At 39.6% G+C, this 72,089-nt stretch overlaps 2 protein-coding genes across 5 annotated transcripts; both read right to left on the bottom strand.

Annotated features, from left to right (window-relative positions):
- Positions 1 to 31,577: 31,577 nt before the first annotated feature.
- Positions 31,578 to 48,571, bottom strand: LOC131987696 (CD109 antigen-like). The gene is made up of 32 exons (XM_059352543.1): positions 48,492 to 48,571; positions 47,913 to 48,064; positions 47,792 to 47,820; positions 46,633 to 46,866; positions 46,401 to 46,523; positions 46,241 to 46,280; positions 45,345 to 45,426; positions 44,954 to 45,050; positions 44,730 to 44,826; positions 44,528 to 44,637; positions 44,262 to 44,453; positions 43,945 to 44,046; positions 43,789 to 43,851; positions 42,879 to 43,046; positions 42,632 to 42,784; positions 41,087 to 41,156; positions 40,803 to 40,887; positions 40,527 to 40,644; positions 39,576 to 39,689; positions 39,195 to 39,413; positions 38,925 to 39,066; positions 37,730 to 37,906; positions 37,548 to 37,629; positions 37,188 to 37,419; positions 36,241 to 36,412; positions 35,292 to 35,482; positions 34,980 to 35,135; positions 34,797 to 34,862; positions 33,786 to 33,925; positions 33,477 to 33,633; positions 32,353 to 32,455; positions 31,578 to 32,214 (listed from the first exon to the last, which is right to left on the bottom strand). Exons 1-32 carry the CDS (start codon positions 48,569 to 48,571, stop codon positions 32,012 to 32,014), a joined length of 4,149 nt encoding a protein of 1,382 aa, XP_059208526.1. The 3' UTR covers positions 31,578 to 32,011.
- A 2,248-nt stretch (positions 48,572 to 50,819) lies between these two features.
- Positions 50,820 to 67,266, bottom strand: si:ch211-195o20.7 (cytospin-A). 4 transcript variants are annotated; one of them, XM_059352544.1, is made up of 12 exons: positions 66,959 to 67,266; positions 66,363 to 66,500; positions 63,264 to 63,887; positions 63,011 to 63,063; positions 56,567 to 57,087; positions 55,099 to 55,195; positions 54,942 to 55,008; positions 54,144 to 54,204; positions 53,777 to 53,873; positions 52,829 to 52,945; positions 52,690 to 52,749; positions 50,820 to 52,215 (listed from the first exon to the last, which is right to left on the bottom strand). In XM_059352544.1, exons 2-12 carry the CDS (start codon positions 66,400 to 66,402, stop codon positions 52,126 to 52,128), a joined length of 1,827 nt encoding a protein of 608 aa, XP_059208527.1. In that variant the 5' UTR covers positions 66,403 to 66,500; positions 66,959 to 67,266; the 3' UTR covers positions 50,820 to 52,125. The 4 variants fall into 4 exon arrangements, with proteins under 4 accessions (XP_059208527.1, XP_059208530.1, XP_059208529.1 ...); XM_059352547.1 differs by having other exon boundaries at positions 55,099 to 55,192; XM_059352546.1 differs by having other exon boundaries at positions 66,363 to 66,496.
- Between the last annotated feature and the right edge of the window lie 4,823 nt (positions 67,267 to 72,089).

The following is a 72,089-nucleotide window of genomic DNA, read 5'->3' as shown; positions in this document are numbered from 1 at the left end:
TGTGTGTATGTGGCATTGACTCAAAAGAAAGTACAGTTCGTGCTCTATGAAAATGTGTGTGACCTCTTGGACAACAATTGAAGTCTATGACACAGAGGAATAAAAACACACACACACCAGCTCAGTGTTGGTTTTGGTTCACAACAATAAAAATACCACACCAACTGCTGTGGATAATAATGTTGAGGAAGTACTTATCTCTCTGGTCAAAAGCGTGTAAACTCTCTGAGTAAACTCTAAGTAAACTCTGGCGCAAAGAGCTCAGCAGCACACTTTGTGCACGTCTATGGGAGAAATTCTCCAGGCATTAATTACGCCATAAATCTTCATTGTGCAGTCACTGAGGCTGCTCTGCCCTGAAGATTCATGGCTGGACTTAGAGTTTGTTTTTCTTCGTCATAGTTATGGATTGATTAATGGCTTACCCACAGGCTTTAAAAGGGAAATACAGCTGAATCTCAAATTTAAAATTATAACAGGAAGTAACAAGACAGAGTAGTTTTTCCACCATTGTGATATCACACAGCCACTTTGCTGTATAAAGACAATATCAGAATAAATTAAAACTCAGACAGTGGTTGTGAGAGCTTTCAGGGTGGTAACCGAAGCTTTCATTCTTAATTTTCTACTAATTCCAGCTCCATTTAACTGTCAACCACATTTAGCTCTACTTCTTTAATATATCTGTCTATATCTATTTATAAAGGTATTCTCAGAATTGATAATCAAAGAAATGCCAATATAAATGTGTTACTTTATATAGATAGCACATCATGCCTTACAGCCTCAAAAAGGGTACTGCACATAGCACATATAGAAGTGTTTATCGCCTGATTGATTCTTTCTGAATAGAGGAGTGGAAAATTAATGCTTTGTTTTTCTTGGTTTCATAGCTTTGATATGACAAGGACCTTGATCTTGTGAAAAAGCGCAAAAACAACAACTGAGAATACAGGGCTAACAACATCTGGATCAATGTGGGAATACTAAAGAATGATTAATTCATTACTGCACAATTTGCATGTGGAGAGTATTTAGAGGTTTTGAAGGAAATCCAAATATGAACTCTCCAGAGGAAGAGTTAAATACTGACAAAGTTTCTTTCCCCTTGAGAATGGCCCAAGTTTACAGCCAGGCAGTTTTCTTGATAACTGTTTGAAAATAATGAATATAATATTATTTCAGCAATCCAATTCATAGAAATGTTTCAGTGGATATTTATTGCTTCTGGGCAGATGAGCTGAACTACAGTAAAGGATGTCAAGAAAAATTTCAAGGACCCTCTCATCTGCCTTCCTACTTTATCACAGATTGCCATGCGGTTCAGAGGATTAAATCATTGCGTGCTGTGCTGCATTTCACACCTGAGGCATACCGTATACAGTACAGCGTTCTCACTAATCGAACAAACTTGTCCTTCAGGGTCAGGCGTAGTCAGATCCAGGCTGTGAAAGCCTGCTTGGTGATCTCTGATAGAGGGAACCCCCTATGCAACCTGCAACAGACAGTCACAGTTAGCTGTCTTGTTGACAAATTCAGATATTATTTAATGGGGCCAAATCAAAGATTATGCATTACTCCATATGTTGATCTTGAACTTGCTAAAGTCCCTGTGCTTTAGTCAAGTTACCTAGCTAACCTCACATTTCAAAGGACCAATAATTCAATAAAATGCTTCATGGTGTGTTGTTATAAATGGATTGTTCTGCATCTGTTCCCGTGTTCCATGGACCTCCATGGGTATTATATCAGCACGACAATGGACAGAATAATGTGAAAGGCTGTGTACCTGCCCTCCCTAAACGATATTTACTGAATGGACAGGCTGATGTTGACCTCAGTCCAGATGGTTTTCAAACAGTCACATCTGGACGGTTAAAAAATACACCATACACTACATCCTTACTGCTGTAGTAAACAGAGGAAGAGAGACATGCAAAATCAATTATTGCAGCATTTATACAGTAGATAGATGGAATTGATTACACACATACAGCGACAATATTGGATTGCCAGTTATTAAATTAAAGACCAATGGTGTTGCGAAACAGTGGAATAATGAACAAATTTCTCTTGTACTTATGTCTAAACACATATTATTTTTTGTAATTTAAAAAGTTTTCAATCTGCTTACCATTTTCACTGTGAAGCAGTTTTAAATTTTGAAATAAAAACTCGTTGGTTGGTGTAACTATGTGCAGATGAAACACTTCACTGCTCTACGTCGTCTATGATTTAGCATTTGTGAGCTCAAGGGATTTGTGATTTGACAGTCACAATCTCATGTGGCTGATGCATAACATTGTGGGGATTGCAAGGTTTGTGTTTCATGATCAACCTGTTGATTTATGATAAATGCATTGATGCAAGATGTCCATTTTCTCTCTCTGTCTCACTGACAAACATGCAAACAGCCTTGGATCACATCAGAATGCAACCAAATAGCATGTGAGGAGATCCAAGCAGCTGAAACAACAAGATGCAGGTGTTTGAGCAAATCATATGACTGAATGTGCACTGTTGACATCTCCTCTATCCGGTTCTTGTGGATGAGAACAGACCGATAAAAACAGATTACAGAATGATGGATGGGGAGATATTGGAGCCCACCAATAAGGATGAAGTGGAACCATGTTTGCCTTATTACATTCTCGCGTTATCCCATCCAACTTCTGCTGACAGAGGTATAATGTTATATGCCAACATGAAATTATAGAAGCACTGATAGAAATCACACGACGGGGTTTGAGGTCTGGAATGTTTGTGGAGATGCTGCACACGGTGCCACTCTTATGTTTCCTTCCCCATGATGTGGCAGCCGCTCGTTGTGTAAATTGTTCCAGTTGGAAATGTGGAATATAGAGGATTTAAAATGCATTATTTAAGTTTAGTTAATGTGTTTCTCTCCTGCTATAACTTTTATTTGCTTCCATTACTATCTTTGCCATCCATCTTATTCCAGTTCAAACATAACACTGGCTGAAGTTGAAAGAATATGGAGGATTATTAGCTCATGTTCCGCTTGTGTAACAGGGAAATGTTGTTACACTAGATTATAAACAAACTTTTATTTTGATGTTAATTAGTAAAAATACGGAGAACTTTTATTTTGAAGGAGCAAACTGGTCAAAATACTAACTTAGAATTATATGTAATTAGCTCTGCTTGCATCGAAATAATAAAGGAAATAATTTAGTACCACATAACCATCACAGTCCCTTGTAAAAAAAAAGTTAAATATAAAAAACAGTTTGCTTCTTCAAAATAAAAGTCCTTCGCATTTTTCCTAATAACATCAAATTAAAAGTTTATAATCTAGTGTAACAACATCTCACTGCTACACTTGCATCATCTTTTTGTAAGTTTAAACTTAACCCGTTCATTACAAAATATTTACAAAGTGGTTGAAGCACATAAACTAATTCTTACATAATGATTAGTAGTTAGATTCTTAGTTATAGCCAGTAACTTGCTAGCTAACTGAACTAACTGACAAAGCTAATGTTAGCTTGCTATTATATGACTCGGTTTCCATGGAGGACAACCAATGTTATGTATAGTTGACATATTTGATTGAAGTGCAGTTCAATAATAACACTATTAACACTGGAACACTGGTAAGACTTTAAAATATCTCAAGTCAACTTTTTACTGAATGACCAAATAGCATTAGCTTGGTTAGCATACTATGTCTCCCATTCATTTTAAGCCGAATGAATACTAACTTGGATTAAAAAGGTTTAGCGGTAGTTTATTAAATATCTTTCTCTGACTAAAACTGTACTTTTTTTTTTTCACATTATGCTATAGCTTATAGCCTATAGGTTAAAGTTTCATTATAAAAATGCTATTTTAATAAACATTGGCATGATACATTACTAGACAAGATATTTGATCTGTTTTATGGTGCAACATGATTAAGTCATGAGTTTGACACTAGCTTGTAATTTCTGAGAATTAGGAACTTTGTACACAAACTTAATGATGAATGAATACAGTAGCTAGTGCAACCAAATCCAGCAGTTTCAGTTCTACTTACCAAGCAATGTTCACAGTAATAATTTATTTTCCGCTACAATTAATTTTGCAAGGGATGTTTAATGCAATATGTCTTCTAATGAAATGAAAGGAAAACATTACTCACCTTTAACAAACCTCAGTAATGAGTCAGCGTTCTTAAGGTTACTCTACATGTCAAATAGAGGAAGAAATTATTTGGGGAAAAGCTGTTTAAGCCGTGCATGTTAACTGGCAAAACACACTAGAGGGGATTGAAGTGTTTTGACACACTGTATTGAATGCATATTAAACCAAGGTTTTTTTTTAATTTTTTTATGAATGTCACATGTCTTTTGAAAATTTTCTTATGTTAGCTGTTATTCTAACCACCTCAGAGCAGAATTTTCCCCTCAGGTTCTGACTTTTAAAAACAAGAAAAGAACACAGCTTGTTCCTTTGACCCAACACTCATTCTCCGCTCTGCTGTCAACAGTTGGGAATATCTGAAGGTAAGTTAGGGTGAAATAGCAGCAGAGATATTTGATCTGACAATTACTGTCTCGTCTTCTTACAAAGGCTCTCCACAAGGGACTCTTTTCAATGAAACTCAAATGCCTGGTCACACAATAAAAGCTTTGCAAGTGCTTCACATCTGGTCTGCAAAATGGGCTCTTACAAGTGGGAGTTCTGCAGTGTGTCTGCAAGGTATGAGGAGGGAATCAATTTGCTCTACTGAAGGCTCATTTCAAAGGAAATTACATTCATACGTTGCTTACTTGGGATTCAAGTCTGTCTTCAAAATAAAACGCAGACACCTTTAGAATAGATTAAATGACAGTTTAAGGATGTAATGGCACAGTTACAAAAGCTCATCAAATAATTTATTGGTCTGCTGTCAAAACCTCTTTTATTTTGTTAGCATGTTGCCATATTTCAATGGGTGAAAGATGGAGAGCTAATTTATACTCCCACTGTGATCAAGTACTATGACTTTGAGTGGCAGGTTTGACTACACCAGCTCCAAACATTTGGAGCATTTTAGCTGTGGAGCTTAGAAATCAAATGTAACAATATCTCGGATTACAGTGTGACAGTTGTATCTTCTACTGAGTGATTGCACCTAATCTGCTCATTTTACTGTTATTCCCACAGCCAACTTTCATCCGACCTCTTGCCCAGATGTGACCAATTACAACAAATACTGTTTATTGTTCTTAAGAGTGAGCAGTCAAATGTGTTTGTCCCTATAGCAAACCACCTTTCATTATTTATTTGCAATAAACAAGGTCTTCTCATGTCACTGGCCTCAGCTGCTCGTACGAAATAAGCTCCCACGGGTTTAATGATCATATTCATTTAAACCACAACAATGTGAGCAATAAAATATACTTTCAAAAGGCCTACTAGCTGAAGAGACAGCTATATATCTCACCATTGTGAAAGAATAATTTTACATTGTTGATTGTAATTGGATAGCGCAAGACTTTGGACGCACATGCTCTTATTGTTGACACAAAGAACCATAACCACAACATAGCTTATTTTCTATAGCAAGTTATAAATCCTCCCTTTGTCATGCAAAAATAATATCTGGAGACCTTGAGAAACAATGTGAGAACAACGTACACAGCAGTTACTGTAATGTCTGTATATTGGCTCCATTGTGTTAGTGATACACACTGTACTGTATACAGTGATAAATTGTCTCCTCATTTAAAGAAGGAAATGGAAACTGCCTATAAATCTTAAATATTTACATCTCCGCCCCCGGATCATTAAGTGAACATGAGGAGCACTTCAGATAATTGTTGCTTGATTAGCTCCATTTTAAGATCTAATGGTGTTGGTAGATTGTGTATAAGAGACATCATTAGCAGTGTAAAGCTTCCTGACATCAAAAGACATATGTTAACACCAGAGAGTGAATCTTGTCCGTTTTCCCAGGCATCCTGTCGCACGAACTTCAGGGGAACTGGATCCTAGCGTGAGAAAAATTGGATTATATACATCTAGTCTTGATTTTGGGAAGATGTTACAGCAGAATAAATAAGTGATCACACCAAACTAAAAAAAAACAAAAACAGTTTTCATTCCCAACTTGTCCCATAGGAATGCTTGGTCAGAAGGAACCCTTGTGCCACTTTTTAATGCATTTAACATTTAAACAGAACTACTTGGTTGAGTTTCGGAAAAGATCATGGTTTGGGTTAAAATGAGTATGAGACTGCAGGCATAGGAACTTGGAGAAATCAGTTTTATTTACAGTTACTGCAGGCAGGGAAAAAACAGGCTGAACAAAAACAAGATCCAATAAAGAATAAACTGTTAAACTGTACGGAGATACAAACGAATATAACAAGGGGATCGTATCAGTTATACCGGATGATGTATGTAGAGCGACAGAAATTAATGTTTACATAGCCGGACTAGCCCATCTCTACTTTGAGACTAAAATGCTCAATTCTGCTTCTGCAACGTCTGCTGCAGCCATGTTGGATCCGTAAGAAAACTACAAGCTTCCGTCTGCTGAGTAGTACGCGTCATCATCTTGCCGTCCCTCCCCGTTCTGTGATTGGATCCCTAAAACAGGGCTAAGAAACGGCCGTGGTTGCCAGACTCTGTGGAGGTTCAAAATGAAATTCGAGCGCGCAAGGCAGTATGGGTATACCCAGGCTAGGTCTTTATAGCTCTGTAGAGCTGAGGGTAACTGCAGACCTGGTTGGAAATTCTCTGTGGATTTGTCATACCAAGTGACATCCTCATTCTCAAAAAACTTTAAAAATATGAATGATACTAACTAATGATATATGCTCTCAAAAAAGTTTTTTAATTCATATGTTCAAAATGCTAATTCTGAATGTAAACCTTGAATCACATTGCTTATAATTATCTCTATCCTGAAATAAGTGCACAGAGCAGCTATTGTTCTATTAAACACATAATTATCTTTAAATAGTGCTTCATGCTAAATATAGCTAGTCCTTGAGGTTTTTCTTGGCATTATAAAATGACCCCAAATAAAACATTTGAATGTGACTGGTAAACTCCAGGGGTTGCATGATTCTGTGAAAATGAGCTCAGCTTTTATGTGGGTACGTGCTGCCTATATGAAGCAGGCAAAAGAGCAGCTGGACCTGCCGTGTCCAGAGGAACGGAAAATCTCTCTTGACAAGCCAAACCTCACGTATGGCCCGGGTCCCCTGACTGCAGTGAAGCTGTCTTTTAGATATCCATGATCAGCTCACGTGCCATCAATCCAAACCACAGTCCTGGTGAATGAGTATGCAAAAACTGATCCGACACTGAAGGAGCAACTTTTTTGCTTTCAATAAATTAACAGAACATTAAGAATTTTAATTTGCATCCCCAGAACTGCACGCCACATGGAATCCGGTCCGTTACCCTTTGAGCATCTGCAACAGTTAACAAAAATTGCTGGGCAGACAGAAACGGAGAGGCATACATGGTGCAAATTTCAGGGTTTGTCTTCACTCTGTTGATGAGGAATCCACGAAAACTCCTTCCAGTACCACAACTGAGAGCTGGATTGCCACAGATCGCTTTTGGTTTGGTTGCTTGTATGGATTGATGTCCCCTATATAGAAACCAGTAAAGTAGGAATCCATAGAGTAGGGGTTTCCCTTTGGCCATTATTATAGAGTTTGGTAAATAGTGGGCGTTTAACAGAATGCTGTAGCACGGGCCTCTGGTTACTGGTATCATAAGTGAACACTTAGAGGGTATTGTGGCTATATAATGACTAAACAGTGACACACCATAGGAAATGAACAGATGACACTGACATTACTCTATGATTTCTCTTTTATATGAATTTTTGCTCATATTTTTGGAGGACCATCCGATACCAATTTTCCCTTTTCTTTAACACAATTGGGAGGAAAAAAAGCCATGGTCAAAAAAATGGAACTTCTCCCTCGGAGTAGACTTCTGGAAAATGTTACAACATCAAACATTTGATTGTTTAATTACATTCTAACAGGCTTGTTGCCCCTTTTCTCAGCCTCAGGATTTGCTTACCAGGAATTAATTAGACCGTTTTCCTCTTGTTTACCACCCAAGAGAGCAGTGAACAGATTAGAAACACACACGCACCATAATGGCAGTATTAGAGGTCAACTCAATGAATTGAGCATTGTGTTCAATAATTACCTATCTTGCCAATTTCCATTCATGTTCAGGCATGCTATCTGGCAACTTGATGATATGGCATGTCTCCTACTCAAAAAGCTGATCAATTAGGAGCCATTAGAGCTCTTTAAACTTATCATTGGGGGTATTTGGCCTTTAGCCAAAATTTTGGTATTTGGCGCTTTAGCCAAGCTTTAGTTGCATTGAGCTTGTAGGTATGTCGGGAATCCAGAGTCAAGGATTCATCTCCCATCAGGCAGATTTAAAGAGCACTGCATACCAAGGTTTATGTTTTGACTTTGAAAGTATATAAATTAGAAATAAGTACTTGGGAATCTAGAAAAAAGGACCAGATTTCCTTTGAAGGATATGATAAAAATGTCCTAGAATATGAAGACCTTTTACTGGAACATCCTCAGAAATATAAACACAAGTCATACACATTCACGGAAGTCCACATGCAGTAAATAAGGAAAGGCAGGACTGTGGTTGTCTGTGTGTACAAGCATCTGTAAGTGTGTGTTTGTGTGAGTGTATCCTTCAGCATCTCGATGCCCCAGATGTGTTTCAGGGACTACAGAGCTTCATGTGGCCTGTGGTTTGGGGCCTATAAGAGATGAAGATGAGAGAGACACTCATCTGTCCACCTCGTCTTTACACAACACAGAGAGCCCTACAGCTCCCTGAGAAACCAGACTAGAGGATTAGGAAAATGGTTGATAAAAGGACCCGAATCACAGTGAACAAATGATAAAAGGCTAATTATCCCGGAAGAGATTGGAGATGTTCTGATAGAAAACAATGAATGACTGTATGGCAGCAACATGAGATCAAAAGACCCTGTGCAACTGGAACTTTCTGCTTATAAACATAGTCCAAAATGCTTCCCGCCGGGGGTCCAAGTAATGGTGAAAATGATTCATCCAAATGCCAGGTGATCACATCTGGAAGCAAGTTGGCTCCAGAACAACAGTCTTTCCGAATTAACCCGCAATCACCATTTAGGATCTAATGGTTTCATAATGCATAAAGAATCCATGAGTGAACTTTGTGTCGGCAGTAAGCTATTAAAGAGGCGTCCCTTGGTGTTTTAGTGATTTATGTTTTTGATAACCATCCTGACCCAGATAGCAGGCAGGGTCAGTGTACAGCAGAAGAGGGTTCAAAGGGACAGTTCACTCCTGAATCAAAAATCTGAACACATTCTTGGTCATTGTCCCTTGGTGTCAGATATGGACACACAAGGGATCATTTGGCATTACTTTTGGATGCGTTAAGGATGGTGTGTTTGCGTATCCTTAGTGGCTTTTTTAAAATACCATTCAGAAAAGCATACAGTTAGGTTTAAGAACCAAAACTACTGGTTAGAGGCAACAAAACGGAAATAAAGATCCGGGTTTGGGTTCAAATCAAAGCAATTCCAGACCTTGAAGAAACCGAGTCACTGTTGTTATTTGGAATCAGCATCCGGTTGTTAAGTGCGGAAATAGTTGGTTTTTAAGCCTTAGCCTGTTCTTTTACCCTAATCCTAGTCAAGTGGTTTTATTGTCTAAAGTTTATTTTAGCCACAATCCATGTAACTAGAAGAAAGTGACACACTATCCCTGACAAGTCCAAAACCAAAGCAGAGGGGTTCCCTGTTCATTGGTACCACACACCAAGGCTGTTAGAAAGCTTCCATATGTGATGGGTTGTTATTGGCACTCTGAGCACCACAGGTGAGGCGAATAAGTATTACATCCTAGAGAAGGCAGACTTCTCCACGTCCAATATCTCAGTCACATGGCAACTCACACCAAAACAATCTAGATTAATAAATGGTACTACAGGTAAGAGAAAGAATTTATGTAATGTAAAGATGTATGGATGGGCAAAAAAGTCCACTGACTTTCACTGTCTTGGTGATGGTTTTATGATTCAAAAACACTCAAAAGTTACTGTATTCTATTGTAATGAAATTAACACTTGAGCGTGTCCATTGTCTCAAATGTGGCATTCATATGTGTCACCTGACAAGCATTTAGTTGCATTTTATTGTAATTTTTATGAGGGAGATTTAAAGTGGTGCTGCAACACAGCAGTTGGTAGAGCAGCCCTAAATGTGCTTAATTTTATTGTGTGTAATAAAAAGCAGCCAAGTTAAATTAAAATGAAACCAAATGACATTACAGCCTCAAAAATGTTGGGAACTGCTGAAGAGTTTATGCAAGCCAGCATTTCCAGAAACTCCACACACATTTATTCCTGTGAATATATATTAAAGACTTGAAGAATTTAAAGTTGCTGCTTCCACTTATCTCCATCTGTACGCCTTCTTCCGAATGTTCTCGTATAGTAAGTCATAACTTGTGTCAACTTTAAAAAGGAACACAGCTATGGTTGCTCTTGCGTGATTGGAAAACATTATCATCCATGCAAGTGGTGGGGGACAAGACCAATGAGTGTTGCTCTGTCTGGGGAGCCACTTTCATCCCCCGAGACATGGTTAGTTAGATTTATGTGCATCTGCTTTTCAGAGGAAATCTTTGTAACCATGTCTTTGTGTTATTCCAGTCCATGGCAATACATTCAAAATAGTTTAGGATTCTTGCAACAAAGATTATTGATAATTAACTATCCTCCAGCAACTTAGCCATTTCAGGGTTTTTTGTAGATTCCATCGATGAAGTTGCATGTACTTTTTAAATCAAATCAAATCAAATTAATTTTATTTATATAGCCCAAAATCACAAATCACAGATTTGCCTCAAAGGGCTTTACAGAACGTTCATGGTAGAACACCATCTGTCCTTAAACCCTCACATTGGCCAGGGAAAAACTCCTCAAAAAACCCTTTTAACAGGGGAAAAAGAACATGAACATACATATATATATATTGCACCAAAAAAGTATTTTTTTCCCCAGAAGAAGGTTGATTTTGCTGAGCTCTCACATCATAAAAAAGGCATCAACCCAATCAAGTTGTGTTAAATACCTATGAGGATTGGAAAAGTGTAGTCCGGGGGGGATATCTTTAATTTTAGAGAATGTGAAAAATGTGAGAAACCACAAAAGAACAAAAGAAAACCACAACAAACAAATAAAAAAAACAGAATACCTGTCTCCGTCTACCTGTCTGAATACTCTGTCTTCCCACCAGCTCAAAGCAGAATACAAACGGCCTATGGGGATTATTTAAATCCTGTGGTGGTTCTCGCTTGAGAGATTACAGTAAGATACCTGCAGTGTTGTGTTTAAAGGATGAAATGTTTCACAGATTTGCAGACATGATATCTTATCAGGAGCTTTTTGATGCTTTCAGCCTGGGAGGAGGTGCTGCAGATGAACAGTGACACCTGCTGGCTGAAAACTCAACCCCCCCCCACCCCACCACCACCACCACCACACACACATACACACACCCTCACTGAAGGCCTGCCATGTGTTCTCCTGATCCAAATTTCACGCTACTTATTGTGAACAGCAGACTTAAACTGTGGCAGAAGAGAGAGCTTTTTAAGCGCAAGATGAGTGAGAGATTGTCTGGATATATGGGAGATAAGTTTACACACATAAAATGCTAAATTAAACACAGGAATTGCCTTTTTGTTGACAAATCAGACCACATATTTTTGAAAATGTTTCCTATTCCTCCATGCACTAAAACCATCAAATGAAGAAACAGAATATTTATTTGAAAAATGCATCACTGAGTGCAATATCATGCAGTACAGCTTGAGTGCGTGGATAAATAACATAAACCAGATAGCATAAAATATACAACTGACTGATCAAATGTTGCTGTTACATCTGTGATCTGTCTGCAGCTTTGTTGCTCCACATATCCATCCACACACCGACTTGCCTGGCCGCCCGCCTGTCTTTCCTCATGACATCATCCCTCACCACTTTGGGATCCTGTTACCGGACCCGGGTCCTCTCCTCCTCCCCCGAGGAGTCTGCGATGTCTCCCCATGTCTCTGTGCTCAGCTGATACTGCCACCGTGTTGTTTACTTAATCAACTACATCTCCCCCCAGGCCGTCACTTCGACCCATGACCCCTTTAAAGTTTTAAGAAGCAAAGAATAACAAATAAAAAGCCAGTTAAGGAGTGCATTACTCAGTCTTGGTAATAGTGTAACGCAGTCGTGTGGAGTCAGACTCATATTGTGGCCCCTTTGGCTAGAATGCCTGAATATCTTGACCTTATTTCTTGAAATATTATATATTCTGCGGAGGGTTTAAATGCAATTATGATATTGAGAAACCTGCACTGCTGGATTAACCCCAAGTGTAACATACATAGTTTTACAGATTCCATCTTCGGCTCCTGCTCTCTCTCCACCCTCAGAATATACTCAACATCTGTGTGTTGAACTTACGAGATCCTCAATAAAATGCCTCTGAGCAGTTCCTCTGTCTGGCTTGACCAAAAGCTTCGGTAAGTTTATTGACATCCTGCCTTAAGAGAGAATAAAAAGGCTCAGAAGCTGCAGTCTCTGCATGGAAGCAGGCAGACTGCAGACAGCCTCTGGTCACAGCTTTCAAGTAATCCTCCACAGCTGAAATTATGGTGAACACACATTCTGACTCAAAGATACTGATTGCACTTCTGTTTGCTAAACTGTAACAAATTGCACTGCAACACAGACTTCAGATGTGGCTTTGTTGAAGACGTTGCAAAGCACAACAGAAGCACAAGCTAGATTTCCAGCTCCTGAGGTACTTTTTAAAAATTATTTTTTAAAAGACAGTTTTAGTGACACTGATAATTTGAATTTACACACACAAACACAAAAACAGTAGGGGCCCATGATCCAAGATCCAAGTTTTTTTTAAAAATAGGAAACCCTACACCCAAATATAACAACTACATTATTTACGTCAGGCAGCCTCTGTTGACTGCCTGTTGTTTCTCCATTTGTTAAAACATATCTGGCTCACTGTCTACACTTCGGTTGCTGAATCATAAACAGATGTCAAAAAAATACAACGTCCCTTAGTTTTTGTCCACATTAATCAGTAATGTAGACAACCACTAAACCTACAACAGAGTTGCAAGTGTGGTGATTAACAACAGAGTTGTAGGTCTAGTACAGATCTGATCAAAGCGTTGTCCTTGTGAAACTTTATTAAAAAACATTCTGTAACTCATCAGTCCATTATAAAGGCCTGTCTTTACTTGAGCACCTCAGGCCGCATGCACATGCCTAAAGTCAGTTATTCCAAATCATTAACAGTAATGGACTAGTGACCTCTTGCAGCCATTGAATCTGCTATGTTGGATTTCTCCACATTCCACACCCCAAGAGTGGACAACAGAAGCCCCTGTTATAAATACAATACTTCAGCTTTATTCAGACAGAGTAAAAGCAATTTCTTTTTCACAACAATTAAATTATGGTTTCTACCTTTGATGTTAATGATGATTATGATATAACGCCATTTTTTTCAAACCTCAAAAATGTTAACTGTCTGCAAGCGTGAGCAAGTTGAACACATGGTGTTAAGCACTTCTGATAAGCAGATAAGCTTTCATATTTTAGCTGTTGAAATAGTTGTTCCCGAGGCTGTTTATTGGAGAAGCTAACAAATTGTGCAACATCACCCCCAACAACGGCTCGCTTGTTGCAGTGGGTAGCTAAGGTGGCTGACAAGGGCAAACATGCTTCAGTGGCTGAAAACATTTACTTTTGAGAAACATGCTGCAGCTTCAGAAAGGATGCCAATTGAAAACTTCCAAAAACAAATACACAAATGGAAACGTGCTGCAAATGAAAAAACAAGTTGCAGAAAGCCAGGACAAGAAATTTACAGCAAACAAACAAGATTCATAGTCCAAAACAGACAAATCCCCAAAAGACATGTTTAATTTTCAACAGAGAGAAGAGATGGAGTCAATGTCAATTTCCAGTCCACTTTAGATGTAACAAGTGGGCATCGGGCTACATACCTAGCTTGCAAAGTCCTCCATGTGTTTGTGCTACACTGGTACGATGTTCAGGCGTCCCGGTTAATCCGTGATTGTCCCAATTTCAAACTGGGTGTCCTAAGTCAAATATCTGTAAAACATTAAAAAGTGCCAGTTTTCAACCGACTTGCGTGCATCCAAAGAAAAACAACAACACTTGGAAGACAACACAGTGCAGCTACACTTTTCCAGACACCATGGCCACTGCTGGAGTCAGAGATGACTCTGTATTAAACGCCATGGGCTGCGACAAAGTGTCAGTATCTGACAAGTTGTGAGTGAGATTGAGCTGAAATAAGCAGCATGCCTTTTCTCCCAGAATTCATGGGAAATTGTGCCAAGCAGTGCCTATATTTTGTGACTTTTCGTGCTTCAGTGGTCTTTATTTATATACTTCAAGTCTACTTTCTTCTGTTTCACCAACAGCTTTCACTATGCTGCATGCACACATGATATTACATTTTTTGTGAAACTAAGGTCAAATGGAAAAGATCATACAATGGTAGTCTAGTTTTCTTCCATTAAGCCTATGAAAATTGGGGCAGTGGGTAAAGTGTCTGTGGGTCAGTCACGATAGCCACAGCATGGGACATTTTTTAACAGTCTGCGGTGACCTTGTACTTTAGGGTACAAATCCTTACATAAGTTATTTATGAGCCTATAATGGCAGACTCACTTTTACGAGGCACTTGCACATAGGCTGGCCACAGCTAAATGAGGTCATGCCTTTAAGTAATGATCAGACCCATTTCAGGCAACACTATTTCCTGCTGAAAATCCACCACGCAATCACTGGTGCCCCTATAGAAACCATTATGGTCTCACCCACCCCCATTACATTCACAGAGTGTTAAGCAGCAAGTTTAAGATGATTAGTCGAGAAACCTTGATGAGAGCAATACCAAGTAACTCCCAGACAATGGTGATGTAATGTGTGCTAATGCATGAATCACCACCTGCAGCACACCTCCAAACCTTCCCTCCAACAGTCAACAAAACAGCCGAGCATGAGAACCAGGCGCAACAAACCTGGGAAGAGGAGGAAGTGCTGAGTCGACAGCATTGTATTGTTTTAGTGGAGAAATGTGATGACCGGAGAGATTTGTCGTGCTCAACCAGAGTTTGATGGCCTGTTTTTAATGAGCGGAAAATGAAGCATGGGAGCTGAATTTGCATGAAAGGCTTGAAAACTCATCATGAAGCTGAGTGGGCGCTTGAAGAGACAGAATCCCTGCGCTGTCCACAGTCGGCTGAGGCTCGAATTCCCAAGATTAGCCACTTTCAACATGTGTATAAAGAAATAAATGCTAACATGACTTCATTTGGTCGAGTAAATTCATCACTCTGCTTTAGAAAACATGCTTCACATGTTTTATCACCTACACTATTGCTATCAGCACCTTGCATTTCGGTTTGTTCACCATGTGTTAAATTAAGTATGAGGTCATTCTGTAGGCATACGGATTGTGTTAATGGGCTAGACTGTCGAGTTCAACTGATGTCATGACTTCACTTTTTCTTTCCTGCTGCTTTGTGCAAGAAACAGAAAATCAGAAAATGACAAGCTGTTAATGTCTTTAGCACATTAGGAACATTAGGCCACATTGGGAGATAAGCAGCAGCTCACACAGCCAAATAAAAACCAAAGCTAGACCAGAGACCGTTCAGAAGCGAGGTGGCTCACTGGCAGGTCAGTTCCTGTATCTGTGTCAGGAGACGAAGAGCTAGTCCTGTGTCTATTTACTCCTATGGGGAAAGTGAAAATGAGCCCAGATAATGACAGATAACTTCACTCCGGAGTCACAAAAGTAAATATTGGATTATTCACAAGCCACATATCTTCTGACAGCATTAGCGTTAGCCAACATTTTAAGCTAATGTCAACTAATGTTTGCAAGCTAATTTTCGGAATGCTAACTGTTTCTGTTAGCTGTGTAAAATATGTTAGCAAAGAAAATATAAATTGAGTATGTTGACAACATTTCCGACACAACCACACAACAGGAAACAGGAAGTTTATACAATTTCAAACCATTGGCAGAGCTTGTAATGAGCCATCTTCCTTCAATCTAGTGTATTTGGCTTAGGCTATTCCTTTTAGCACAACTTGAAACGGTGATTCATCTGTTGAGAGGCCCAAATGGTCATGCATCACTTTCAGGTGATTGTAATCATTTTTTATTTTATTTATAATGCATACTACAACTGGACCTTTAATGGTAAACTAAGTTCTGGGATATAAGGCAGATGGTAAACTACACACTGAATTCTTGGAATTCTGGTCTGGAAAGAGAAATGTGGAAAAAATAATAACTATTGAGGTTTGGAAATTGCACAACAAGTCTGGAAATTGTATTAAAAATACTGTTGTCCTTTGCTGACATGCAGCACATGCAACTTTTTATGTTGTTTTATACCTGCTGTCATTTAGGAGAATATGATACTTCCTGTTGTGGAAAGAGATCTCTTTAGTTGATTGTCACACTGCCCTACCAGGAATTACCAATGTGGTGTATTTCAGACTGAAAAAATAATTAAGTATATCAGCAAAAAAGAAATATGAAAGTGAAACTATTTAGTATTATTCATCCTTTCATTGTATAGTCCCCTAATGCAAGTGATTTTACGGGAACACTTGAGCTGTTTGTAGCTTATTTACACACATTGAAGTTCAAGCATCCTGTTTGTGTCTGAGCTCTTTCTGTTTAGTCTGGCTTCTATCAGATGCGTAGAGAACTCTTGAGAACAGTTCTTTTAAATAACTTACATTTCTTTTTGTTTTATTAACATTTTTTGTTTCATTTAAACTGACTTTCTTCATGCTTTTTATTTCACCGATGATTTCATGTGATGATTTTATTCCACAGACATGGTCGACGCTGATAGTTTTGTCACCTCTTTTCCCAGAAGAGATATTAATTTGTCTGCAGTGAAATTGACTGCATCATTTCACTTTGGAAATGTTGGAAATGCACTATGACACTTTTATACCAAGAATAATGTTGTCTTGGCTTTTCTGGAGGAAAAAATGTTCTCAGTTTTACAATCTTGAGCATGATAGCATTAAATGTGTCATTACCTATTTGAAGCTTAATTATTATTACTGTCTTGTTGAGCAGCTTTGAGAGTAATTGTGATTTTATGGTTAAAGTTACAACTTCACTGAGGCTATCAAGGTTCCTCGGGTAGTTACACAGCCTTGTGCTTTAAATTAACAGGGCAAGTTAATGTTATTTGCCAGTGCATGTGGTGAAATATGTTAAAATGCATACAAATCTGAACAAAAACATTGAGGTAAGGCTGGAGACCACAGTGAAGGAAAAACTAAATATTTTTCTATGAAATTAAGTCATACGTGCTCTGGAACGGCCTGCTCTCTGTCTGCAGCAGGTATTTCGATCTGTTGTTCAAGTCTTGACATAATAATGACATCAGCACGGACGTGTGTCATAACTCTTGTGTGCACTGACAGAGATGGCAGAAATTTAGGACAAGAGGAAATCCTTTGAGTTGGTGTGCATCTGTTCAACAGCTCAGAATAGAGCTTAATGCATGAATGAGTGTGTTGCTGTGTTATCGGACTGACTTGTAATAGTCTCACGGGACTAAAAGTCAGTCAGAAATAGTCACAACAGCATGATTATCATCTAGAAATCAGAACTATATTGGAAGTGAAACCCCTCATGTTTGCACTGTAACTTTCTATATAAATAAAGAAATTAATCATCCTTTAGACATAAAGAAATACAGGGAAGACTGATCTGAAAACCATTCCTCTTGGCAAGCCTCATTCCTCGAGAACAAGTCCTCTTATAGCATAAGATCTCTCAGGGCAGCAAACTTGAATATTTCCCCTTTCTGTTCTGCGGTATTAGGGTGGCCCTCACTTCAGCCCTCTTGGGCCTCGTGGTCTACCGACTTTCATAACGCTCAAGTGGCATAACGGCTTGGCCAGGAAGGACGCTCACCTGGGTGTTCCCCCAAAAAAGCAAGTGCTGATGTTGGAATTACTGTAAATGCGGCAAAAGTGCAGCCCCTGAGAGCTGTGAATAACCTACGTTCTGTAGTGCAAAGTATATACTGGGCCCATATTGGGCCAAATGTCTCTCCGTGGGTTTGTAAATGAATGAAAGTGATGTGGTCCAAAGCTATTTTGGCATTGATGACAGGGTTGGGGAGTAATGGGATACAGGTAACGCAATTATGTAAATTTAACAGCTACAGTTTAAAGGTGCAATTTGTAAGATATGGCCACATTTCTGTTTAAAACACTGTAAAAAATAGATAATATTATCAACAGTGTGAATAAGGGACAGTTTTGGTGTTATTTCAAACACATTTATGTATTGTGTTGCAGAGATATTAGCATGCTGAAAATTAGCATGCTAACCTCGGCTCATCCAGTGTTGTAATACCACTTGCGCTTTGAGAGGCGGTAGTGAGTCACTGTAGCTTCCTGTCTGAGAATGAGAAGAATACGCAGCTACAGTACACCATTAGCGGTACCGCAGCTTTAGTTTACATCTAAAACTAGAATTAAGCGGAGCGCACAGAGACCAACAGCCTGGCAGAGAGGAGTCACAGGCTGCGATATGAGACGTATGAGAAGTAGATGTAAGGCAGGCTACAGTGTCTTTCTCAAGGCCCGCTGGACCACATAAGACTGCCCCTATATTATAAAGCATGTTGAAAGTAATTACAAATTGAACCTTTAAATTGGTGGCATTGAATTCACTTTCTGTCTTTAAAAAATAGGTTACCTGAAGGGATTACTTATAACCTTTGCTATTTGCTAAAACCATGAAGCACACATTTCCCAGTTGAAAAATTGACTTAATGCTCTGGCCACATGACAATTGCAGAGGTGTTGAATAGCCAGGACACCATCAGGAATGTGTTTTTGTCATGGAAATATAGGACCCAGTCAAATGAGCTAAGCAAGACAATTCTGAGGTTTTTCAAAAGTTATTGTAAAAATACTTTACTATAATTTGAGTACTATAATGAAATATGATACAAATTACATTTTAGGGCATATATTCAGTCAGCTGTAGTAGACAGTGGATGAGAAACAATGATCAGAGAGTGAAAGGGAATGATAATTTGACTGGTTTACAAGACAACAGTTTTACTGCCCAAGATGCTGATAAAATCACAGCTAATGAGGACAAATTGAAGTGAAACTGATCTTTGCTCTCTTGTCATTAGAACCCATGTTTCACTTTTACGGCTCGTCAGTGGGCGGAGAAGCTGACAGTCTGACTTACCGGAGACAAGAGAATCACCTTCCAACTAGATCCACCCCCCACCCCAGCTGTATCCTCCATGACCAGCACCCTGACATGAGCATTGTGGTTTCATGTGGAAAAAATGGCTCTGAATCAGAACCACAAATCACAGGCTGGCTGTACTTAAGTTCCAACAATCACTAGCATGCACGTGCAGGCACTCGTACGCATACACACCTCTCAGACTGAGCTTTCTGGTTTATGTTCTCATCAATGCGTGCAGCTAGATAGGGAAAGAAAGACTAGAGAAATAGTTGAGGGAGTGAGGCTATCCAATTAAGCAATTACAAGCTTTGGGGCCCAGATTTTCCATGACTTAATCTCAGCAGCTTCTGGAGTTCACCATGGAGGCTCCGCAGCGTCTCCTGGAAAGAGGCCTGAGACGGGGTGATGGTGGTTTCTGATACAGATGGATGCCCATCCCCCTGTTGCCCCCAGGGGTCGGTGGTCCAGGCTTCCATCATACATCAGAGAAAGTCTAGACAGCATAAATGCTAAGCAGAAATGGTGCTCAATCTTCACTATCTTCTCTAGCTCACGTTTCTTTCCCATATATCCTCAACTTTTTTTTTCCATTCTGTCTTTCCTTCTCACTTTCTGCCACCACTGCAATAATTCACTCCCTCTCTGTTTAAGGAAGTGCAGAGGTAACCTGGATGAAAAAAGGGCTGGGCTTTGGGTTTGGGCAGGCTGGAATACAGCCTGTCTGGGCACGGTTATGTAAGACTTGGCATTGGTGGTTCTCACAGCTCCTACCCATACTCCACAGTTCACAGGCTGCAGCCCGCATGGCATTGAGTTTAACCCAACCATATTTCAAGCCAGACTCTGCAAAGAGGAAGATAACGTCTGCTGCTGCTCACCTCCACTTGATGTTTTCTGCATATGCTGGCTCCCCCAGCGCGGAAGGAGCGGCTGTAAAATCTATTTAGGTCAGAGCTATAACGTTTCAACCCTTGTTCCCTGCCTCAGCAGTTTAGGGGGTTAAGAGAGCCTCGACTCCATTTGTCTCCATCCTGTAGATGTTTCTGCCTTATGTATGGTGCATAGTTTACAGGAAACAAGGAGGACAGTCCTTACAATGATACAGCACAGAAAAGAAAAAGGAGAAGATTTTTTTTTATATAATTTTGAAATATCTGAGGAGGTTACCTCAGCACACATGTTCTTTTTCAATAACACTTTCCTGACATCCATCTAGTTACACACATCCACACTGTCTGCTTGTCACTACCGAGCAGCTTGACTTGAGAAACCTGGGGCTGGGGTTACATTTCATGAAGGAAACCTTTAACAAGGATTGATAGGCTTTGAAAACTTTCAGGGAAAAGCTCTACGCATGGGAAAAATTCTCATTTGCTATTTGAGAGTTGAAAAGATTGATATCACTCTCATGTCATATGGTAAGTGTGAAGCTACAGCTAACAGCCAGTTAGCTTAGCTTGGCATAAAGACAAACAGAGAGAAACAGCTAGCCTGGCTTGTCCAAAGAGGTCTGATAAGTGAAGCTGATGCGGAAGTGCCTTGAACCTATATTCTATCTAATGGACATTCGGGGGCAACACCATTGGTCACAAAAAAGAAGTCTGTTTGTATGTAAGTAAATAGAAAAATGGCCACACTTCTAACTTGATTTACTACCTCAGTAAACATTGTCATAATACGTTCATGATCGCAGTTGTTAGTTTTCTGATTCTCTAACTCCTGACTTCTGAGCAAACCAGGCAAATAATAAAAGTTTAGAAAAATACAGAATGAGTTAACAAGTGGTGTCCCATTTCCTATTTTCCACACCTCTACCCTTTTGGCTCTCTTCTGAAAGACCACTACCCATTTGAGGGAACTCCAAAACCACGGGTAGCGCTGGGCCAAGGGAGGGGAAGATAGATTTAGCTTCACTGCTCCTAATATGTAACACAGGAAAAGTAACTAATTTTGGCTTATTAAATGATGCAACTACAAGGCTAAATGGGAAGCTAGAAAAACTGGATTTTTTGTTCTTGTGGCCAGCATTGCATTCTTGCACTACAAAGAAAGAAATTAATTCCTAAACATAAACCAGCCTACCTCTACTTTTTTCTCTGATGAATCAACTATATTTAAAGCCAAGTATACAAATCATCACTTACTGTAATTTGCCACAATACAAGAATACTGTCATTGATACCCTGTGACCGAGAAGTGGACTGTAATGATTTCCATCTCACTTATTCCAAGTTAAATATCCATTTTGTGCGTTCTCGTGTGTGTGTGTGTGTGTGTGTGTGTGTGTGTGTGTGTGTGTGTGTGTATTTATGTACAGTGTGCAGTGAATCAAAGGAGTGTGCTGGACTCGATGTGTTTCCAGGTACATAGGCAGCTACACAAAACCAGTGCTGGAGAACATCCATGGCAGCAACAGATGACCGACCGGCTTCATGTGGACCTCAGATGTCTGAAGAGTGCTGCAAGAAAAGGAAAATTCCACAGTAAAAACAATAATTCAACAGCAGCAGACACTGCGTCAGTTTGACAGTGTATGTATGGTATGAGCAGATCAGAGGGAGTCAATAGGGAACAAGAACAACATGGCTGACAGTTGTGGAAGTGAAGATTTCAGCAGACAGGTCTCTTCAGATGTGGACGATGAGGGCACAGAAAGGTTACATTTCTATTGTAAACATGGGACCATCCATGCTGGGAACAGAAAGATAGATGGGCTTAATTTAAGTGCCGGGCCTACCTGTCAACACAGCAGGAGTTAAGATTGAGAGCATTAGCACAGCATGGAACCGGCTAACAAGCATGCATGTAGTCATGATGACAATGACGGTTCTGAGACAGTGTCTAGACCTACGATAAATAATCTAAATCATCAGATTTTTAATCTCTGAAGGTGAGACAGTAGACAAAACTCCCTAAGAGATTTTTAAAAAATCAAGACAAGAAACATAATGCACAGTTCTCCAAAGTCTCCAGCAGCTTCAAAAACAACATTAACGTGCAGCCCAGTTGCCAGAAAGAAGAATAAAAAGCATCTAAATTAACTTTCAAACAAAAATATGTCAAATTTTACGTTAACCTCTATGTAACCTCAGTGACTGGGTCCAATTACATATATCCTAACCTCTCCTTAACCCAAAGTTGGGAAATATACTTAATTGTTTTATTGCAAAGCTTTAGACGAGAAGCAAACAACCCCCCATAAAACACAAGGTTTGCCACTTCCACTGTTTATGCTATGGTAACCATTCTTGGAAAGGGAGTGAAAAAGTGTATTTCCAGAGTAATTGGCAGGTTACGACAGTGGCAATGCCTAATCAGGCCACGGTCCCTACATACCCATCTTTAATCTCGGCCTTTATTTTGATCTCTGAGAATTTTCATGACAGCATCTTGCACAGCTGTGATGGTATTATGTTGACAAAATCTGCCCACACACAAACAGAAACATAAACACCTAGCAAACTGATGGAGGTGTCTGCAGGATCAAATTTTGATTTGATGACAAAAGCGTGCATACACACACACACACACACACACAAGCACACACGTCATTCTATCTTTGTGAGGACCCTTATCGATATATTGCATTATCTAGCTCCTTACTCCTAACCTTAACCATCAAAACTAAATGCCTAATCCCAACCCTTACCATAAACCTAACATTAACCAAGTCTGAACACACAAACAGGCCTTTGAAGGAGTGAGGACCGGCCGAAATGTCCTCACTTCACATAAAAGTCCACACTCTGTTGGTTATAAAACCTGTACCGGTTCTCACTATGGAGGAAAATGCAAGAACCCACACACAGAGACTCACTAGGCGAAAATAACATCAGCATCGCCGTTATAAATGGTACAATGTAAAAATGCAAACTAGGTAATTTGCAGTAAAGTTAATTTGTAATTAAAGCTTTTTGCAGACGGGCTGAAGGGGACCTGAGCAGTAACAGGTCAACTGTTCTATGTTCTTTTTTACATGTCATTTATGTGCAATAGTCCATTGATGGAATGAACATTTGTGACATTTATACAGCACATAGCACACAAACCATGCGTGCTGTGTCTCCACAGGGCTAAAGAACAGAGGTGTGTGGTGCAGCAGTACTGACAAAAGGATATTCACAGCTTACAGTGGCCCATCAGCCCCCGCTTGGTTCCCTTCCAGCTAGTCCCATATGTTGTCCTGACAGACATTCCTGTTCTGTCTGTCACCCACAGCAAGAGCTCAGCTCGTCTCCGAAACACCATCAGATTGACAGGAGGGGGTTTGCAGTTAAGTGTAAAAATCAGGAGCAGATTGGGTATGTTTCCCTGAGGTGTTTCATGTGTCAGCAGCTTCCACAGGGGTGGAGTGCCTGTTCTCTCATTCATACAGTACATGTACATACAGATGCTGTCTGGGGCTAAAATAAAGAAATAGATCACAAGGGAGCAGCACACCTTAAAAACATTTATTGACTCAGACTGGGACATTTCCTTTATGACTGTATCGGTGTATATTTGCATTTACACGTCTGGGGATACACACTGCGTGCAGCCATTGCCAAAAAAAGCACTGTATACTATTTATCCTGCAAATATCCCAAACAACTTCTCACATTACTTTAACAGAAGTAACATGGGAAACAGATTATCCTCACAATAGCTATAGGACATAATGACAGCATATTTGGCACTTAAGATCAGTCAGAATCGCCAACAGATCGAGTGTTTATGCTGCCAATAAATACATTTCAATGGGGCAGAAAGGCTGAGATGAGAAAAAGGATTATGGAAATGATTACAAGCTCCATTTAAGTTGTAAAGAGACAACTGGATGCACACTTGAGTTCACAGGCCAAAGGCTGTCACATCATTTGTTTTCTAGAAAAGTCATCTTTTCTTGCTGTTGGATGTCAACTTAACTTGCTTTACAATTCGTTTTAAGCAATACAAATGTTAAATCTGAACAGTCATATAGGTAAAGGGAACCTTTCAAGGTTGCATACATTTTATGATGTGGATTTATGACCTGCAGACAAAGTGTACACCTAATAACATACACATACATATACATCCGCGCTCATTAATGGTAACGGAGTGGCAACATTTTACACCTGGCAGAGTTTGCTTTGATTTTCTTGCCCGTGTCTACCCAGGGTGCCTCCCTATAACTCTGTCACTCACTATATTGTAGTGGGCCTAAAGTGGCCAGCAGCCCAGTAGCAAAATGGAAATAATGTGCCTCTTGAGTTTTATACCATCTGCCCTCCTGCAAAACTCCTTAAACTGTGACAGGAAACATTTAGACAACAAGATCAGCTCTGTTGAAATCACAAGGCAAATGGGAGCAGACGGAGCTGAGGACAGATAGAAAGAAAGATAAACAGACGGGGGTTTGGGATCTTAAAAGAGCACTCCAGTGATTTAGTATTGCACTTCCATAAAGTCAGGAAATAGATATGAAAAACTGTCAAATTCAATGCAGCAAAAGTCAAAATAACCTGGCTCGTATGCTTCTTATAATGCAACCAGCATCATATTTTTGTTTGGCTGGTTAGTGCAGATTTCAAAGCCCATATTCCAGTTTGTAGCGCACGCTTTCTGTTATAAATTTGCCTTCTTAAGTCCCAAGCTGAGAGGATATCAATAGGGTTATTGTTTTCAAACTTTAGATGATCCCCCAGAGCTTCAGAGGACATTGTAAAACTGTTCTCTCAGGCTAAGTAGTTCTCCTGATGGCGAGTAAACTGATCTGGATGTGTAAAATTGGTGCAGCACTTCCTAATTTTTTTCAGATTCATGGTGCATTTTTTTCTGAATCAGAATCATTTGCGAGAAAGAACATTTGTGGCATCTTGCCATGAAGAATGGAACATGTGGGCAACAGAAAGTTGAAGATATTCGTTTAAATCACAGTTTATGAATAAGCATCAACCAGGCAGACACAAAACCAAGGAGCAAAGAATGGTTTGAAACGTCCGCTCATACGGGCCCGACGGGGGCGCCCATCCGCCCTGTTTCTCCCCTGGTGCGTCTGAGATGTTCTGCACCTCTAATGGACAGTGATAAGGCCAATATAGTGAGGTGACCTGCCTCCATCGTGTTTGTTGTTTTTGTTCTTGTTGCTGTCGCAATTATATGACGTCTGACGCTGTTACGACGTCAGACGCTCTGACGCCGTTACTATAGCAACCTGTCAGATCAGTCAATAATGTGGCCCAGTCTGAACAGAGCCATATCCAATTTGGGCACTTGCTAAAAACAGTGTGGAGTCAGCCCTAAAAATCGGATTTGAGCAGGAATCTGATTTGAATCAGATTCGCCTGCAGTCTGAACGCGGCCAAAATAATCTGAATGTTAAACTAAGAAACATTAATAATAAACCTAAATAAAAAAACAGAAAACAAAGTTCTCTTGATAACTCACGAATGAAAACAAAATAATATAAATTACTTGAGACATATAATGCCATAGACATTTAAAGTAACTCATTTAAGTCTTAACAAAAAGTCTGATGGCCTCTGGCCACATAGGATCATGACAGATCTTGAATTGAAGTTTGCCATAGTTATAATATGAAACATGTCTAATCAGAGAGGTCAGGGTCACCCAGAAGCTGGTCACACTTAATGTGCATTCCAGTACCCATACTACTATACTAGTAAGTATGCCAGAAAAACATTTAGTATGTCTCCATACATAAGGTGAATAACTTTTTCCTCACACAATATTACTTCTATTTCAAATCTGTGATTTATTACACAATGTAGATGCAGGGTTGCATCGTTTGATAAAATGTAATAAATTAACTGCTGCCAGACGACCAGACACATACCTTATTCACTACACTCCATCTCAACTGTGGCTCAAGTATTTCCAGCAGTTCAGGTCCACCATTTAAGTGTTCATTATCATCGAGCCATACGTCAGTGGAATAACAGAGCGGGAGCGTTTATTTTCTCTGCTCCCCACCATTCATCAATCCCGTGTATCCCTGCTACTGCATGAACCCTAACGTCACATGTGTTTGACTGCACGTCCCGTGTGTTTCCTCCATGTGGACTAATCAAAGCGGTTGATCCAGACGCGTAAGACAGTGTTTGGGTCCTAATCAGACTGCAGGAACTCCCGCTCTCTCCGTGGTTTAGACACATAATAATCCCATGTCAATCAGAGATGTCTGTGCAAACACACGTGTGCTGTTTTCATAAGCCCCCTTGTCTTGTTTTGATTTCCTCTCTTCTTTTTTGTCTGTCCAACTCTGTCTTATGTCCGCATACAGTACAAACACACTCGCACATACGGGAGCAGTGGTGTAAACCTATTTCCACCTGTTTCTGATTATTCTAATTGGCCAGGGAGGTTGAGGAAATGTGTGACAGCTGAATCTGGGGTAGCAAAACTGACCCTGGTGAAAAATGAGTGGAAAAGTAGGAGAGCACCTAAGTGAGAGAGAAGTTGTAGCGGCATTTGGAGTCAGGGGTTTCTCCCTTTGTGTGTGTGCAAGACCGGTTAAGTTTAGTCTGTCTGCTCGTGTGAATCATTCATTCTTTCACTCTCTCTTACACACATATACACGTTGACTGGCTCACAGAGTGATGCCAAGTGTGAGGCTGGCTAAATGGTGCACAGAGGGGGTGAGTCAAGAAACCATCTCGAGCCAGACAGAATCAATCAATCACACTCCAAGAGCTGGTTCTGTTGAAGGCTTTCCCAATGATGCCCTTTCACCACAATGAAAATAGATTCATTCTGTTGTACTCAACATCAGTGGGGCTGGAAAGGAGTTGAAGTGGTCATTTACACGCACACATATGGAAACATACAGTACAAGGTAGGCTATGGAAGTAGCTGTTGATACGTGTGAGGATGAGATGAATGGTTGTACCAAATTTAATGGCGATGGTAGTTTGGACTTCAAGCTAAAAAATCACAAACATAAAGAAACCCAGACGCCAAAATACAATTTTGTAGATTTACACTTTATCAAGACCCCTTCATGTCACTGTCTGACACACTATGTTGCTGTTGTAAAAATGTGGTTTATGTTATGAATTAAACAAAAACTACTTAATGTGGTTTATGGATGAAAACTACATGACCAAATTTGCTATGTAAATTAAGTTTGACTTTCCTTTAACATGGGAAGTAAACCATGCTCTTTTGGCTGAAAAGAGCACTTGAGCATTGGAGTAAACTGAGCTGTCTTCTACTGTGGCATTTCCCCTCTCTGACTTGACCAACAAATGAAAAAAAAAGTTCTATTGATGGCAAAATATCACCATCTATAGGTCCACCATAACATTGTCATGGTCAGTTGGTCTATGGTTCTACCATTACAACCACTACTATATGTTATTCCCTTAAGAAATATAATGTAGTTGAGCAAATGTTCTTCTTTTTGCTTAATAATCAAGACCACACTTCGAAACAAAATTGAGCGCGCAAGGCAGCATGGGTATACCTAGGCTACTATTATATATTATTTTACATGAAATTATGTACAGATTTTTAGGCACTCTCAAATGGTTTGAATAGCGTATAATAAAAATTTCTCAAGGGGGGCATGCTCCAGGACCCCTCTAGGTTTGGGCTGTGTTTGCTTACACATTTTATGAACAGATTTGTAACTGAAATGTCCAAGTTTAATGAGGGACCTATGCAGGACCAAGATAAGTAGTATATAATTCTTGATCTTTATTGTGTGGTATTATGTCTCATTGGGCCTGTAGCAGCTTATACTTCAAATAACAGTGATGTAGACACAAGCAATTACTACCGGTGACTCACATAGACAGACAGCTAATAGCCTAAACATTATCTTAAGCAGTGACGAAGAGTGAACAAGACTCCTCGAGTTTGGTATCATGTCTACCTGAGAGTATCAGTCCATGGAGATAAGATCAGGAATGGATTCCCTCTAGCAGATGACTGAGTGGGCCTTCAGCCCTGCTTTGTTCCTCCGCAGTCCCTTCTGTCTGGGATGTATGCGTCTGTCTGTGCTGGCCTGTGCAGGGTCGCCTGGGGGTTGTGTAAATACATGCTCACTCTGGGTGGGATGGAAGCTCAAAGGGATTTTTTTCCATGACTCGCCCCGGTGAGTGGAGCGTGCTTTGCCAAACAAATGCATCATCCTCCTTCCCGATCGCTGTCTTTAGGCAGCACCTCCAGGGAGTTGGGAGTTTTCCTTTCGATTTGTCTTTTTTGTTACTGCAGCCCCCCAAATTTCTGTCAGGACACCAGCAGCAATGGGTTTCCATATGATGTCGTTGTTTGTTGTGATGGTGATTCTTTCCGACTGATGTCATCTGGAGCAGGGCCATGGGGAGCAATTTAGTATCTCTGTTTTTGGAATAAATGTTGAAATAAAGCATCAAGCTTGCCAGAAGCACTTCCTAACCACATTATCTTACATGGGCTAGCTGTGGTTACAAATGTAAACTATCGACTCTTTACTGCACAATCCATCATTATAATATTATAATATATCATATCATTGCTGAGTAGCAGCAAAAGCAATAGTACTACACTTAAATAAATGCACTGCAGTCCTCTGACTTTTCCTTTTTGATGAGTGTGTCTGTTCACTGTTCAACACAAGACGGATTTCTCTCAGTGAAGCAACGCCTCCCATTCTGACAATTCATCTGCAGCACCTGCTGTCAATGTGAAATGCTTCTTTGGACAAACACACACTCCATCTTGCCCTTCTGTCACAGTGAGTCCAACAGCAATATTGCATTTTTCTCAAATTGCTCCCACCAGAAGCTGAAGCTCATAAATAATTTCCTTCACTTTGTTTACCCTATCCGCATCTCCTCGGCGACAGGTGTGCAGCCAATGCCATTCCTCTCACAGCCACACTGACGTGAGTGAATATTAGAAACTGTCATCACAACTCAGTGCACCTGATTTACGATTTTAGACTTCAGAGTTGTTCCCTGGAATGATACGTCCCAACAAGCTCCAGAAACTTCTGCAGAAATAGAGAAGTGATTCCTACGAAAGCTTCACTTTACATTTGTTCTTTTTAATGTTATGTTGCTCTGCATAACTGCATGACACTGTGATGAAAGGTAGATGCTTTGTAAACACATAAATCTCTTTCTCTCTCCCATAAACCTTAAACTCATCCTTAAAGTCTTAATACTTTCACTGCACATACTACTCAGTTAAGGCCACGGCATTAGGCCATTATCAACCCTCTGACATAGCAAATGCATGACATCATGACCAGTGTATGCCCCTGATTGATGTCTGTTTTTGTAGCCTGACCCAGAACAAGGCCCTGCTTAGCAAGGGTCATTTGTCATGACCTTTCTGTATGGGTTGTTCTCCCAAATGAATACGGAGCCACAGCACAAATAAATTCATCAACACAATTATCTACAGGCAATAAAGTTCTCCAACAGGACACAGCTGACCTTTAGTATTTACTTCATACGTCACACAAACTCTGCAAAAATGTACAAACACTTTGCTGGACTGTTTGAGGAGTGAATATCATGCCTGATATCAAACCCATTTGTTGAATTTAGTAGAAACGGCAAAGTTATCATTAAATCGCAGAAATGTAAAGTGAGCAAGCCAAAAGTATTTCCTGTTTGTGATTGTATCCTGAGATCTCACCTGAGCTTGAAAACTGTTGCCATTATGAAAGCAAGCATCCCATCTAGTGTTAGAGTCTGGTACTGCAACTTCTGTTTTTAGTGAAACAAAGCACCAGGAAATTGACTTATTAAATTATTATTTTTAAAAGCATACATTACTATAGAAACTGTATGGAATTGCTTATTTCTGCTTTGGGGAAACTGTGGCGGTGAAGTTGATTATTATGGGCACAGACAAGCAAAAGGCCCAATCACCTCACTTGCACAGGAGCAAGACACAGAGTTTTATAGCTTTTTTTGTGGACATTTTATGTCTCTATGTAGCCCTTTGGCGTTCTTGTAGTTATTTTTTATGGTTGTTCTGCACTTTTTAGACCTTTTCTCTTTTGTTTTGTGTCTCTTTTCAGTCTTTTTGTGTCTCTGTGGTTATTTATCTTATTTTCATAGTTGGCTCCTTTATAGCTGTTTTGCATCTCTTTGTAGTTCATTTGGTCTCCATCTAGTCATTTTGTGTCCTTGTGGTCATTTTGAGTCTCTTTGAGAGAAATGCATTGGAAGGCCAGTGGGGCCCCTTGATCTGTGCCTAGTAGACCCCTTTCCATAATCCATCTATGTATTTGTTTGTATTTGATATCTTTGCTTGCAAGTGTGTTTTTCCCCTTTTTCCTGACATTGCTTAATGTAAGCAAAGAGCCTAGCAGGGAATACAAGCATATTTGGGATATATATACGGTATAGACTAAAGGTGCAGGTTACTGTAATTCTGTAGCTTTTTCATGTCACAGCACTGTGGTCAATTAACTTTTCTGAAGCATTCACTTCAATTTAAAGTAGAGAATAAGGCAAGGGAAGTAATTCTGGGAGATCTTCTCACAACCTTTTATTGCATTCACGTGAAGCCAAAAGTTAAGCATTTAAATGTGCATAAGTTTGTCTGAAGTATTTATTTTCTTTTTTTACCAAGTGATATTCTCAGCATCATTCCATGTCTGTGTTTGCTCATGAACAAAATGTTTTATTGCCCCTTGAGGGCAATTGTTTTTTTGCATGAGACTTATAAAACATCCTGCACATTAAAACCAGACATGCACTGCCATTAAAAAACAAAAACATCAACACAGCTTATTAAAAGAAGGCAAATGGGTCGAGTAAAGCTGACCTCTAAGAAGGTCAAAGGTCAGCTTCAGCTACAGAACAAACTACCATCGCTAAAGGAAACTAAACTTCAATATTGTTGTTCCCTCAAAAGTAAAACGCTGTCAGTGTGAAATTTATTGATTATGTTCAGGTGAACGTGGTGTAAATATTTATGTTGTACAAAATGAAATATGCTATGAACTAAACTCAGTAGTAGGCTAGAATCACAGAACTAACATTCATATTTCATGATACGTCAGCGATGTCAAACCTGATTACTCTCCTGTGATGACTTACATGTGTGAGTTCCTCTCCAGGTCAGTCTGCATTCCTTTGGCTCAGAGTTTTGTGACGTGGCTATTTTATCTCACTCCAAATGATCTTAAAGAGCATTTTCCTTGATGCCAAATTTACACCTGAACTCTGTGAGGTCTGCAAGCAGGGTGGTTATAAATCAACACGAGTGAAAACTTAAAAATACAGTAGGGCTGTGGAATAAATCTTATTTTAATCTTCGCATGTCCTCAGGCAGCTTAAAATGGTGGCAACAACAGGATACATGTGGTACTCAGAAATAAATCATTTTCATTTGTTCTGCAGCCAACTGTCCATGAGTTCTTTATCAACTTTTTTCCCCAGTCAATATGTGGGAGAACAGAAATATTTGTTTCCTAGTTTCCAATTTCTCATTCACATTCTTTCCAAAAAATACAGAATAAAATACATCGTAAACAGTAGAAGGCACTAGCACAAAGCATAAGAGCAGCATGCAAAAAGCCCTTTAAAATATTACAATCACTTGTCAAGTAATAATAACTTGGAAAAGACATTTGAAATTGCATCCAGTGCATATCAATGTGCATATGAGCTTATATAATTAGGTCTACATCTTAGTGCCAACTAAATGTGATTAGACTAAAACAAAAAAAGCACTGACTCCAATAATCAGGAAAATGAAGGTGTAGGTAGAGCTGCTTATCGAGTGAGATAACAGCGGGGAGGGCACTGAGATGGTGATTCCTGGCCTACATCGATAACAGTTTTCACCACAGAAGCCGCACGGGTTCATGTTGTGCAGAGTGGCTGAGTTGTATATTTTTGATGCTTTTCTTGCTGTGAGACAAGAAGAAAAATCACATGATGTTATGATAATTGGTTCATGACATGACCTGTGAAAATCATTCTGGCGTTGGTGTTGACTTTAGTTGGTGCAACATAAGACAAAGCAGACTTTAATGAAAGTGTACTCACTGGGTTCAGATGAGTCGTAAGCATGCACCATGGCATCCTGTACGTGGGCCACTTTGTAAAGCCTGATTACTGGCAGTCTGATGCAAACCTCTGACTTGTTAAGCTGCAAATGGAACCAGAAAAGCGCATGATAATGAAGTAAAACAATAAATATCTGTCACTTTAGTATGTTTTTCCAAAGTATTTGCTGTAGGAAAGGAGAGAAAAGTTAGCTATTAGTTAGTCAACTGACAAAGAGAACAGCTAAAAAAATATGCTGAATGTAGCACTACAAACACTAATAATGTATTTTCTCAGTCATAACCAAGACATTTATGAACATAAAATTATAAAAGCTAACTAACAAACATAGCTAGCTACAGTAGGCCCTATATCAGACTACTAGTTTGGTTTGTTAGCGAAGCCTAACTCTTAGCTAAGCTAACGGCTGTAGGCCATATCTTGTAGCTAGACTGCCTTTTTCATTTATAAACGTTATTTACATTTTAATTTTGCTTGGCCTCCACAGAACTTCTTCAGCTTATACAATGCATAGCCAACAAGACAGAACTGTAGTACGCCAAAGAAACAGTACTAATAAACATTCAACAAAAGACATGTAAAATATATGCCTTGTGAGATAAAAAATGTAAATGTAAGGATGCTAAGAAAGAACATTTGATGGCTCTGTTCACCACTGTGGGCACAGAGTTCATGTCCTCTGGCTGGGAGTGTGGGGGTTTAATGAACTGAAAAGAAGTTTGCATTTGAAAATGACACACAAATTACACATGGCAGATTTAAAAGATTATTCTGATATTGAACTTCAAATGGTTTGATTTTTGAAGTTTTCTGTAATCCTCCACCAAAACTATATTCTTGGCAGTGTGGTGAATGCTTTGAAACATAATTTAAACCATCAAGTGGAGAAATGAAAATATGAGAGAGGAATGTAAAGCATAACTGATCAATTCAATGAATAATACATTTTTAAAAATCTGATTTGGGCTGGTCAAAAATGTCTTCATCCCTGGTTTTTGGGCTCCATCTAATAAGATTGTTATACTTCTGGTTTGGCAAAATAAAACTACAATGTGGCCCAACTTAACTTTTCTTGCCTGACCATGAAATGATGAACCACTTACTGAACTGAGGTACAGGGTGACTTTTGCAGGCAGTATCTCCACCTTTCTGATAAGATCTGCTGGGGCAACAGCTGCAGGAGAGAGACTGAACCCACTGAGCATGCCCACATCCAGTATCACCATGCCTGTGTGAGATATCACCTGGCTGTTCTTTAAACTAGAGAGGACAAAAGCAAATGTCACAAGCCTGTTTTGCACGATTTTCTTCTCACATGCATGAAAATATGTCATAAATACAGTCATTTCACAATAAATGTTAAAACAATTACATACATTTGAATATGGGTCTATCTATGTTGTAATACTTACCTCATGCATATGGATATCTGCATGTGATTAAAGTCTCTTTCCTCAGTAACATCCACATCTAATGAGAAAGCCTCCTTGTCTTTGGCGTGCTGTGGGTCCTTTGAGAAAGCCTTGCTCTCCAGGTTGTAAAATATATTCATCTGGATGGATTTATGGAGATGTTGGGAAAATATTAAAACTCACATTTAGAGGCAAACAGCTTAACTTTACTGCCTGATACCCCAGCAGGAGATTATATAAGTCTGCAATGTAGATAATCAAGTTAAAACGCTTTAAGGTCACAAAAACAGTATCTGTTAAAGAGATCTCTCCATTCCATAATGCAGAAATCAAATAAAGATTGAATCTCTGTATTTGTTTACTTGTTTTGACATTAAAGTATTGAATTATGGAAAACAGGATATGTGGAAAAGGGGGTTTTGGAAAAGAGGACAACAGGTTGTAATATTGAAAAGATTAACCTTTCACCAAAGTTCTCCTCTGAGTGATACTATCTGCAGACGCTAAACGCAGACAGGACTCGAAGCTACAGTACAGTATGTGTTCCAGATGTTAATTGCTGGGAGTCCATTATCATGCTACATTAAAATTTTTGCTGTTTTGGTTTAGCATTGACAATGCTCTATATTGTGCTGGGTGAGGCTATCATGAACAGCTGCTGTGTTCAATTTATTCTGGTCATGCTCCAGTTGTTGCACCATTCTTTATGTTGACTTGAATACATTGGAGGTTTGAAAACATTACTACGTTGTGGGGGGTTGTTTGGAGGTTTGGTGTTACAGTTTCCTTTAACATTGATAGCTGTGAAAGCATCATATTGAAGGGATAGTTTGGATAATTTGAAATGAGGTTCTATGAGGCACTAATCAATAGTCAGTACCTCATACAACCCCACTTCAATAAATCCAAACCATTCCTTTAAAGATGCAAACAGTTATCACATCCATAATGGAATTAATGCACAGCAGTACAGCACAGGCAAAGAAAAACAGTAACATTGTTGAACTGTACCTGAAATATTGCAAATCCTCTTCCTTCCATGTATATGTTTAAGTGTATGTCTTTCTCAGCACTAATCTAAGAAAGATAGAAAAAGGAGGAAAATTAAGAAAGTCGAGGATGACGGCCTCACATAAAATATCCAATATACCAGAAATTTGTGAAGCATTGGATTCTGTGCATGTGGTGTATTACCTCTCGGCTCTCATAGGTCAGAAAGTTGGTGGAGTTGATGTAAAATAGTGACACAAACGAGGATGCCGGGGCAGATATGTTGAACCTGAGGTCGATGGCGCTGGCCCCGCTGATGGCAGCGTAAGAAGCCAGAGCCTGGAGAGCCACTACTGTGTCCTGAGGAAGAAAAGGGTAAAAAAAAGTCACATTATAAATCATTTGCTGCAGAATAAAGGGCTATTATTGCAATATGATACCACATTTGGCTAAATCTGGTCTTGTGTCATAGTTAAATATCAGTTTCTCAAGCAACAAAAGCATGTGTAGTGTCACCTGTGTCGCACCAAAGCCTCCTAGGTGGTTTCTCTGCTTGCTTAACCATTTCATCTGATCAAAGCTCTCCTCCAAGCTGCCACGCCTAAAATGAGCCAGCAGCACATAAGAGGTCATCTCGATCTGCGCCGAGCGCTGCTGGCCGTCATGTGACTCCAGGCCACCTGAGGATGTCCACATCATGGCTCCATCTTTGGAAAAAAATTCAATCTAATTCAAATCTAATTACACACAAGGTGCTAAAACACATTCAAAAGTGTTGATTTTTTTTGCTGCTGCTCTTCTGGATCTGAGGAGCTTTAAGAACCATGACAAACATATTTTGTGGATAGATTTAAAATTCCACCCACAACCAAAAAACTGTTCTAGCACTTGACCAGATGGTGGCACAATACAGTAACTTCCTTAAAATTACCAGACTTAGTAGCCACATGATTGTAAAAATTCATTCTTAAAAGTGGCAGCCTGTAAAACAATGATTATTAATTCATTATGGGTGGCTACAGCAACATGTTTTACAATTAATCCTCTGGTTCTTTAATCATTGGAGGTTAAAACCTTTACAACCTCCCCTGACTTCTAGTCATTTGCAAATGTGCCATGCAGCAAAATTTTAGTTTTTTCGCCACAATTATTAGGACAATCAATACTCAGATGTTGCATACACGGTATATATATTAGTTTAATCTGAAGCTTGACATAAAGGTTCCTTTAATATTTAATGTCATGGTGCCAAATTCCTGTTAAATTCAAACTAAGGTGATGCTAACGCCAAAACAGTTTTCAGTCCAACATCTGGTCACACTTCAGTGTATGTCTATAGTGTCAGTTTAATAGGATGTAATGCACCGACTTCTGGTATAACCCACAATAATAAGACCAAGAAGGCATAAAGTAGAAATATGACTTTTGGGCATCCCTGAACATAAAACAACCTTTACTAAATTACCTCTGTAGTCGGCTCTCCTGCTGAGCTCATCCAGGGCAGTACGAGCCCCAGGATTATTAGCCAGAGCCAAAGCATAAGCCACCAGACACAGGCTGTAGTTACTCACAACTCCACTGGACATTTTGTCTTCCAGGTATGTCAGAGCCAGAGACACATTGCCCGGGTACATCTCCTTCACACAGAGAAACCAGACAAAAGAGAATTACTGCCAAGTGACCTATTTTCCTCATTTACTGTATATGCGGTACTTGTATTTAATATGCGCTAGTGTTTGTAAGAAATTTGAAAATATCAAACTTCCTCTACTGAAATACACAAATAGTCTGGAATAGTCTGTTTGGTTTTTGCTGGTTTTAATGCTCAAATGTACTCTGGTGCGGACCAAAGAACAGAACTCTGGTCCTCTAAAAAACGTAGGTCTCGGTTCGCTTCAAAGTGCACCAGAGTTTGGTTTACTGCAGGTGAGAACTAAAAGAAGGAAGCAAACCAAAACACAGCACATTCTGGGAAGAATTTGGGTGGAAATTTAAGAATCAACATCAGTAGCAGGCTTGAAAAATGTCTCATGGACAGACGTGGTTTAATGATCAAGTAAAGGTTCTTATCAAAAAATGGTCAGACAATCACATAACACCGTTGCTTTTGGCTACACACAAAAACAAGTAAATCTACAAATTATTTAGCAACAGGTGGAGGCTAATGGATTCAACTGCAAAGCGGATCAATACTGCAGAAAAGTGATAAAACTCAACAACAATACAATAAAGTCTGCGATTTTAATCTCTTTCCCTCACATATTCTGTCCAATAGACATTTGCTTACAATGCTGGGTGCTCTTGATAAAGCACAGTGTGAAGGCAAAGCAAACTAAATGAAAAATGCAACAATGCTGCAACTTCAATACTGGATTACCACCAGACTTCATATGTGAAAGCGGCCTAACTCACCACATAGCTCTTGTCCTCCAGCAGTGCCATCAGAACATAGGCAGTGAGAGCCACTGGACCATTATCCAGTTCTTCCTGCATCTCTGTGTGGATCAACATGCCCACCTCACTGAACTCTCCCTGGGGCCCCTGGTGTTTCAAAAGCCACGTCACGGCCCTGGTCAGGACACTCTGGTCTATCTGAATGTAGGGCTGAGCCTGGAGGAAGCACCGCAGCACGAAGGCTGTCAACCTGGAACCACGGGAAGTAGAAGGAGCATAAGAGAAAGCAAATTAAAGCTGTTTTTTTACACGAATAGCTGCACCTAGTTTATGTAACACAGTAGCCTATATTTTTTTGCCATCACATCAGTGACTTACCATATGCTACCAGAGGGGTCGCTGTCTCCTAAAGCACTGAATGAACCATCCTGTCTTTGGTACCGCAGTTGTCTCTGATATCCTTACAGCAGAAAAAAGAAACAAGTTTGCAACTTAATTTAATAAGGCATCATTGAAAAGATGCACTATAACATCTTACTGGCACATGGAAGGCTGCTTACCTTCCATCATGTACCCCAGAGCCCTGCTCTTGATCCCTTGATTGTCCCCTACTGCCCTGTCCATGTACTGGAGAACATAAATACTGGGAGCAAAGTGGATCATGTTCTGGTCCCCACAACCACGAGGCATGTCAAGCAGAGAATCCAAGTTGTGGATGGACAGGGCCAAGATATCACCTGTTTAAAGCAATACAGGAGGGGACGAGGAGGGATATAACTGTTACACACAAATAGGTTTTAGATTGGACAGACCTAATATAACCTTTCCCAGCTTTAACCACAGTACTACATACAACGATTAAATAATCTTATCCCCTGTGGATCCATTTAAACAGTGCTCCACAATACAGCAGCAATGCCTCTAAAGGAACCAGGAAAATAGCATCTATTTGTGCCACAAGCAAAAATGAGAAAATGACTTAATCTGGTGGAAAAACTACATTTTGATTTCAGGGCTATGATGAAACCTGATCTAATAGAATGCTTTGTTTATGCTGTAATGGCCGTGGAATCAAAACTTGTGGTTTTAATGGGTTTCAATGGGGACATTTTTGTCCTTATGGGTCTGAGTGTCTGTATTTGGGCCATACAGTTTATTATAGACGTATCATTGGAGCTGAAATTGAAAGGCCAAAATTTGAAACACACCCTTGCAAAAATCTATGCATTAACACAGCCAAAAAAATAATAAAAAAATGAAATGTCTCTGGTGATGCACAAGAGTTAAACTTACATATGAAAGAATGGGGAATAAACTATAACACCATTACAAGCAGGAAGCTCTACTAGTGACAAAAATGCACCCTTCACATTTGCCCGACCTTTATTAAATCTCAGTATCACAACAAGGAAAGAAACCATAAATTTGGCTCCAACTGAGGAAAATACTGAAGCTTGCTTTTCTACCATGACGAATGCCCAACATCCCCCAACCTGAGTGGAGCCAAGCCAAACAGCCTGACAGCTGCTCAGAATCTGCCCACCATAAACATTCCTGTTTTATGTCCATCTTTCCCATTTTTTTTTCAACATTCAGTACCTAAACGTTTCAGGACATAAACCTAAGCTCACCATCTATACACAAAGGAAAATGCGGGCACATATTACACATGCCTAATTGACTAAAAGTAAACATTAAAAGCACTCAGATGGAACTGCCACTGGCACAACAGGGAGGAGAAAATCGTAGACGTACCAACCAATGCCATATGGACCCTCTGGCTGTCCGCTACCACATCTGGTGGAAAGGGGAAGGAGACGGACCTGGAACTGTTGTGTTTCTTTGCTGCCATCTCCAGGAACAGAGTCTCTGAGAAGGACAGTTCAACTCCCTCGGGCTTCGGGAACATGGAAATAATTCACCGTTGTAGGATTAACTAATGCCACGTTGCATTTCTGAATACCTTTTTTTTACTGGGACATCACATGCAAATGGATATTATCCAATGTTTCCATCATACCACACCTTCACAAGCACTGTGCCAACACGGCTGACTGAGGCCCCTGCTGAGACGGCGTCCACAGATATTTCCACCTCGCCCAGAGACACAAGCCTTATAGGGAACAGCGCTGCAGCAGACACATGACTTCCTAAGGTGAGTCTTTGGGCATTTACCACTGAGATGTCCCCATTGTCTGCCAAAACAAACTCAAAGGCCTCACTATGTGCTAGCAGCACTATGACCTGTGAAGAGAAACATATGGGAACAAAGCACAAGCCTTTAAAACAAAGAACACTGTCTGTGACCCATAAATGACACTAATAAATAATCTGTCAGGGACTTTGTTGGATTGATTAACCAGTTTTATTTTAACCAGAATATTCCACAAATGTTGTCGTTCATACCTCTATGTCGTGATCTAAATGGTTGATGATGTTCACCTCCAGCACAATCTCCTCCCCTCTGATGAGGTATGGCGGGACATCCAGAGACAAGGAAAAATCTTTGAACACAGTCAGCTGTGAATGAGAGAACATAAACCAAGGTTGCAAGTTATAATTAGACAGTTCATACTACTCAAAATGTGCTGTTGAGTTCTCTAAACTAGATTAGGTTCAATTTATTTCCAAGAAAAGTTGTGTAGCATGGTCACATTGATAAGTGGATGTGGCCATTATGATGTCCCCCACTGGTTGGAGGACTACCATTTTGAAGCCCTCAGTTTGACATTTATGGCCTTCGCCAGCTTGTTTTTTTGGAGGCAGAAGTGCCCATATTTGGGCAAAAGGGGAGGATGCAAATGTATCAGCTAATGCTAGTGCTAGCTAGCTATTTTAGTTGGCAAGGTTTATTGCCAACTAAGATAGATAGCTAACTAGTGTATAAGGCATAATTTAAAATGACCGACCAATCTTTCATGAACTGAAAATACACTGTTAAAAGGTCAAAGTTCTAAGAAGAAACCAGCAGTGCACCATGGTAGAACTCAATCACAAAGTAGCCACAGCCTTAAGCTGCCTGATTTTTCGTCTATTTTACTCTAAATTGGATCATAATTTACAGAATGAACATCATGCTGTGAAGAACAAGACTTGAAACTAGCCATTGAGATGACAAACTCATTAGGAAAATGTTTACTGAACTAATAAAATAAGTGAGAAGTAGGGTATTTTTCTCATCAGACTTCTTTTTTCTCATCAGACTTCTTTTTGTGGAGTTGCCCCCTGGTGGCCATTAGAAATAATGCAGATCTCAGGCACAACATCCTTTGAAATAATCCAATTTCTGGCAAATGCACTCTCTAAACTTGATAGTCATCACTGATATATAGAGGCACATAGTGAGTAATTAGTTACCTTTTGTGGCACAGGAGTGAAGCCCAAACCCAGGTTGTCTGACATCACCAGTGCAAGAGCTCTCAAAGAGGTAACACCATCTGGCACTGTTATTTCCTCACTTGTCCATGTTTTACCACTGATAGAAATGACAGACAAAGCATAACACTGAATTTATTTAGCAGAGTTTGTCCTTAATGTGGCTTTGAAGTCATGTGTGCTAACATATATTTGACAATGTTGATCACTCATTTGAAATACCTGACATTTCCAGCATATGGACCTTTTAGCACTCACCTAACACCAATGTCAAACCACAGCAAGGATTCAGAGGCATCCATCCAATGGCTCCAGTACTTCTCTATCACAAGGACATCTCCTTCTTAAAACCCCCAGAGAAAAGAGAGATCAGAGGAAGCTCAGACTGTACAAACATCTGAAGTATGAAGATTAAATCCAGTACTGTGGAAATGGTGGGACCAATCCAATATGCTAAAACGGCCACAAGAGGGACTCAAAATAGAAAGTAGATGTCATATAAAAAGGATCACAGTGATTTAGTGTGTTATTTATTATCATACCATTTTTAGGTCCTTCCAGCTGCTTTTTCTTATATAGTCTAGTATTGGTCAGCATCCAAATACAGCATGTCTGTGAGAAAGATGAAAAAGATTATAATAGAATTATGGCTATAAACAGTTTTTGGCTGTTACCCAGCTTGTAGTGAGAGGTCTACTATCAAACCAATGAAAATTGGGTCAGGTCTTGGCAGGTGATGTAAGGTGTAAAACAGTCTCTTCATTCTACCAGACACAATGCATGGCGCCAGTGCTTGGGTGATGACAAAAGGTCATCCTAATAAAGCCCACTGCGGTGAAGCTTTGTTTACTCCCATCTTGCATCCATCGATAACCCTCAGGTCACGCACCCAACGCACTAGAGTTACCAACTGTTAGAAAGAGCAGAGTCATCTCCTAACAAAGCAGACAGATGAGTTACATCCAGACTAACCGGTTTAGTGGTCACACACTGAATGTTCATACAGTATCTAACTGGGAAAAACATGTCCAGAAAGAATTTCTAACAGATTAGGGAGCGGTGGTGCTTTGTAATTAAGTGGACAAAATATTAATGAAGAAATCTGACACTTTCTAAACAAGTGACTTTCTGAAGGAGGTTCACAGGAGATTACATTTCAGATGATATTTTGCTCTTTTGTCTGAATATATACAGGGTGTTTGTTGTATGTACTCAGTGGTTATCAAAGTTTTTAATCACATTGCATTTGTGTATTTCAGGTACCCTACAAGAGAAGGCACAATGTGTATCATGGTTTACTGAAACAAAATCAGATAAGCAGAATCAGCGAACCTACAGAACTAAGTATGGAAGAGAGCCACACTGCAAAAAAGGGGTGTCTAAAAAAAAGATAAAAACACTAAATCCGAGGGAAATTATCTTGCTGCATGGACAGAAAATTTCACTTGACAAGATTTCTTCAATTAAGATTATTGAATCTAGAAATAAGCATGTTTTATGCTTAAAATAAGAAAATTAACACTTAAAACAAGATAATTGAAGCAGCAAGCAGTGATGAACAGGCCCAAGCAGAGTTCACTGCAAATTATTTGTTTCTTACCAAGATAAAAAAAAACCTTTAGATTTAGAAGTGTTACATAATTTATCTTGTTTTAAGAGTTAATTCTTAATTCTTAATTAATCTTAATTTAAGAAATCTTGTCAAGTGAAATTATCTGTCCATGCAGCAAGATAATTTCCCTCAGATTTAGTGTTTTTATCTTTTTTTTAGACACCCCTTTTTTGCAGGGTGCCATCATGTCTGTCAATTTGTGCATGGCACATGAAATTTATGGAGACAGGGATAAAGCTTGGATAAAGAGACGACCCCATCCTAACCAACTAATGGTGCCCATGTAGAGGTGTATTAAATGAGGCAAAAAACGTCAATATCTACTCCTCATTTTGTAATAATTTCCACATATGTGTCTGTTCATTTGCTTTTGTAATATTTTTATTATTATTATATCTATTATTTTTTTACTTTATGGTCACCCTGTACACTTTTACAACTTTAGGCTTTGCATAATTAAAACTGATTGTCATACCTGCTCCACTTCTACATCAAGTTCAGCCTGCAGAGCCTCATCATGAGCTTTCAATACCACGATTCCAACCCTGGATCTGGGCTCAGGAGCAGTCAGGGTGAGCGATACCTGCTCACCTGGCTGGGCTTTGTCTCTGTTCCAGCTTAGAGACACCTGAAGAAAGCAAACGCACAAATAATCACAGACATGTGTGGGAGAATTATGCACCTTATTAGAATAATATGATAAATAAAATAAATTAAAGTACATAATGTTGGTTGACTGGTATGTGCGCGGTGTCACTGGTGACCTCTCCGTCAGAGAGGATGCAGTAGACGGTAACACGAGCCTCTGGGGACCAGGACACTGTTGGGGTCAGAGTAAAGGAGGAGGAAGTTTCTGTCCCAGCATCCACCACTTGACCTCTTGAGCTCACCTGGAAGTGCAACAATAAAAGTATTTGTTCTTTGCATTTAATCACAGGTAGGTCCAATATTGAAGAACTAACTATTAAAAATGTAAATATCTTTAACAAAATACAGTAGTGTTCAAAATAATAGCAGTCCAATGTGACAATGTGAATGAATCCAGGTTTTTAGTAATTTTTTTGAACACACCCCTTTCAACTAATTGCCCGATTTCACAGCCTTAAGAGTGTGCATATCAAGAATGCTGGGTCTTGTTGGTTTTCTGAGAATGTACCGCACCTACTGGTACCTTGTTTGACATGTAGCAATAAAAATTATACTAAAAACCTGGATTAATCTGGTTAGTCACATTGGACTGCTATTATTTTGAACACTACTGTATTTACATTTTAAATAACAAAATTGGTAAAGGCAAGTAACACAACAGCTAGAACAGTCTGGTAAGTTCAGAAAATTACTGTAATACAGCCTATAAAACCAGTAAAAAACAACAACATGTGTGTCATATTACTGTATTATATGTGTATGTGATGGAAAAAATGTTTCTCATGAGGAATGAGGAGGAAAATGGGAGAAATAGATCAGCTTCACAGCAAAAATGACGATGCTATTATACAAAGTTCACCAGCACTCTTTCTGCATGGTTCTTTATGTAGACATGTGATATGTCAGTACTGCAGCAAAGTCAATTGTAGGTTGTTTTTTGCAGATTAATTGGGTGCATTATTAGGCATATTAGACCAAACATACCACAAAATGAAGCTTTGTTAGTTCAAAGGTGCTCCTAACGTCTATTGGAAGAGGTGATCCAATCTGAAAGTTAAACATGTTCTGCAGATTATGTATTGGGTGCATAAACTAATGCATTTCCATTTATGATGGTACCAAATATGTCTTTAGAGCTACCTGTGCAGGTAGAGTAATTGGAGAGATCTGAATGTATGAGCCACTTGAAGAGGAGTAGTTGTTGTAGACAGTAAGAGTCTCCTCACTGGATTGGAATCTTGCCTGAATAGAAACACAATTAACAAGATTTCTTTGTCAAAAATAAAGTAAAGTATCTCTGTTTTTGATATTTTCTTGCATTTTCCTGGGGTCATTTTCTTGATAATAAACATGTAATCCTTCTGTACTGAAACTACTCATCTTACATACAACGAAACTGCCGAACACTGTTGTCCCAGAGGACCAACACTCCAGGAACTGTAAATCAAAACACTAACCCAAATAAAAAGCATATCAACTTTATCCTGTAATTCAAACTGAATATGGATTTCCCCGTCCTCCGGCACTGGAAGAGTCAGAGTCGTAGGTTCGGCTTTCACTGTGGATGTTTGCTCAGTGACTTCAATCACAGCAGAGTGCATCAGAGCCTGAGAGCTGAGCGGCTTTCTGTCATATCTAGAGATCTTTAACTGTGGAGAGGAAGCAGAAAATAAAGTTAGCTCAGTTTTAAAATAGATAAACAGAATAAAAATAATTCACTCACTTTTGTGGAGAAGTGTAAAGACGGCTTCAGTGTAGGTGGGAAATCGTGGAACTGAAGCTGGAATGTGTTCGCCATGAGGTGGACTTCGACCGTCTTGTTCACTTTAAATCCTTTTGTGACAAGAGATGATGTAACAGAGGGGTTTGAAGGTGCAAATGGGATGCAAAAATGAACATAGTTTTAATATCTTTTAATATCTCACCTGTGGAGCTGTCGGTAACACAGGCATCAACATGCACATGGCTGCTAATTCCTTGAAGCAGATATTTGCTGAAGACAAACTGTGTTGACCCATAGATCTGAAAAACAATGGTCCAAAGTTAGCCATTCCTGTTTAGCATGCATGTACTTTAACTGTTAATGCAACAAAGAGGCGACTTGTAGTGGCAATTATTTTATAATCGGAAAAAGTGCAATAAACCTCACCTCTTTATTTTGTGTGAGGGGGAATTGAGAGGCTGCATCAGACAGCTGAGTGATGGAGACGGCTAGTGTTCCGTGTACTGGTTGTCCACTGTGGTAACTAGAGGAAACAGAAAAGTACCACTTTCTTAACATACAGTCATGGAAAAAAAATATTGGACCACCATTGTTTTCTTCAATTTTATGTTCATTTAAATGCCCGCTTCAACTAAAGGTACATTTGTTTGGACAAATATAATGATAACAACAAAAGTAGCTCATAGGAGTTTAATTTAAGAGCTGATATGTAGCCATTTTCCATGGTTTTCTTGATAATTATATCAATATATATAGATTATATTAGTCAAGAACAAGAAATTCGTATGATTTATTTGCAGGAGTTAATTAAACTCACAGTGCTCTCACTGATCCTGTGATGTCATCTCCAATGAGGACCTGTGAAGGCGTCTTCAGCAGAACTTCAAAGGGAGTGTGCTCTGCAAGAGCAGTCAGCAAAACCACACAAATTAAATTAAGTATGTGTCCACAGAGTGGCTTAACTTGAGAGGAAAAGTCAGAAGGATTCTTTCTCTGGGGGCTAGAACCTGACCGATATATAGGGATTGATACTGATAATGAGGGGGGAAATTCATCTATAACCAATATGGCAGGTGATTATTTAGGCTGGAATGAAAATAAACCTTTTTTATGAGGCTTGTGCACCGATTTTTCACCACTCTGCAAAGTGAGCTACTTTCTCAAACATAAAACTAATTGAGAAAATAAGTCAGTTTCAGTCAATTGCTGACTATTTAAAAAACATCACGCAAAGCAATGTTTTGCTGCATTATATATTGTGTAAAAAAAGTTCCTCTAACGGCACATATCGGACAACATAAACACTGATACGATAGACTGATAGGCCAATATCGGCCGATATTATCAGTCAGCTGATATACAGTACTGTGTAAAAGTCTTAGGCAGGTGTGAAAAAATGTCTAAAAGAATTAATGCTGGTTTGGAGGCACAGAGTGGTCACACCAAATATTTGATATATATTTGAGATTTCAAATCAATATTTGATTTAGATTTTTCTTCTGTTTACTCACTTTGCATTTTGTTAATTGATAAAAAATAAACAATTAACATTTCTATTTTTGAAAGCATTCTTATTTCACAGTATTTTATCAAACCTGCCTTAAACTTTTGCACAAAACTGTATATCTGTCAGGCTCTACTGGGGACTATGAATCTCTGTACCAAAATGTAATAGTAAAACATACTAATGCAATAAACTGATGGCTCAATTACCGTACTGCTCCACAATGAATGTTTTCTCATCAGTCATTCCCTGTAGAGAGGAGGATGAGAGATGTTTTTCTTATCTAATTCAAACAGTAGTATTTTGTTGCAGTATGTAACATGCTGTATGTTGTACAAAAGTAAAGACATTTCTTAATTTCAGCCCTACATTCACTTTGGTTGTGACCGCCCACTGTCCAAGAGGAGCCGCCTGGGACAAACTGAATTCCCGCAACACAATCCCCAGATCCCCAGTGGACTCCCACCGTTCGACAACGTTCCCACTGGGATCCTGAGAGACAAAAGAACGTCAGTCAGCCTTCCCACCGCCACACAATACCTGGCGCAAAAAGCCATCCAACTCCTCCGCCTTTGTTGTTGCTTTCACACAGAATACATACCTGTACAGAGATATCCACTCTGCCTTTGTACGGATGGTTATCCAGCTGAACAAAAACAGTTCTGACTTTGACGGTATCTCCTGGTTGGTAGCGTGATCTGCTGGTGTGAGTGAAGGTTGAGACATTCCTGAGGCTGTAGCTGAGGGTGGTGATGTTGGTGAAAATGAGACTGTCCTCTCTGTAACCTCTCACCGTAAAGTTTAAGGGGGAATTGTGGGATATGGATCCAACAATCTGGAGTGAAGGTACAAGCATTTTAGACACATTAACGTATTAAATCTTTTATAGTGAACATATTGAAACTACATGGTCGCCCATAAAGTTGGAATAATTTTGTTTTCAGGCATAATCCTCTCTTAATTGTGATTTCATTTTCATTGGGAGAGATTGATTAATAACGTTTTGAGAAGACATACACGTTATCTGTCAAGAATAAATCACATTGGCACAATCATTTCATTGAAAGAGGTAAAAAAAATATTTTATTCCAACTTTATGGGTGACCGTGTATAAGTGAATGATTATTTAAACCATATTTTATTTTCTCTATTTCTAATACACATTAACATGTAATTGACAATCATATAAAGTAATAACATGAATACAAAGTAATGAAATGTACAGCTTCCCTATAAACTGAATTTTATTGAAGTTTCAAAAGACACTACAGTTGTTTCAAACTTTTTCTCTAAATTACAGTAAAAATCGAATCACTAACTGAAATACAGTTCAATACAGTAAAGTGTGCCTGCTGTGTAGCTTCTTGTAGTTATAATTATAAGCATAAAACTGTGTTGTGCTGTTTACGAATAACACCAGTAATGTAAATTATCAACTAATACACAACTTGGTGATGGTTTTATAGCCAGGGCTCAACTGGGCAAGTTTAACACCATGTGAGGCTAGTAAAAATCTGACTTTGGGCAAGTAGATATCTGTTCTTTTAACAGTACTTTTTAACTTTTTCTCCCATGTTTATGTTTCAAAACAACCACTGTAAGCAGACGTCTTTATTACTATGAACAAATGATTAAAACAGCATTCGTACAGGAATGACTGTGTCCCAAGCACTTTGATCCATATAAAGGGTTGATCACAATAAGCGGTTTCCATTATATTATTTTATCATTTGTAAGAAATAAACAGATTTCATACTCACAGGAGGGAGTGTGAGGATCTTGGTCAAACCTTAGAGACAGAATGAGACTTTAGTCGTCTAAAAAAAGTCAAAAAATAATTATGCAAATCAACCCATAATTGCTTTGTAACTGCAGTGTCACCTCCTTGGAAGTCCTCTGTCTGGGCTATTTTGATGTTGCCGTGTGCCACCTCGGCCGTCACCCTGCCAGAGAAGTCAGCGAGGACAGTGACAGCCAGCGGAGTGGGCGTCCCAGCATGCAACACCTCTGGACCTGAGATCAGAAACAATGTTCTGGTAGAAAGAGGAGGAATGGCTTGTTATTGACTAGTGAAACAACTTTGAGGATGAGAGAAATACAGTATTAATACAGAAAAAAAAAAAAAATATATATATATTATCAAGTAATAAGGCATTGTTCTCGCTTTAGATCCGGTAGTTGCAAAAAGCATAGTTAACTTATAATAGATGAGCAATAAAGTATATTTTAATATCAATAAGCAAACAAAATAAGATTAATAAAGGCATGGCAAAGACATAATGGGTGGGTCTTGGGTGTTTGTAATGCCATTATTAACACTTATATAAGCTTATAAACACACAATAATGTTAATAAGCATCTTGTAAGGACTTACAAGGGCCTTATTACTTGTTAATCAATGGTTACTACAAGGACCTTAATATAAAGCGTTAGCATATATATATTAATCACTTCTCTTACCTGGATGAATCCTGAGTGGAACCAGGCACGGCACAACACACAACTCCCACACACACGAGCAGAGTCCAGATCCCTTCCATGCTTCGCCACACGTTCAGGTTAAAACACCAAACTGACAGCGACCGCTTCATAAAGTGACCTATGTGTTACGAAACCCCACCTCCTGTCCAACCACCAATGCCTCACGGGGCCGCACACACCAGGAAACACACACATATTATCACACATATATTCTTTGTCACACACAAAGGAAAACGTGGAGTGGGGGGTTCTTCACACACTCTTAACGCCTTTGCCCAGGGGGATGCGTCTCATCTGTCTATTCAGGGTCTGACAATTCCCACTCCTGTCCAAAGCACACAGAGAGAAAGATGTTCTGGTGTCACTGAATCCATACTGAGAAGAAAATACGTCTTGAATGTCAGGAGGAACACAACCCTCCATGCAATGTGTGACATAAGACCACAGGAGAGTTTAATTCTTGGCATGTTATCTGAAAAACTAAAAGGCTTCTATTTGAATCTGCATTGTTTTGTGAATATGTTTACTACTTTATGCGCCTTGCTTAGAAAACAAATTTATTTTATCACACTTCAGCTGTGTGGTAAACAGGTTTGACATTTTAATTACTTTGTGAAAACAGAACAGTGGGCTGTTGTTGAAGCTTTATCTTGGTGAAAAATGATGATCAGTCACCAAAATGTAGTTTGTTTAAACAGTGAGGGAAAGGGATGTCATATATTGTTGAATTTTTGTTGCACTTGTGACACAAAAATAGAGGGTACACAAAGAGTTTGGAGTAAAAATAGCAGCAGGGAGGAGATGAGCTGACACTGCGGGATCATGTTTTAACCTCTAAGCACTAATTAAAATTTTTACTGAGGAAGATGATGACAGGCAGAGATAGACTGTAGTACCTCTTCTTTACCAGCAGGTGGCAGTAAAGTCAAAGATTACTTTTAAGAGGAACACCACTTAAATTAAGAACTCAAATTATGTAATATCCATGGCCCCGGTTAAATCAATATTTGAGAACATGACTCTCTCATGAAGCGACTCTCTCTCAAGTCTGAAACTTGTGATGTAATGAACTTTAAAAAAACACAAATAATTAAATAATAAATGTATGTATAGAATGTGTATATATTATGTATGCATACATCTTATTTTGTATTATTTATTCTGTTTTTATATCTCTATGTCTGTAGGTCTGTATCTTGAGCTGCTGTGACAACTACATTTCCCCACTGCAGGTTAAATAAAGTCTCATCTTAAAGTCTGGAGCTGCTCCACAGACTGGTTTTGCACACTCACAGAATGAGCTTTGCCCAAATGAGCTTTATTCAAAACACTGCAAATATTAATACTGTGAACTTGCACATTCCTGTTTGCACAGCTCCTTCAATCATTTAAATAATTGTTCAAAATGTTCATTTTGTTTCTACTGTTTATTTTTTAGAAATATTTTCTGTATGTTGCCATTTAAGCTGCCGTTTTTTGACTGAAGTACTTGCCTTACTCTATATCTATATTCTAGTACTTTGTTTTGTTTGTTCTAAGCACCAACACACCTACTGTGAAAACCTACTTGGCAATAAAAAAAGATTCTGTTTCTATTGCAGTAATATAAGTTCTGAAACAGAAAATGTCCCCATATACTCTGACCATTCCCCTTGGGTGCTTTCAGTGTCATCAAAAGCATCTTTACTGACTAAATAAACTAAAAACACCCCATGCAGCAGTGCTTCTCTCCTGGGTGCTAAACCATTGCAGGGAGAACCACAGTGCATCAAAAAATATAGGTTTCAGAGCACATTAAGGCCCGTCACAATCACAAAAATATTGACTTACAGAGCTCAGCAAAAGTTATTGAGGTCATGTCAATATATTGCAAGCTATAACCAACATTTTAGTTAAAATGATGCAATAAAAATAGCCGTTTGCAGCACCAAAGCATTTTTCACAGGCACATAAACAAATGAACAGATCCTTAAATATGTAATTAAACAAATGTTTAATTTAGATTTTATACTTTATCACTCTAGTTTTGGGGATTTGGGAGAGTTCTTCATGTTGTTTACTAATATTTTTGGAAGGTTTCTGACCAAAGGAATTACATGTACAATATAAAAAAAAATGGGCTCTAATAGCTCTAATTTAAAGCAAAGCTGGAAGAGTAAGAATACTTTATTGGCTAAAGGCCCAGAAGTGTTTGCTCTGTTTCCAGTCTTTTTATTGTATAAAGTGTTAAAAAATATACTCAAGAGTTTTCTTTGAAAGTCACTGGGTTACATAATTCCCACACATTATTTGATTCATATTAACATTTTATTTCTTTGGCATTATTTTTTTTTCACACTAGTTACATATAGACATGTTTTACAAATTTCACAAGCAAGGAGTGTTCTTTCAATATTTGGCACGTATGACTTTGGCAACAAACTTCGCTTTACTTGTCGAAACATAACCAGTCATTGAGTTTCTCAGCACTGTGTGTAGTATGAGGGTGCGTTTGCGAGGATTCAGATGTGATGATGTTGCAACCGGATGCAGGAGCCTGTGTCGGCTTGTTTTTGCTCTAATCGCTCCTGTAACGCACATCCCTGAGCACCTGAACATCCCCGGCACACATGGAGGCACTTTTTAGATTTCCATCCTCGCCACACAAACTGTCGAAAACAAAAATTTGACCTTGACAACTGCAGCCTTGTTACTGAATGCCTACTGCGCCCTTGGAAGACTCCAGCAGTTGTGTCACATCTGTACATTATTACATTCGTGCACCAACAAGGTGCTGACAATAGTGCATATTTACAGAGTGCTAAAAGGTCCAGGAAAAAGTATCTCTGCAGAGCATCACAGACAAGGTTAAAAGGAAGAACACACTGACTGATTGGCAGATAAAACACTGTGCAGTTTAAGGACTGCTCATTGTATTGATAAAGGACATGATGTGATGATACAGTACTGTGCTTTCGGCCAGTGAAGTACCAGTGTGGAGACATTTACAGCAACTCTACCTACTGTATACAAAGACACCTTTCTCATAAGGATGCTATAAAAACATCTAGATATTTTTCATTTCTATGGTGACTTTATTTTGAAAGCTACAATATGTAACATTAAAACGGAGGTGTTATTTAAATCCTTTCTCTCCTTCTCAGTTGGTCAGATTTATATAATCTATTTACCTTCACTGTGTCTGAATTGTACATTGTACATACTGATGTATGTCAAATGTCTGCTGATTAATTATATGAAAAATATAACAATGCATACAACAATGGTAGCAAAGCAAAGAAAATGTAATACCTTTTAAGCCTTGCCACTTTCACAGTCTTCACTTCCTTAGGACATATTCTGAAGCGTATGACAGAAAACCAAGCAAAAGGAACTCCAATCCATAGCAGCAGATTTAACTTTCCAAATTATGTTTTTATGTTTTGACGTCAAGTCTTCAGCTCATGTTTTGAAGTTGCACATTGCGGCTTTGAATGTCTTTACTTTGCTAAGTTTATCCAGTTTTCGGACACACAACAAAGGCGCACATGATTCAGGAAGCCTTCACAATCTCTCCTTTGAAGAGTCCTTAAGGGTCCACTACGGTGGGATTGTCTGTCAGTACCTCCTGCCGTCACATCTCAAAGTGACGGTAGATGCTCTCCACGTAGCTCAGGACCCGCTGCCAGTCAGGACCTCCTGCTCTCAGCATCTCCTCCACCGTCTGTGGAGCAAACATTTCCAATAGGTTTGAATCTCTCATAGAAAAGTATGAGAGACCTTGTTTTTCTTTGTAATATTCATTTGTTGGGGCACATAACTTATTTTGAGGGAAGGAAAATGTGATTAAAATGTGATTTTGTATTGTGTGTGCATTTGGCCTTAGAAAGCTTTAGATACTTTGTAGGGGGGAAAATTGTCACAATTATATTTTTTATTTTAATTACACTGAAAATAACAGTGATTTTCCCAGTTTAAGGTATTGGTATTTTTTATTTTTGAAGAGATATTTGAGTTAATGAGGAACTATATTTTGTTATTGTGTATGGAGATTGTTTATTTTTTTTCCTTTACAGATAAATCCATTTTCACCTATGGCATAATAAATTGCACCATCACAGTATCCTCTGGAGTTTAATAGAATCCTGTGAGGTTTTCCCGTAAAAAATATGTACTCATAAAAGACACCAAGGCTTACCAGGGTTTGTGCAATCCCAACAGTCTCTCCTGTTTTGAATGCCAGGCTGAGATTCTCCCTCTAGAAAGAAAAGAAAGAATCGATAAACTATAAATCACTCGCTCCTATCCATTACGCAGACACCAGGCACATTTCCTACCTTGTTCTCTGGAGTGAGAGTGGTGTACGGGATGTGTGAGGGGAGGTAGGTGTGGTAGACGGCACAGAAGGCGAGACCGTCGGACCAGCTGCTGCTGAAGTTGGTGATGTCGATATTCTGAGAGAGAAGACGGAGAAGAGGACCAGTGGGTTAAACCAAAGACATTTTGACATGTCACATTAGAAAAAGCACAGGTGTAAATAATAAATCTTATGATGGCTGGTTCCATTTAGCAGTTTCATTTTTAGGCTCCTGGTTAGAGCCTGACAGATGCTGTTTATCAGTTGACAGATATTATCGGCCGATATTGGCCTATCAAAGTATAAATGCCGTCTGATATGTGCCTTTATGAAAACTTTTTTAAGCAATATATAATACAGAAAATGTTACTTGGCGTGATTTAGAAATGGTGTTTGTTCTTTTTTTTTTAAATAGTCTTAAATTTTTACAATAGCAATTGACTGAAACTGAACAGTAATTATGTTTATTTAGATATTTATATTATTCCTATTCATTTATTTTCTCAGTTATCATTTATAGAATTGGCTGACAATGTAACTTGTTTGTATAATGTATAATAATGTATAGCAATGTTAAATATCTCTGGGTACATTTGCAGAGCGGTGAATAATTGTTGCACAATCCACAAAAAAAAGGTCTATTTTCATTCCAACTCAAAAAATGACTATCAGCCACCATATCAGTTTTCTATGAATTTTCCCCACTAAAATCAATATTGGCATCAAAAATCATATATCGGTCGAGTGGGCTCCAATCCTGGTATTGCTTATTGTGTATTGGGAAAATACTCAATTCGGTTAAGTATGGGGTTCGGGGGTTTAGTGTAAATATATAAACAAAATATCACAAAATATGACAAGTGCAGCTATACATAAAAGATGTTCATGAAATCATGAATTGAATCAACTGAATCACGTCCAGGATCACCTTGTAGCCTTGTGTTCGGCTCTGACACCAGCGGAGCAGCGAGTTTCTCTTGGAGCCTCCGTGGCGACGCAGCAGCAGGTTGAAACCATCCTGGGACCTGACAACAACAGGACACAAGGCTTCAGATTTATTTGGTTTGAACTACCCTGGAGTTGTTGTTCTCATAGCTGACTCCGTTATTGAAAGGAAAACACAATTAGCTTATTGATTCAAGTGCCAGTGGTGGTCTGGCCCCAATATCATTCGTTATGAGTTCACCAGACAAATGTACTGGGGTCAAAGTAAGTAATTAGATTCAGACAGGATGTAGCCGTTGGGCAGGTCCACTGGGCACAATCAGTGTGTGAGTGTGTGTAGGTAGACTCACTTAGTGGGAGGCAGCTCAGTGAGGGCAGAGTTGTATTTGTTTAGAGATTCCTCACGTTTTCCTGAAAAGACAAGCAACCATACTTCATTATGCAAGAGCATACTGTCTAAGCAGCGGTGGAAGCACCTAAACATGCTAGTAATTGATGTTTGGCCACTCGAGGGCAGTAGAACGAGCTGTAACACTGACATTCACTGTATAAAGTAGCAAATTATTTAGCAAACAATTTTCCAATTACACATTCTGCAGAAACAGAGCAAAATTAGCATTCATTTGTAGTTCCAATATTCACAAGTAATGGAATAATAGATGACAGAACATGGAACTTAATGTTTTTTAACAATTAAAAAAAGGTTCAAAGGTATTAATTAAATTTTATATGGCATGCAGTAATCTGACGTCCCCTATGTCCCCCTGAATAAATTTGATTATATTGCAGCGAGTTCTGTCTGCATGGAGATTTGAAACGTGTAACCAGACTTTAGACTCGCCAGTGCACAGGGACTTGAACAAGCTGCAGGGGTGACATAGTGTTATTCTCTGTTTCTCTCTCTCTTCGTACTATTCACTAAACTTGCAGCCTAGTTTTTTTTCTTTTTATGTGGCTATCATGATGTAAAAAAACAAATATTCTCTCAACCAGATGCGCACCGATTGATTTCATGTGTATCGGTACTTTGTGGTACCAAAAGAATTTGGTCAGTAAAAGTTCTGAGCTCGGCACCAGGCCCTATCTCCACATTCATTTTACATTAATTCAAGCATACGGTGGCGCGCACACACACACACAACACACACCTGTGTCAGTGCTCGACTTGCTGTCCTGCCAATCCAGACTTCTTCGGCCTCTTAGTTGCGCCAAGTTCTTTAAAACAAACAATTCAAATTAGGTAAAAATCATTACCTGATCAGCAAGTCAAGAATGACGTATCTTCCTTCAGATGAAGTATCTCACCTTGTTTACAGGTCCAAGCGTTGAGGCCGTGTTGGGCTGGAGGGTTCCGTTCTGCATGGTGGGGGAGCTTGAGGGTGCAGGTAATCTGGACAAGCTTCTGCAACATTACAATAAATAGTAAGAAGAACAGACCCGATAAACCAAACCAACTGTCTGATTCATGTTTGATGGCATTTTTTTTTAAATGGTGCAGCTGTTCCACTCGGCTCATTCTGTAAATTAAGCTGTTCAAACTGTCCTGTGGAGGCCTGTGGGTTGAGTGTACCACATTCAAAAGAAACCGTCATCGCAGTCCTGACCAAATTTGGTGATTGTTATTCATTTGTGACTGCTATGTCAGAGACAAAAAATGTGGAGGGCAAAAAAGGATTTTGGCTTTAAAATATTTCTGTTTCTGACTTGCTGGATGCAAAAGCAACCTCCTGCTGTGTGTTCAGAATGGCAGAATTGACTGCACAGTTGCAAATGAAAAAGTACATATCTGAACTAGGGATAGGCATTTGGAAGAAACTTGAACATCTATAACGTTAATGATTAATTAATTGATTATTTGCTATGCATACATGGGTAAAATAAAATATATTAGATAGTACTGTGCAAAAGCCGGTTTTGATAACGGACGCTTTTATTTTGAAAGGACAAAAAGAGACTTGATCCTGTCGATCGTTAAACTAAATCATGTGAGAAACTGTAAAGATAACGTCAAGAAGTTCGATGTTTAATGCCCCCCGAAGAGGCATGAGAAGATGTTCAATTTCACAGTAATCTTGCATATTTAAGTATGTTTTGTGTTTAAATAAGTTTTGGATAAAATTAAAGTCAGTAACTCATGCTAGCAAGGTTTGCTACAGTAAGCTAGTTTTGCTCAAATTAATAATCTTGTATTTCTGTGTGTTTTATAATTGTTACTGCAGCTTTCAGTTTGCAAACTGTAGCTTCATCCAACTTAATTCTCAGCTCATTGGCTTATTCACGTACGGCTGCAGAACTGAGTGCTCGGCCGTGTTTCAGTTCAGTCAGTACTGATACCAGTCATAGATAAAATTAAAATTAAATTGATTAAAAATTCCACGTGATCGACTAAATTCTTAACGACCATTAATCGATCATCGATTAATTATTCCCATCCCAAATTTGAACGAAGATGGGCACCAGTAACTCTGGCTGACTAGACAATCTTTGCATGTGTGTGTCTATGTACATGTTTTTTTATTTAAGAAATGATGGATGCATGGGCTATTTTAAATTTTGGATTCTGCCCCCCGTTTTTCTTTTGATTTTCAATCTGTAAGTTACTTTCTTGAAATATTGTTTCACCTGTTTTTCAATAAGATAAAGGAGCTTTGTTGATCCCTAGCACTGAATTAGTTTATAATTGTTTTTGAGTTTCAAAAACGATGCTTTAGTAATGTGTTGCAGTTGTTTTACGGTTATCCTCAAAAAGCACAGGGTGAAACATTTCTCTCACCTTGACCTCTCTGTGGTTACGGTCCTTCGCGTCTCACTGGATCGCACCTCCTCTCCACTCCTCTCCTCATTGGTCACATTTCTCAGGTAACGCTTCGCCACACCCTTACAGTCTGTTCTGGCCTCCTCGCTCACAACATTCTTCGTCGGTTCATTCTGACCCCCACTCTCCATCGTTTCTCGCCCCAACCTGTGCACCCCCCTCTCCCTGCCCCTCTGGGTCCCTTCTTTGCTTTCACAGCTGTTGGCCGGTTCTCCATTGGGCCTCTCCGGTTCCGGACATGGAGCCTGGGTGAGAGTGGCCAGTCTCTGCCTGCTCTCCTTTAACTCCCCTCTCAGGCTGACCAGTTGCATATCAGCTTCCTTCTGTCTCTGCTGGGAAGCGGCCAGCTCCCTCTCCACATCCTTGTGGGCCGTTCGGAGCGCGGTCAGCTCTTCTTCTGCCTCAGCTCTCAAGCGGTCTGCCACTGACACCGCCACCTGTAGGTCAGCCTGGAACTGCAGCCATTCCCCACGCTCCGTCTGAAATGGATACAACAGGGTTGTTTATTAACATTTTTTGTGAGTGAAAAATGTGAAATGAGACATGTAGAATATAGAGGTTTTGATTAAATTTAATTAACTATTTTAAGCTTAGATTTGGTCGTTTTTCTCGGAACATCTGGAATTAAAAAATCTGACAATAAGAACTGTGTATAGTTTCTGGCTATGATGAAAAGTGTCATTTCCCCCCCCCCAAGAAAACATGCCTTCAGGATGTGGGGTTTAGAGAGTTAAACATTAACTCTCATGGTCTTCTGAACTTTCTAAATCTTTTGTCTTTGATTTCCAAGTGTGCCTGAAAAAAAGCCTCTTTAACATTTGCTCTGACAGACATCTTTTCCTATTTAAATGTACTTCTGGGTCCAGATCAATAAAACATGCAGCTTTTCATCACAGAACAAACAGGCAACTCATATTGCTATAGTTAAACAATTATTATTCTACTACAAAACATTTTCTACAATAACTTAATACAAAGCATACAACGGATGATTTTAAAGGGATAGCTTAGGGTTGTGTGAGGTACTTATCCATAGTTAGTACACTGCTTAATGCCGGTACTCCCACCTGCCTCTCCAAACTGGGGGCGTGCAGACCTCCATCTACTGTAGTAATACACTGACTATGGATAAGAACCTCATACAACACACCAAAAAAACTGAACTATCCCTTTAAAACCCAAGCTGGAATGAGTGCCAAATTACAAACACAGCTTAACATAGCTGAAGGCGACAATGGCTATGATTAAAAAACAAAACAATTAAATCACTATTCTGCCCTTTTTTTTGGAAGACTACAGGCTGAACTGAAGTAACAAGACGCAACAAGCAGAGAGCTGGAGTTGGCAAGTCAACTCTAATGAGGCATAACTGAATCGTGAGCCACGCTTTTGCTCACTTCACCTAAAAAAAATTAACAAGGTGAGTGTACATTTATTTAAAAGCAACAAAAGGACCCTTAACAAGTTTGGACACAGGCTAAAAATTCCCTGATTTAAGCAACATTTCTGGAGTAGCGCCAAGGTTTCATTGTGAAACTGCCTTCTGTGTCACCAACACCGTGGCCACATCTCAATAAGTGTTTGTTTAATGATTAGCAACTCTGAAACAGACTCAGTTTCACATTTTTGAGGATGACTGATAGAAAAAGTTTCCAGGTTTCATTATTTAAAAGTATTATTGCCTCGGACGTGCACAAACAACACCCCAGACATCAAACGACGCCAGATGGTTAACTCTAACAGGAAATTAAAAAAAGTTAAACAACCATCGTCATAAAGTAGAGAGAGAATAAGAAAGAAGGAAAAGGAGATGAAAGACAATAAAAGTGGTTGAAATCATGCACAGATTTCAGACAGAGAGATGTGAGGGAGGGCTGAGGAGCAGGGAAGGTCGGTAATTAGATGAAGAATGGACGGAGATGTGGAGGAGGAGGAGGCGATATCTGAGCCAAGTCGCTCCCTCATCTGACCAGTGACTCAAGACCACAGCTGGACCCGATTACACTGGATGCACACACACACATATCATATTCCCCTCTTCTCTCCCACACATACACCTCCCTTATTATTTCACCTCACCACCAAACCACATTGTTAAGTTTCCCCACACACATCTACACATTCAGGAGGAAGTTTGCGCACACTCATTGGCAACATGTGCCAAACGAATAGCAGGATCCGTGTTTGGAGACATTCTATATTAAGTAATACTAAAACACCCACTTGGACTTGAAGGTTCTTGTCTTCACAGAGTTTTTGTTATCAGGACGCGGACGCTCCAACTGGAGCATGTCTGTTTAAGGAAACAGGAAGGGGCGCTCCTCAAGTTCACACTGAGATATGGGTGTGGATTGTCAGTTTTAAGACACAAACACACACACTTGTAGTCCCTCAAGAGCTGACCTAGTGCCCCACTGCAAGACCAGATGTAGTATCCAGCACACACACACATACACTTGTCTATACTCTTGATGCACATCTGAGTTCCTGACAATTCCTGGCAAGGGTCCAGCACACTTGGAGATTGTGTCAGTGTGTGTGTGTGTGTGTTCCAACCATCTGTCCCTAGTTCACCTCCACGCCCAGTCTTTCTAATACATACTCAGGGAAACATCTCAACTCCGTAATGGCTCCTCTTTCCAGCTTTCCACAGCCTGTGGTGTGTATTCTAAAAAAAGTGCTTGAATACACCGTCACACCTATTAAGGGACATTTCATTCCCTCTATAGCAGTCACACACACGCACAAAAATGGGCAAATTCCCCCCAACTGGCACATGAAAATAGCTTGGTAGCGCCTACAAGTTGCATATCTAAACGTCTAGAGACATCAAAGAGAAGGGTCCCTAGTCGCTGCCATTTACTCGGCTCTGCAAATTCGACACAGCATGCACACAAGCCCCCCTTCCGCGCCAATCCTCCCAAACACACTAAATCTTCATTCTTCACGTGAACAGCCTCCAGATACGGGGTCTTTTTGTGTCTGGGTTGCTGGAACAGCCTAGCAAGGAGGCAACCTGGAGATCATTCCTGGAAATCTCCGGCAGCGCTCACCTGGAACTGATTCCAAAGCAGGGTTTTGAGATTGACTAAATCTCAGGGAGAGGGAGGGGTGGGCACAAATCTGACCAACCATCCACACACACACTCACACCCAACACCCAGACATGAATGGAGTGTTTTCATTTTTGTTGGTTAAGACAATTGAAGACTGGTGGTGCGCATAAGCACAGACAGATGGTACATCGGATAATACCCTCAGCAGTTCGTTGCACATTGGGTAATCATGTGTTTTCAGAATTTAGTTTAGTACACCGGAAATACATTACGACCACGGACAGACAGAGAGAGATAGGAGCATTTGGGAATGCAGGGATGAAGACAGATGAAGAGGCGCAGAGGAGAGGCTTAGCTGACTGGAAGAATAATGGCTATTTAAATTGCATGGAAAAAAAAGGTAAAAAAACAAGGAGGTCGGAGCTAAAGAAAAGAGGGCTTAAGCAATGTGGGGGTCAGATAAAAAGATGGATGAAAGCGAAAGAGCAGGCCAGGAGGTGAGGAAGTGAGATAGAGGAGGGGTGGGGAGAAGGCACAGAGAGGAAGGAAGGAATGAGATAGAGAGGAGCATTGCAGAAAAAGTTAGAGAGTAATTGTTTTGAGTTCTTGTGCTCAGGCAGGGGAGCAGTCAGCTCTCTGATGGAGGAAGAATGAGGGAATGAAGAAAAGGCAGAGAGGCACAGAGAGGGAAGGAGGCTTCCATACAAAGCTAAAAACCAATTGCACCAGCCAAGACTTTCAATACATCTGTACGTGTCTGTGAGTCTCACGTGGATCGCGCACACAAAAACACATGGCCAGTCAGTCACTGTAAGCTGCGGCCCCTCCACCTCCCCGCCTCGCCACACAGCACAAAACAAAACAAGTTTTGTCTCCTGAACAGCCGAATGTGAACCCCCTCCTCCGCACTGCAACTCCCCTTCTCTCCGGCTCGCCACAAAAAGGCTCCCAGGACAGCAGAGCAGACTGAGAGGGTTCATAAAGTTGAGCTTTGCAGGCTTATATTGCCCTATCGAGGGCCCATGTAAACACAGTGTTGGATTGTCCCGATTTCTAATGCACGGCTACCTCTCAGTGGTATACCACAGTCTCTCTGAGGTTTAGCTGGATTCTGCGAGGCTTGTGTTTCCAGGTCCCTCACAGGGATGTGGGAAAGTAGAGGAAAAGACAAGAGGGAGCAGGGATTGAATATCAAGTAGAGAAAAAGTGACAAGGAAGTGTGAAAGTAGAAGAGAACATGATGTGTGTCCCATTTGCACTTGGTTGCAATATAATCATTAAAATCGGATTCTAATACAGAGCAAAATAAAAGAATAGCAGCAGTAAGGACAGTCACAGGGGGAAGAAAAGAGATGGAGTTTGAGGGAGGCACACTGTAGGTCATATTCCAGCTGTTGTAATCTGTGGCAGATCTGGAGGAAGCTGGGAGCCTTGGCTACAATCCTCATAAGGGAGGGTCAGGAATTGGAACGAACGACTGACAGGAAATTACCGCAGCATATCACCATCCTCATAGAGACTGGAACGCCCGATTTATAGGACTGAAGAATGTGTGCAGAATTTACATTCTTATTGTGTGTCGTTTATGTTTAACTTTGAGTTTTGTGAACTAATAGTGGGTTGATCTAAAATAGCAGGGCGGGTCCCTGTTGGACAAGCATTTCTTGCTGGAGTCCAAGGAAGAGAAATAAATAAAAGCTTTACAACAAAAAAGGCAACAGGTGTCCTGCTATCATTGAAGATTTTTGTTCTGAGCCACAGTCATATAACACTTTCTTTGATCAACTCTAAAAGTATGAGCTACAAAACATTTTTTGACAGAAGATGATCTCAAAAATGTTCCTCTTCAGGGCCTCTAAAGAGAAGCAGAGGACAGGAAGACCTCTATTAGCAGAGCTGCAGCTCCCAGCGGGGCCCACTCTAAGGTCTATTGTGATAGTGAGTGAAGAAGAAGGAAGGGGAAGGAGGGTGATGGGGCGTGTTTTGGTGTTATCTCTTGGATAAAAAAAATCACAAACACCATGACCTGTATATAATTAGAGTGCGTGACTTCCTGTTTACATTGCTATACTTGTCCACTGTTGTCTCTGAAGTCTGGTGGCAAAAAATAGTTTTCTCATGTTTGAAAAACAGGACCAAAGTTAGGAAAAGTAACTCACAAACTACAACCATCAGACTGCATATTTCCTTTGTCAGTATGGTCCCTAATGGACCATTTCCTAAGCCCCACTCCTCTTAGTGAGGCTTCCATTACCATGTCTGTCAGGTAAGTCAAATAATCAATGTAATTTTTTAAACAATTGGTCCTTCACTTCAGACAGAAGTCGGCATCGATTTGTCTCCGGCTAACTTTTAATGTTTCCAGTTAAAATGTGAAGTCTGTAAAAGGTGTCTTGAAAAAAACAGTTCATGATAGTAGTAGTGGTTGTAAGCTAGTAAGCCGGACATCCTAACCTTTGCAACTTATATTGGAGCAGATAAACACACTAGCCCCTTTCAGACTGCTGTTTCAAGCCGTGATATTAACGCCTTGAAACAATTCACAATTCGCCTTCAGTCTGAATGTTCCAGAGGTGTAATGGAGGGACCAAGTGATCCCGGCTCTGTACCACCTTCAGAGGTAGTAACAAAGACATCAATGTGAACCAGCGGAGCCGCAAGACAGAAAATATGTGACGTGCATTATTTGTGCGTAAAACACAAATACAAAGGAAGTGGACCGTTTCATCAGGAACATGACTCTCACTTGAGTCCAACAGTAATTGAAGCATGTCAAACAAAATGCAGAACTTTGCTTAAGTATGTAGAATCTCTACAGTGCGAAACAGAACGACGGGCAGTTCTTCCGCCAGTATTGTTTGAATGCATTCTCTGCCGCTTATTGCACACGTACTGCTGCTGCTCTGTTACACGGCACTGCCATCTCCTACCACTTTGTTACGCAATGGCGGTTTGCAATTTGAATGGATGCCAGTATGAATGTACTAAGGCGAAATGACAGCAGAGCTTGTTACGGCACTTTTTCAGAAATGCAGTATGAAAAAGGCCAGTGTTGAATTCAGTGGTCCTTAACCTTTTTGAGTTGTGAAGCAAGACTGCAGAATAATCAAGCTGGTGTTCCTGACCCCTTCCCTGGCAACGACGATGAGAAAGAGAGCTGCAAACTGGCTTAAACAGCAGTTTCCGTGACCCCCCCCCAGTGAGCTTCATTTTGGCTCTCTGCAAATGTATAGGTGACATCACGTATACATTCTATACAGTCTGTGATAGTATCACACTTTGGCTGAGTGGTCAGAAACTGTTCAGAATCTATTTAAAAACTAACAACCTTTCCAGTGCATCTCACCTGTAAAGTCCTCTTCAAACTCTTCACTTCTGTCAGTAGATGCTTCAGTATCTCTGAGGGAAGGATACAGAAATGTCAGAAGGCATCACTTGCATATCAAATACAAAAAAATGTCAAGGAAATGGATTTGCCCTTCTCAAAACAGGGAAATGTTAGGCCCACAATGAAATGGCAAGTTTTAGTGCTTAATCACATTCTGCAGACGTGAATATGATTTATGGCAGTATATAAAGTGTGTTGTATTATATCTTACCTGCTGTGTCTGTGGCCCCATCATGACTAGCAGTGAAACCCAGTGTTGTCCTACACTCCGCCAGCAGCTTCTCCACCTCCTCGCCCTGGCTGTCCCCTGCTTCCTGAGCGGGCAGCAAAGACTGACTCAGACCACTGTCCCTTTCCCTCCAGCTCTGCCGAGAAGAGCTGCCCACCACAGGTGAGGCACTACAGGGAGAAGAGGGGCTCTTTTTCAGGCTGATGGATACAGTCTTCCCCTGAGAGACCAGAGGACGAGGGGTGGAGGTAGGAGGAGGAGGACCCCCATTCCTCCCCAAAGCAGCTTGTACTTTACCCACATTAACTCCTGTCTTGTTGTGCAGAGGGCTATATCCAGGGCCAACAGTGGAGCTTTTAGAAACAACTGGTGGATGAGGCCTCCAATCAGGAGGGGGACTGGAAGGACTAGGGCTGATGCTGGACTGTGCTTTCTTCCCGCTGGACGTGAGCACTGGGACTGGAGGTGGAGGTGGAGAGGAAGCCGGGGCTGCAGAGGAAGGCTGAGGTGAGGTAGGGTGAAGGAGTTGGGGGACATCAGGGATGAAAGCAGGACAATCGCTCTGTGGAGAAGCAGGAGGAGTGTGGAAGCTATCACCAGGGGCCCCTAGAGGGAAAAAAACAGCTGAATTCAGATTAAATAAGAAGCTGTGAAGCTTCATTCATAACATTGACATTCCAATTGTAAACCAACATTCGAATGCTGTGCAGCTTCTTTTTTTTAGCGTGTCTAACCATTCTGTTTAAACCTGCTATTCCTGCACACTTGCAGATAAAGACTAGACTATTATTATGTTAGTATTATGCAATTTGTAGAATTAGACTCCAGTAGCAGCTATGGAGGATTGTTTCCAACTTGTGTGATCCTAACACTTCCAATAACCCCTGATCCAAAATCATTATGTAAAAATTATAAATGTAATAATTTCAAAATTTACATCATGTTCTATCTAATAACATTTATATATATATTTTTCATTTTTTGACAGAGTCATGTACAGCTTCTTAGCTGTACAAGAGTGAGCTCTTCGCTAATTTTCATCTATATTCTATATATATCTATAGATTTCATCTATTTTCACCTGGGCAACCCCCCCAAAAGAATAACAGGAAATGTACAATACAATTAGAGCACAAGTAGTATCAAGGGTTGAAGAAAAAGGAGAATAAAATATGATTACAAGCAGTACATATTCACTAAACAATAACAGCAACAACAGAGAGAAGATTTTACAACACCGAGATGCAACATATGTTTATCTATAATGTGTAAATTATAGATACATTTGATACAGCCCTATTCAAAATCATGCAGAAATTGTCGCTTACAGTTTACGAACACAATATTCAAACTTGGTCCTTCCTTCCCAACTCAACAAAAGTGAAAGAAAACCTCACATTCACCCTCGTTTTGGAACAAGTTTTGTCCACTTGGAGTTTTGCCTCGCTATATTTGGATTTTTTTTTGAGCTGTGTAAATATTTTTCATCCTGAACACAGCAAAATTAGAAGAAAAGAAAAAAAATAGGCAGAGGGATGGGTCTTCTAGTGGGTCATAAGGGATATTGTTATGATTTTCTGCATTGTTGGATTTTTTTTGAAAATCCTGCATAGTATATCTTTAAGGCGAGCACTGAGAAACCTTCCCTTTCAGCAGATCACTGTAAAACAGCCTTCTGATCTCAAACTGTGCACATGCGTCACTCTGCACAGTAAAGGTTAAACATCGAAGTGATGCAACAATCAACAAAACTCCTTTGACTGGAGGGCAGATTCAAAGTTATAATTAATTGTGAGGGACACAACAAATCAGACTCACTGAGCCACTGAATCATGAGCAGAGTGAAGAAAAAACAGTTTAGTGGTCACTGGTCTGGCATGTTGACACTCAAAACACCATTCAGTGAAGTGACCAGACCAGCAAACATCCAGGCCCTGCCCCTGAAGATGAATGCTTTAATACAGACATTCCTCTTGGGCTGCTCATCCACAATGATGTGCAACACTCATTGTCCAAATTCAGGAACACACACATGCATAGACAAGAAGTTTTCCCCATATATGGTCCAATTTGCAGCAGTCAGGCGCAAATAAATTCCCAAACCTGACACAAGAACAATAACACAAGTGATTTCTTCTTTTTGGCTCAGAGCTCCTTGCCCAAAACAGCATGTCTCCAATAATAACGTGGGGAGGCTATGGGAACCACTGGGCATCGTGTCTCCTTCTTTGGACAAAAACCTCACTCCTAGCAAAATGAATGTTGCTGTTTTTTTCAGTCGAACATTTGCAAAGTTACACAGCACCGGCTGTAAGGCCAAATCACTGGGAAAGAACGACAGGATTGTCTAATTACTTTCTCATGCCATCCCTGGTTTTTATTTCTTTTATTTCTTAATGTGCTTGTCCAACCATGTGCATGGGTGGCAGGCTGACTGAATGAGAGTGTGTATCCATTGAGGTCTGTGTATATATATGTGTGTGTGTGTGTGTGTGTGTGTGTGTGTGTCAGATAGCATTAGGCTTCCTATGATTAATCCGCTGCCCTTGTGCTGAGCCGGGGAATTCTGCCGATTCATCACAGCTGGCCCGGCGGGGCCAGACCGAATCACATAGGGACGCGAGGAGAATGACCACTCACTGAGCAACACACAGGAGGGCTGCCAAGATTCCTGCTGCCGCTCAGCACACACACACACACACACACACACACTGCCTTTCCGCTTGCTTCTCCTTTTGTTGCCTTCAATTTCCTGATTACCCCTTATCCACCCCCTCTTTCATACAGTCTCCTCGCTCTTCCTGTATACTTCCTTCACTGCACCATCCTTCTTCTACTACATGTATCACAGCCTCGAGGTGTGCTGGCGTTATTCTCAAAAAGAAATAATAAAAAACACGAGGCAACATGAGGCCAATACAGGACATTGCCAGGTGTCTGTCTGTGTGTACTGCCAAACATTTGAAATCCTTTTCAGCACGTAGAGGCAGACCAAAGGAGATTCAAGGAAAGTGGTCTGACTAGAAAAAAAAGAGAGGGAATTGCAGGCTCATTAGTGGGTGTATGTGTGCGTTGACCTACCTGTGGGTCCATGGCTGTCCTTGCTGGAAAAGTTACCCATACTGCAGTAATGGGGTTTGGGCCACTGATGGGGCCCTGCAGGTGCCTCTTGCTCTCTCACTCAGCCCAGACCAAAGTGGCACTGTGGAGGTGACCTACCTACACACACACACACACACACACACACACACACACACACACACACATCAGGACATCCAGAAAGATGATGGATGAAGTCATGCACTTATGCACTGTTATCCAGCTGAGAAATAATTCAGCGACTGCTGCAGCTCTGAACATAGCCAACCTTCTTCTTACCTCTAACTTTATAATACTTATGAAGGTAACTTTGAAGTCCACAGACATAGCATGTTGGTCTTGAATACAAAAAACGAGTCTGAACTTTACACGAAAATTTCACCAAAACCTTTACATACACTCCAGGATACCGAGACAACACAAATAGTGCAAATTCACGCCATTGACTGTCACGCGCTATCAAAACACTGAAAAGCAAATTAAGTTGAAAAGGTGTTATAAAAGGGACGTAACTTTTCGCCCACGGCATTAAAACCCGATACATTTCACATGGGGAGCATTAAAAAGTGGATACACACCTTCAAAAAGCGGGAAAATAACGTCCCAAGTCCTTTTGTTCGAAGTTTGGTGAACTCTTCTTCTCCACGCTTTGCTTCTTTCAGCGCTGCTCAGCGGAGCGCACTGCCCTGCTGTGTCCTCACGGAGGAGAGGCAACGGCACATACACACATGCAGCTGCATTTCCTTTCAACGAAGCTTATCCAGAGGAACATGTTGCTGCTGGGAATATTTAGATAAGAAGACAAAACGTGGTTGCAGTCCGCATATCGAGCAAGGGGAAAAAAAGAGAGAAAACAACTTTGTACATCGATGTCTGACGGCGCTGATCATAGATATATATGGCGCTGATAACCGCTGAGTGTGTCCACTGGAGGGCGCTGTGGGGCCGCGTTAGGAGGGACCTGTTGCCGCTGGGATGTGTGGTGGTCCTCCTCACTTACCTCCTCACTTAACTGGAGTCCATCTATTTATTGAAAATACACGTTTTATTTAGGTAATAAGTTTATTTATATATGATATGTAGACAAGTTGAGAAAGCCAGTTGAAAGTGCAAGCATAGGAGCTTTCACAGTGTGCTATTTATGTTTCTAGACCATTTTTAAAATGTGAATTTTCTTTCTACAATGAACACTATTGCTATTTTTAATTAACATGCAAATAGACGGTTTTGTAGTTTTATCATTTATTATTTTTTCTGCTGTTTCTGTGTGTATAAATGGTAAAAAATCAGACTGATAGCCATGTTTGTGTCGAGAAAAAGGAGCCATATTGTGATGTAAGGACAGACTGAAGGAAGCTAAACAGAGACAGAAACGAATGCAGAGTTGACAAATTTCAACCAAAATCTCCTGGACTTCAGAGGTTTAATATGAAGCTGACTCTCACAGGCTGGTGACCCACTGACCTACTGTACTGGATCGCTCCAGGGCTGAAATTTTTCTTATACCTGCTTTTATTAGATAAAATATTATTAAAAATCCCCATTCAGTGTTTGCCTTCTACCTGACACAGAATATATGAATTTTAAGATAGTGACAGTTTATGGACGAGGATCAGTCTATTTTTTTTAAATTAATACAGTGGTGGAATGTAACTAAGTACATTTACTCAAGTAATGCACTAAAGTACAATTTTGAGGTAGCTACTTGTACTTTACTTGACTATTTCAACATGCAGTGGCAGTTCTAGACCAATTTTACTGTGGGGGCCAAGGAGGGGCCAGTGTTTAATCAGAGGGGCACATTAAAAAACGACAAAGATGATATTTAAGCATTCAAAACCATTATTTTAGCTTATTTAAAAATCTAATTTAAGTATATTTGGAAGATACAAATACATTGATTGAAACCATTAGACTTTCCAACAGTAACAATTATTTTTGTAAGACAATGACATTTCTCATTTTTGTGCACAATTACTTTTTTGATTTTGAAAGTGCAGTAAAGTGAGAATGATCTTTTTTTTTTGCACAATTAAACTATTATACAATTTGCACATTATGGGTTCCTTTTGTGTACAATGAGATATTGTTTGAACAAAAAATAGGTAGCCTAAGAATTGTTCCGTCATTCATCGTTATAAATTGATAATTTTATTATTAGTTTAACGCTGTGTCAAACTAATGTAGGCCCCTGTGTAGAACTGCCACTGAACAAATGTAACCTTATATTTCAACTTATTGTACTTTTTACTCCACTACATTTAGCTGCCTTCGCCCAGAGGGGAGGAGCTGAAACTCTGTGTGCAATGGAATTGAACCAGTAATGTGCTGTAATTGTTTTGTGTACAAGGTCTCCACGTTGGGCTGTGGCTCACCAATCAGTCTGCTAGACCACTTTACAATTTGGTTGACTGAGTTTTTATTTTTCAATGAGAGGTTGCCGTCGGGGTGTGTGCGTTACAGGGGCCAGTCTATACCACCCCTATGAATTTCATTGCCTTAAGTGTTATAGTGTGGCCACGGTACCAAATATGAAATTAGACTGCCACCACAGTGTCACCTAGGAGCCGATCAATAAAACCTTAAAGGGTTATCCTCAGGAGGGCACTGACAATAATTGTACCAAGTTTTGTATAATAATGCACAAACTATCCCTTTAATCCTCATACAGTTTCTGAAGGAGGACTCTTAACTGATATGTATTTAAAATGAAAAACATGATACATTTAAAATGATTACCCATTGAACACTTCTTCCACCACTGTCTTTTTTACTTCTTTACTTTTTTATTTTTTTAAACTTTTTTTTACGTTTATTTTTTTTTCTTAATTTAAAAAAAAAAAATTTTTATTTTTTATGCGCATTATGAGCATCTTACGCTTCTGCGCATGCGTGGCCCTTTTCCGCGCATGCGCGGCTTTCTTTCGCTTCTGCGCATGCGCGGTCTTTTTCCGCTTCTGCGCATGCGCGACTTTTCCGGCGCTTCTGCGCACGCGCGGCTTTTCCAGCGCTTCTGCGCATGCGGAAAAAATAAGAAATATATATATTTTTTAAATTAAGAAAAAAAAGTAAACGTAAAAAAAAGTAAAAAAATAAAAAAGTAAAGAAGTAAAAAAGACAGTGGTGGAAGAAGTGTTCAGATCCTTTACTTCAGTAAAAGTACTAATACCACACTGTGAAATGACTCCACTCCGCTCATTTTAACTACCTAATAAACTTTTAAATGGTTTAATTCATAAAATGGGTAATCATTATAAATGTATCATGTTTTTCATTTTAAATCTTGACATGAAAAGTAACTAAAGCTGTCAGCTAAATGTAGAGGAATAAAAATGACAATATATGTCTCAAAATGTAGTGGAGTAGAAGTATAAAGTTACATAAAATGTACATGAAAGTACCTCTTACTTTCCACCATTGCTACCTGCCTCTTCTAACTTATACATATCAGTTAAGAGTCCTCCTTCAGAAACTGTATGAGGATTAAAGGGATAGTTTGTGCATTATTATACAAGAGGATAACCCTTTAAGGTTTTATTGATCGGCCCCTAGGTGGCACTGTGGTGGCAGTCTAATTTCATATTTGGTACCGTGGCCACACTATAACACTTAAGGCAATGAAATTCATAGGGGTGGTATAGACTGGCCCCTGTAACGCACACACCCCGACGGCAGCATGCCCCGACACGCGTGTACTGCGAGGGCCCGTTCAGTACTGCTTGCAGTCCTAGTTACTCTTTGGTATTAATGCCATTCCATTTGTATGAAGCACAGAACTGAATAAAAGCACCAAATGTGAACTAATTAAGCTCTGGCCTGCTGTGCCTCTGCAAATGTGCATGTTTAATTAGACTAAATATTACTTCAGTATCAGATCAGTCTCTGAATAGAATTACAGGGCATTTTTTGTAAACAGAAACATAATTCATTGGGGTAGAAAAAATGTAATCTTATCAGAATGCTAATACTGAAATATTGCAGCTTGTGCTAAAACTGGACACAGCCTCAAAAAGGTACACAAATATATATATTTTTTTCACTCTTTAAACATATCAAAACCTTCTTACTGCTAATAAGACACTTTTTTGTATATTCAGCATTTAGGGTTGGTTAAAACAAATTACCTTTACACAAACAGTAGGCCTATAGGTACAACCTAAGGGCGTCCTGTTTGTGTTCTACAACACTGGAGATTCCATCTTTAAAAAAAAGGCTATATGGAGGATTTTGCTTCTTCTATTTTTAGAAAATTAATCAAAACTCTATTATATTTTAATAATGATTCAAAAACAAAAACGACTGAATTCAACATGAAATTGCCATATTTTAAACACATTTCTAAAAATGTGATCAAGAAAATTTTGACAATGTAACTATCTAATTGAACATTATATAAATGTAGTCTGGGATGATTATATTTTTTTATTTTTGTAATCTGTTGACATAATCACAATTACATGTAATCTGCAACCCTGCTCATTATACAGCACAGTGCATTCACTAAAGTAAATTTACTAAACTCTTAAATCTGTTTTTAAAAAACCCTTAAAGATTCAGTGTATATATTTCCATAATATTTAGATTAGTAGAGTAGATCCAAAGAACAATTTCTAGGATTTTTAAAAACAATATGCTTAAACTGGCTTTTTTTTTTTTTTTAAGTAAAAATGTAACATCTTATTTTATACCACCTAGAAAAGTGCTCCTAGAATTGAAAGCTTTTTATTTGGCTTTGCTTTAATCTTGACTTAAAGTTTCATGTTTGACACACATAAAGTAGATTAATTAACAATGCCACATCATATTACTTTTTCTATTTGTTGAAGTCTGCAGCATAAATATCAGTATCTGTAACTGCACTTTGGATAAACCACCACTTTAGATATTAATGAGCATGTGAAGACTTGCTCAACCCTTCCTAACTTAGTTTTATCACATCATCCATATCGCTAATTCTTAAGTTTTAAGAATTGTAGCTCACATTAACATAATTCGTGATTACTACAAGTGTAATTGGGGAATGCTTTGCCCTAATAACACAGATGACCCACTATGTGAACCTGTGAACCTTCTAATCTCTAACAGCAAAACAGCATGACTAAAATTGACTAAAAACACATTTATTTCTTGGCACAAAAAGCACAGCTTCATTGCACAGCACTGTACAAGAACAATTTGACCCACAGGTTCGACTAAGTGCAACAGTAGAGCAGCATGTTTGCCAAATGCTTTTATTTCATAAATCTCTTCCAACATCGTTCCATTAAATATTAATTATAACGCTAACAGAACAAATCTCTCCTATAACAGGCTCAGCTGAAGTGTGTTTACACATTGAAATGAACGAGCACTGGTGTATGAACAAGCTGAATACTGTGCTTTCAGACAGTCCCTGTATTTTATTCCAACAGCAAACAGGATTTCAGATAATAATTTCTGTCAGGGCAACGTCTTGGCAGTTCATAAAACTGTATGATGCTGAGCGAAACAGGAAGTTTGCTGCAGTGAGGAGACGAGCTCTCCCTCACACTCTGATTGAGATCAATAGGTTTCCACAGTGCTCTGTGCTCACTGTGCACCACTGCAGTATAGAGAGAATCCATCAAAAGCAGCCAGGTGCACTACACAAGCCCCCAACGCCTGCACACACTGACTTCACCTGAAAATGCCTATAAAAAGCATTTTGCGCCATCTGAATCTGTATGTTTT

This window comes from Centropristis striata, chromosome 16 (assembly GCF_030273125.1).
Source record: "Centropristis striata isolate RG_2023a ecotype Rhode Island chromosome 16, C.striata_1.0, whole genome shotgun sequence".
Classification (NCBI taxonomy): Eukaryota; Metazoa; Chordata; class Actinopteri; order Perciformes; family Serranidae; genus Centropristis; species Centropristis striata.
This window is presented reverse-complemented; position numbering and strand designations above follow the sequence as displayed.

Bases quoted from the DNA above. Each gene is read 5' to 3' on its own strand.
- LOC131987696 (XM_059352543.1), bottom strand. From the start codon at position 48,571: ATGGAAGGGATCTGGACTCTGCTCGTGTGTGTGGGAGTTGTGTGTTGT. The intron at 45,427-46,240 runs GTAATTGAGCCA...CTGCTCTTGCAG, and splicing joins ATTCATTGTGGAGCAGTACG to AGCACACTCCCTTTGAAGTT. The intron at 44,638-44,729 runs GTGAGATATTAA...TTGTCACAAAAG, and splicing joins TGTTACCGACAGCTCCACAG to GATTTAAAGTGAACAAGACG.
- si:ch211-195o20.7 (XM_059352544.1), bottom strand. From the start codon at position 66,402: ATGGGTAACTTTTCCAGCAAGGACAGCCATGGACCCACAG. The intron at 57,088-63,010 runs GTGAGATGCACT...TATCCATTTCAG, and splicing joins GTTTGAAGAGGACTTTACAG to ACGGAGCGTGGGGAATGGCT. The intron at 54,205-54,941 runs GTGTGTGTTGTG...TTGTCTTTTCAG, and splicing joins CAAGTCGAGCACTGACACAG to GAAAACGTGAGGAATCTCTA.